We start from the raw sequence: 72,089 nt of genomic DNA on the forward strand, positions 1-72,089 counted from the left end.
GATCCATCCATCCCAGTGAGTGACTGTAAAGAAAAAAGATATATTATTTAATCAATCATCAAGGTATATTGGCAAGTGAGTCCGCTCCAAGGACATTTTGCATATTTTGTGAAATGCAATATAGTGGCCCCTGAATTTGAAGTACAATTTTAATTAAACAAGGTAAAAAAAACAGAGTTGTTGACATGAGTTACAATTACTGTGTGAAAGATTAAATAATAACTAAGACAAGACATATGAATCATCATTTCATGCACAAAAAACAAACAGCAATTGGTTTCATCAGAGCCAGACAGCCATTGCTGTCCACTGCATGCCATCTTCTCAATTATTCATTACCTATTCTACTTTTTGTCCGCATCTTCTTCGGAAAGTGAGGGCCCACAGGGCAGCCTCTCCTGTCAATATCAGAAGTAACTCTGTCAGCAATCAGCAAGCATGCAGTCAGTCAGTAATTTCAGTCCCACTTGAGGGGACTCGTCGTAATCCATCCATCTGCCTTGAGGGAAATGGATAGGGGGAGTCTGGAGGAGGAGTATAAAGGAGCATGATTGAGTTGTGAACTTGTGAACCTCAGGAATGCAGACTGCGGCACCTTCAAATCAATAAGGAATATAAGATGAATACAGTGCTGCTGATGGACTTGTTGTGGTTAGGTGATTAGAGTTTTGTTGTGGTAAAAGTTGCAAAACAAAGAAAGACACACAGGAATAAAAGTGAATAAGGATGAAAAAAAGAAGTCATTTTCAGGGCTCGGTGTCAGGGAAGTAGAGCTCGTCCTCAAACTCCATGAATTGAGACGAGAGTAGGTCAGGTAACAGAGAAGAACTTCCGTCACCTAAGTCGGTGTCCCCTTCTTCCTGCGTGCATTCACGTACTTTGTAATCTGGTGGGTTCAAGTGCTGATTCATCTCGATCAGTGTTAACCTCTCCACATTTTTGGCCGAGAAGCGGGTCCTTTTTGAAGTTACAATGGCACCAGCAGCGCTGAAAACACGTTCAGAAGACACACTTGCGAGTGGGCAAGACAAATAATTTATAGCCAGGTTGGTGATCAGTGGCCATGGAGCCATTTTCCTGTACCAATACAGCAATGGGTTCGTATTAACAAAGACCTGTGTTGGGTCATCCAGATAGGCCTGCACCATCAACTCAAGGTTCTCCACGGTTGCTCCACTTTGCGTACCATCTGTGGCCTTCTCAGCACTGGAACGAGCAAACCCTTGATGAGTTAGCCAATCCGCTTCCGACAATATTATGGCTGGGCCTGGTGCAGATGAGGATGATGATACGGTTGCTGCTGGTGTCGTTAATGGCTGTGAGGGAAAGTGACTCCCTTCGCCCACAGATTCAGAAGTGGAACTTGACGCTGGATTGCCTGCTGATTCAGTTGGTCTTCTGACGGCTCCTTTAATTTTCTACCGATCTTTTTCGAACTGACTGGCTGACACAGCTAGCCAATGTTTGTACTTTGAAACATCTGCTTCATCAAAAGGAATGAATGCTTTGCTGGCCACTGCCTTTTTGTACCGTGGATCCAGAATAGTGGCACAAATGTAATGTTGTTCTGTATGTATGTTTTGAAGACTTTCATTGGCACCTAGGTGGCTTAATAAGTTCTCCGCCAACGGATATGCATCTTGCTTTCCAACATCATCTCTGAACGTTGAAGACACCGCATTCAGTTGGTGCTCTAGCATGACCAACAATGGGATAGCTTTGCTCAAAGAACAGTTCTCCCTGCTGACTTCACGCGTGAAGACCTCAAAAGGACGAAGCATGTCTGTCAGGCTTTTAACTAGCTGCCATTCCTCCAACTCTAGCCTCATGTCTTTCATAGCAGAACCTAGTAAAAAGATATAGTCATTGATTACCATGCACTGCTCAAACAGACGCTCAGGCATGTAAAAGGTTGAGTTCCAACATGTTGCCACCTCCTGGATGAGTCCTTTGACTGGCACTTTACGTACATGTTGAATGTTCCTCAGCTCCTTCCGGGCCTTAAAAGAATGGCTGAAATGTGTGAAGATTCTTCGGCAGGTGGTCAGTAACTTCTTGACTTGGTTTTCATTTTTCAAGAAATCTTGAACAACCAGGTTTATACAGTGCGCCAAACACGGCACTCTGAAATATTCACCTTCCTGCATGGCCTTAACTATATTACTGCCCTTATCCGTGGAAACATAACCAACTATGCGATTTCTTGGTTGCAGCCATTCAGAGACCTTACTGTTAAACTCCTCCAAAATGTTTTTTGCAGTATGAGTTTTCTCCATGGCAAACATGGCTAATGTTGCATGTTTCCGAGTAGCTTGAAAAACTGTGTCCAGGTCAACAACTACACTTGACTTGTCTCTAACCCCTGCAAAAGACCCTGCAAAAGAGACCCAGTGTGCAGTGATGCGCATGTAATCAAGGGCTTGGCAACTGGTCCAGATGTCTGTTGTCAAGTGGATAGTGTGAACAGCACTCTTCTGCAAAGCTGCCCCAATCACCTACAGCACATATTGATGTAGTGCTGGAACCGCAACTCTGGCAAAATAGGACCGGCTAGGAACCTTCCATTTAGGGCAGACTGTTGCCACTAATTCTAGAAACCCCACCCCTTCCACAAAAGAAAAAGGAGAAGGTCCAGCGCTAGCATTTTAGCCAGCTTTGCGTTATACAGATGTACCGTTGGGTGGTTGCGTTCAAATGGCGCCTCCGACCACAACATTCCGCGAATGGTGGGCTGGATCATTTTACATGCTGATGATGATGATGACGTCTTCAAACCAGTTAGGCCCAGTGATGTAGTTTTTCGCATTGGTGTCTCTCCAACACTCTTAGTGTGCCTCATAGATGTTGCAGGGGTAGAGGGTGTGGGCGATACCACTGCAGTGCTGCTGCCAGGGGTACTGGGTGTACCAGAAAAAATGTCTGTCGCTTCTTCACTTTCCCCCTCTCGTCATCATCAGATGCAATATCAATGGATACATTTGGATTTGTTTTTTTTTTGCCTTCCTCGATCTTCCTCATGTGTGCTTCCCAAATGATAGTGTGATGTTGCTTGAGATGACCTCTCTGGCCTCCGGTACCATAGTTGGTACCAAGCTTACCCCGACTAACGCATGCTTTACAAATCGAACAAACGACCATGTTTTCCGCCTTTGCGCTAACAGTAAAGAAGTAACAAACTGGGGGCTGGTGATGTCTGCTGAAGGTGGAGGTGCTACTTTGACTTTCAATGCCAGATGAAGTGGAGGATGGGCGTGGCTGAATTCGTTTCTGTTGTTCACTTACAGCACCACTACTTGAGGTCGAGCTGGATGGAGGTCCATGCCTGCCCTTCTGACTAAAAAAGATGGAAGCTGTAGGTCGTGTTGGTGTTGTAGTTAACGGTGGTGGTACCAGTGCCACGCCACCCATATACCGCTCAGCAGCCATTCGGGATAGGGTCAAAATGTGTGTTTGCTGCATGCCCGCTTGGGCTGGAGTGACGATTGTGATGACTGGGACTTCGTCAGACTGTTCATCAGCAGCAGAAGACACCACTTCTTGTTCGTCGTCATCACCCATAAGTCGAAGCTTTGCAGGAGCCTTCCTTTTAGGCTTAGCTACCTTTGTCGGCTCATGGCGTGACTCACTCTCAGACTGCATGGCTGTGTTCCAATCCTGATCAAGGTCATCAGAAGGAAGGGGGCTTGAAGAAGAACTTGTAGTAGTAGTAGTATCCCTCCTTGACCTTTTTCTTGCTGGGGATCTGGAAGACAATGGATAATCATCATCAGGAGGAGTGGCTTCCTCGGATGATACCTCCTCTTGAATATCAATTTCCTGATGTGCCCCTACTTCTGGAGGAACAAGCGTTGTAGGCAGTTGTGCCGCTCCATGAACCTCTAGTTGCACCTCTCCATGCACCTGTCCATGTGTCTCTCTTTGCGGCTCTACTTGCGCCTCTCCTTGTGGCTCTACTTGCGCCTCTCCTTGCGGCTCTACTTGCGCCTCTCCTTGCGGCTCTACTTGCGCCTCTCCTTGCGGCTCTACTTGCGCCTCTCCTTGCGCCTCTCCTTGCAGCTCTACTTGCGCCTCTCCTTGCGCCTTTCCTTGCGCCTCTCCTTGTCCATGTATTTGCTCTTGTACTAGTTGCACCTGTGGTTGTCGTTGCAGCTGTGGTGTTGAACACTTGTCAGCTGAGTTACACCCGGCGTTGATTGGATGGTACTTTTTTGTGATGAGCCAACATCACTGGTCGATGGTGACTGAGAAAGTAAAGTGGCTGCCTCAGCAGCACTCATGGTCTTAGACCTAAGTTGGCGTGGTGGCACTGAGCCCAATGAAGCGGAGGTGCTGCTTCCAGCTTGGTCACCGGCGGACACCGCTGCTGCTGCAGGCGTAGTTTTTTTTCCCAAAAAAGGTGTCGGTGGGCACACCAGTCTCCTTGGTAGGTGGTGCCACTTGCTTCTTCTGCTCCTTCTTACTGGCAGTGGCACTGGCAACTTTTTTCGCTGAGGCGCTACAGCCAACTTTCTTTTGGGGCCATCTTCTTGAGATGTCAGAACAGCAGGCCGCAGTTGCACGAGTTGCAGAGTTGTCTTGTCTGTGGCCACACGTGACGTCACGTGACGTTGTGCTGCACACACCGCTGCAGGACTTCTTCCTGGCACTGGTGGTTCTCCTGTGCACCTAAAAGCAATGGAAGCCAGAGAAACATCAGTTATACACCCCAAAAAGTCGAAAAACACTCAAAAATCACCACAATCCCATGCCATTAAAGTGTATATCTGATCAACCAACGAATATATAAAAGAAAGGCCTTGGTTTTCGATACTATGATAGTACTGAGCGATTATTCGGCCACAATTTGACAATATGAGCCTAGACAAAGAAGATTATTATCGCGATTAGTAACACGAGTGATTACTCTATACTGAGCGCTAAAATGTACAAAAACGAGCTTATGTTTTTTATAAAAACAGAACTTTGTGTAAGACTCTGTAGAATGCACATTTAACGTGCTATACTAGCAACGTTATGTATAATTGACTAGTCTAAGATGGCGCCCGAAAAAAACCTATCGAAAAGCACATCTAACATGCCACACTACCAATGTTTCGAAAATTGACTAGTCTAAAATGGCGCCCGAAATAAGTTACCCAATGCAGTTACAACTAAGTGTATATCGGAACAACCAACCAATATATAAAATAAAGGCCTGTCTTTTCGATATTATGATAGTACTGAGCGAGTATTCGACCACAACTTGATAATAGGAGCCTAGACAAAGAAGATTATTATCGCGACTAGCAACACGAGTGATTTTCCTATACCTAGCGCTAAAATACACAAAAACAAGCTCATGCTTTTTACAAAAACAGAACTTTTTGTAAGACTCTGTAAAATGCACATTCAATGTGCTATACTAGCAATGTTATGTAAAAGTGACTAGTCTAAGATGGCGCCCGAAAAAACCTATCCTTTGCAACCAACCACAGGAGCTTAATAGACCGGCCAATGGGCTAGCTCCTATCTGTATATAAGGCTGTTCCAAAAAATGGCGAATTCAGCCTGGAACCAGCCATGCCGAGACGCCGAAACTGACGACGGTCATTACAGGTGAGAGACAGGTTTAGGAGTTTAGCAAATAACTGCATTGGGTTTTAAAAGCTAAGATCCCAGGGATGCTAGAGAAAAGGCAGTGCTAACACATCTTTGCCACACAACCAAGTAACTTTTGGCTACCTTTTGTGTAAACCTTATGGTTTCCCCTTGCTCATTTTGGGAGCAATTAAGCACTTTTAATGCTCATTCAGAAGACTATTACTCCATATCCATGGAGAAATATGATATGCTGTTTAGAATGATAACGATTTTTTGGTCATTACAAGCAGGAATCTTTTCTAAGAGCATGGGGTGATATGTATTAAGGTTCTGTGATACCCTCTAATTGAGAAGGATGTCCTTTGGCCAAGATTACATGTAACATCAGGTCTGGTTAAAAATCTGCAGTGAGAGAAGGACATAGCACTAGGGGTAGAGAAGCAGATATATACAACTTGCCTCTGTTTTCACTGCAACAATAGTCTCTCACTTGAGAAGTTGCGTCACCTAGATTCTGGAATAGTGGGTAGGAGAGACCTTACTACACTTAATGCAAGTATACAGCAGTCTGTGGATGTAGGAGTACATGAGGGATGTGGTGTTGAATTTTGAACTGATTTATTTATGTTTTCCTACCGTCTAGCACTTCACCCACCTAGAACAAACATAACCAGGGACGGGTTTCTTTTTGAAGTACCAGAACTACCTTTTTGGACAAGATCTACAAAGTCCACTACAACAAGAAAAGAGAAGGGAAGATAGATACTCCAAAAAGTTTTTTAAAGGTACGCATAATATGAAGATATATAAGACATCGTAGGCATAACACAAGAGAACACAGATCTGATGCAAAACAATGTTTCTTTTTGCTGATTAGAAATAGGCTGGAATAACGACCGAGAAAATACAGTGCGATCACAGAGGGATCCTACAAAGGACAACTTACCGAAAATATCCATAGCGGTAAGAACCATAGCCGTGGTAGTATATTCTTCCCTGACATAAAATTTGCGTTCTACACTACTATTATCTTCACCCCTCCATGCCCTGTTGATAATGAAATATAACCCATTAAATGGAAAGGAGGATGGTCTATTTTGAATATGGGTATACCTATTTTTGTTTCTGATGTATATGTCAGAAAAGAGAGAGAATATGAGGTATAGCTCTCAATTGTGCCATGTGGATTTACACATACTATTAAACTGTCTAGAGTATATGATATAACAAGATGGGAAAAAAAATTTGCAGACTGTATCTTTGGTGTGTTTTCTCCTACTTATGATATAAAAACAGTAAAACTATGTACAGGTTACCTATTCATGACTGTGAAATAGTGTAGATAGATGTAAATGGGTCAAGACAATGTGAGATATATGCTTTCTTCTATAAATATTGATATATTTACCTCTCCATGCTTAATACTGAAGAAGAATCTCAATTGAGAACTACACAGTGTATTTAGGATGTTTTGAACTTTTCTTGTTGGTCTTCCACGTAAACCTTCCCCCTTCCGTGGAGGTTTCCGCTTTGAAAAGGATGTTTTTAAAGTTTTAAAGTTAACAAATATTCATTGATCAGTCTTTCCCTTTGCAATAGGCTAATGTGTCCTTTCTGTATTTTCCCTGGGTTCAGGGAAACACGTAGGTTACAAGGAATCTCCATTGATGTAATGTCAAATGGGATAATATATACACACTTGTCTATGCAGGAAATTGATGGGAATATTTTGTCTTTTATTTGTTCTTTCAGCCCTGAAGAAACTCCTTGGTAGGGAGTGAAACGCGTTGGCTGATCTCACTATATATTTTATTAATGTGCCTTTTCTACTGAACAAAGATAAATAAAGAACATTTCTCTACTTATTCTTTTTGGACTCTCATTCTGGTGCGCCCCCATGAATACCTAAAAACTATTTAACTGATCTGGAGAGCACAGCGACGCCAAACAGCAGCTGGTGTCGGGGCTGGCAGCACAATATCAAACTGACTTGATCTTAGACTTATTGGCACTGGAGGTTATGTGCGGCATTCTTTAAGGTCCGCTGCTGCTTTTTCGTACAAATACAATCCCATGCCATCCATGCCCTTAATGATGTTTAAATTCAAAACACCCCACAGAAAGACTAGGCCCATGCATCACTGAGTACCCCTGGGGATAATGGTTGAAAGCAAGGCAAACTGGGTGCAGGCCTGAGCACACTGCCTAGCTTCAAAATGAGCCCTTGACCCCCACCACATGGCCAGGCCCTGCCTGTACCAGGTCTCAAAATGGCCCCCATCCACATGGCCAGGCCCCAACAACACCCCAAAAAGTCGAAAAACACTCAAAAATCACCACAATCCCATGCCATCCATGCCCTCAATGATGTTTAAATTCAAGACACCCCACAGAAAGACTAGGCCCATGCACCACTGAGTACCCCTGGGCATAATGGTTGAAAGCAAGGCAAACTGGGTGCAGGCCTGAGCACACTGCCTGGCTTCAAAATGGGCTCTTGACCCCCACCACATGGCCAGACCCTGCCTGTACCAGGCCTCAAAATGGCCCCCAACAAAATGGCCAGGCCCCAACAACATCCCAAAAAGTCAAAAAACACTCAAAAATCACCACAATCCCATGCCATCCATGCCCTCAATGATGTTTAAATTAAAGACACCCCACAGAAAGACTAGGCCCATGCACCACTGAGTACCCCTGGGCATAATGGTTGAAAGCAAGGCAAACTGGGTGCAGGCCTGAGCACACTGCCTGGCTTCAAAATGGCCCCTTGACCCCCACCACATGGCCAGGCCCTGCCTGTACCAGGCCTCAAAATGGCCCCCACCCACATGGCCAGGCCCCAACAACACCCCAAAAAGAAGAAAAACACTCAAAAATCACCACAATCCCATGTCATCCATGCCCTCAATGATGTTTAAATTCAAGACACCCCACAGAAAGACTAGGCCCATGCACCACTCACTATACCTGGGCCTACTGGCTAGTGAGGCTTTACAGGCACCTCAAAATTAAAAAAAAAATCAACATATAACAGTGAGCTAAAATTCCATGACATAAATGAGAATTAAGTTAAAAAAAATCACAGAAACAGTTGTATCATGACATGCACCCATGACAAACCCTGGGCCTACTGGATACTGTGGCTACCCATCACAATATATATTTTGTTAAAGTTGTGAAAGAAGTTTTAGAACTGTAGTTGCCTCAACTGCAATGCCCCAAACAAACAACACCAACTTACTTGTAAAATCTCAAGTTCAAAAGTGATTCAAACTCCAAAGTCAAAAAGTCCTCAAATACAAATATCCAGCAGCAGTCACAAAAAGTAATCATTCCAGCTCCACAGCCAAATGAAAAGTGACCAGGACATGCACAAAGCACTGGGAGGAGCCTGCTGGACAGGAACAGGAAGTTGGAGACTCTGGGGCACTTCCTTCCTCCCACCCCACCCCAAAAAATGGACTCCTGCACCAAAAAGTGCAGTCAAATGTCAATCTAAGGAGTTATTCTGATCAAAATCATCATTTTCACAAGGTTTATGCTTCCTGCGGTGGATTTCTTGCGCAGAAATGCAATTTTTGCAATTTCTGGAACGCGAGCTGTTCAAATCTCCCGCTGGAAGTCAGCTGCGCGCCGCATCTACGTGTTCGGCATTGTTTACTCCAGCAATGCGTGATCGCGGGCCTTTATGACATCCTCGCTTTGTCAAACTTTCGCTGTGCAAGATGGCAAGCCGCGATAACGTAATTGCGTTCGAAAAACTCTCGCGCGATCACGCAGCAAGATCGAAAATGGCGCAGCACACGCAAAACCGGGAGAAAAACAACTCGGCGGACTCAGAATCACGGTAAGTCAACGCCGCGCGCGCGATATTGTAATTTTCAAGCGCGACCAAGCAAAATAATTCGTAGCTTGCGAATTTGCGGATTATTGGGTAAATTCGCGCGATTCGCGGATCGCGAAATCGTCAAAAATCTGCAAATTCGACCGCGAAACGGATTTTACGCCCACGCTTAGGTGCGACCCTAAGCAAGCATGGCTACAGGAAACGGTGGGAGTATGAAACAGGGAAAAGCCCTATCTTTTCCAAGGAGTGAGCTGTGTAGGGAAAAAAGTCAAAACAGAAAATGTGTAGAGAAAGTGATATCAATATCAGACATATCTAAATACAGTTTCGCTAAAGAAGTTTGCATACCAACCGTTTGTCACTGTGCCGTCGGGGGTCGGACCGTGAGCGTCTGTAGTCACCCCTGCTCTGGTCGCTGCGCCACACCTCTCCCCGAATGACACCGGATGTTCCTTAACCACACCCCTGCCAGTGAAATTGTGTTACTCAGAAGAAGGGGCTTTGTCCTATTAGGCAGCAGGTTTGTCTGTGAAAATGAAGGGGTTTGAAGAAAGTTCCATCTACCAGTAGAGCCCCAGTAGCCTAACATGCTATAAGTGTTATGAAGAGAATGTCATAGGTCAAAGATTAAGTGACACAGTTGGATTAGTTAAAGGTAGTAGCTTGCTTTGAGACTAATTAGCTTTGGAAAAGTTCGACAAATAAACTACAGTGCTGGAACTCACATTGGATGTAATCCGTAACTCATTGGAAAGAAATAACTTACCATAACCTGTATTTGTAAAGCGCATGTTCACCTCGACGGGTATCTTGGCGCCGAATAACAGATTTTATTTACTACTCAACCTACTCATTTTATCGACCTCAGAAGAATGAAAGGTTGAGCGCACCAGCCTGGACTTGAACCTCTGGCCGTGGGAGCAAGCAAAGGTCCCTACAGTGAACACATTAGTCCACTTAGCTCAAGGTATCATTTTTGCATATGCTTGAATAAATACACAAGAACGAAACGACAGCTTTGTAATCACAAACGCTGTAACATACACAAACGCACTAGTATTTAAATATTTTCCCAAATGTCTTTATCTCTTAAACTGAACAGAAGAAAACTCCTTCAATCTAGCAGTTTAAATAAAACTACGTTAACATTATGCACAGTTACACTTAATCAGAATTCTTCACACACAAACCACTCAACCACATGCTTTTTTCTATCGTTCTGCCATCAAATAGCATCGCTCCCTCAATTTACCGCTGCCTGCAACCAACACGGTGGATTAACAAGGCAATGCTATATCTGCCTTAGACATAATCAGTGTTGGCTTCTGTTATGACTACAGTTCAATTGACTGTATATCAGAGGTAACACTGAGGCCTGATGGTAAACTCAAATTCAGACACATGCCACAAGAATGACAGCATTCTGTACAAGTGTAAACAACATTTGCCAAGCAGACGACAAGATTGGACAAGCCTAGAACTCAGAGCAGCAAGACACCAATAGAAATACCGCCATGGGGCTCAGACACAGCTCCTTAATACAAGTAATCCAACTGAAAAGAAAAACACAATTCTCGGCACCTAGAAAGAAGCAGCGCCCACCAGCCAGCGGTGCCCTTAAAACTTCTTCTTTTTTTACTTTTTGCCTCGCACTATCCAAAGAGGAGCAACGCCATCCTCTTAAAATGCTCCCTAACATCTTACCAAAAATTGACGTAGGCAGGCACCTTTTTATTTCACATCCTACGGACTTTTTTTTATTATAGGTGTATTATAAATGAATCATGGGTAACAATAAAACTTGCAGCATACACATCAGTCAGATAGAAAATAATGATAAATGCTGATGTAGACATTTCAGAAAATAAAATAAAATTGTAAAACTCATCAAATGAGGCCGGACAACAATTAAATATCGAGAACGCCCAGGAAATATGTCTATATCAAAGCCGCATGATATCAATGGTCACCTTATACTATTCCTAATGCAAAGCAATGACACTCCTTTCGAATTAGAATTATTTGTTTTAATATTTTGCAAAATAAAATTATTTTCAAAGGGAAAGGAAGCAGCTCACTTTGGACTGGGGCCCAATGAATCAAGATGGAAAGTGTTCAGGATGTAAGCGTCTTATTTAACCTCGAAGAACAACTGCATAATCAAAAACATAATCAATGCAGGAAAATTACATTTCTAGGTCACTGATTTTATGGTAGAGTTAATGAAAAAATCCCATCAGGACTACAATGACATGAAATCATTGCTGACAGACTAGTTATATACACTTAGCAGTGAGACAAAAGAGGAGCAGAGGTTAAGTAGAGTTACTTGGACTTCATCTCGCCACATTCTGGGAGATTGTGCATTTACAGTCCCTGTAGTAATCTGATTATGCACTATTATTTGCTGCTCTTTAACGAAAAGAATAAAACAAACAAGCCTTGTCTCATTCTTTTTCAGAATTTAGAACTTTTTTTAACCTAGGAGAATGCAATTTTTCTCCACTTCAATGTACAAAGAGGCAAGCACGTCGCGACAGGGACTTAGTTGAGTGTATTTATTTTGTTTACAAAGCGTTGAATGTAACATGAATCCTGATCTGAATAAGAGTTTTGATAGTCCATTTGGAAAATACAAGTTTGCATCACACCATAGCCCATACAGCTTACCAGGGAAAGATAGAATCTGTTTACTCTGCTCGCCTATTATATTAAAGGCAGCAATGTGGAACACACTATACAAACAAGAGATGCAGTTCTGATGATAGCTCAAGACACTGGCACCGAGGAAGTGGAAAGAGAAGGTCGTATCCATCAGGGACGTATTCATGCTATGGTTAATTCTTTGAGGTTTCAACTATTTTTTCGAATTAAAAAAAAACATGAAAAGCAAAAAAGTACAAACATAAAAAACAAAAAACTAATTTAAAATAAAATTACCCTAGATATAGGTCAAACAAATGTAAATTTTAAAAAATACCAAAATGTTTATGCAGTTTTCTTTTGTCATTTAAAATTAAGTTTGACAGCATCCGTTTGGCTAATTTCGAACATGTTAACCAATGTGCTTAATTTGGTACTTTGGCACAATCTGTCCCAATTCATTAGGGTAATTTCTGTCCAGGTAATGAACCTAGGGGCATATTTACAATAGAATGGCGGAGCGCGGCGTTAAGCTAAAATTGCTAATGCTGTGCTTCGCCATTCTGAAAACGCAGGGATGTGCTGAATTTACAATGATACAGCGCACCCCTGCGTTTTCCCATTAGGCTGGCGCTAAATTCAGCTGCCTAGCGCCAATGCAGGCTCCCATGCACCATAGTGCAAGGGTGCCTGCGTTGAGGGAATGATTGTTTATGTGCAGGAAGTTGTCCGTTCCTGCACATAAACAATCACTAATGGTAATTTGTAACTCCCATGTGTGCTGCATTGTGCAGCACACATAGAAATTGCAAATCATCATTTTTCTGATGATTGTTTATGTGCAAGAAGGGGCACCTTCCTGCATATAAACAATCATTCAAGGCGATTTGTTGTTTCTATGTGTGCTGCACAATGCAGCACACATTTAAACAGAAAAAACAAGGAGAAATTAATCATTTATCTTCCATTCGCCATGTTAATACCAGGTCCTTTTTGGTCTTAATTTTGGCGCTGCCCCATATTTACGCCACCCTTGTAAATAGGGGTCAGTACAAAATCAATGGGTGTTGCAGCGGAACGCCCACCGCAACACCCATTGCCCGCCTCTTTCACGCTAAGTGTAGCGTGAAAGGGTGCCTTATTTACAAGGCAGCGTTAAGCCACGTTAAGTGTCTTAATGCTGCCTTGTAAATAAGGTGAAGGGTTTATCGCCACAGGAACATCACAAGTGACCTTACTGTGATGATAAATCCTTTTAAATATGCCCCATAGTCTTTAGGAGGAAGAAGTCTTGCCATTTAGCGCTAGATAATTTTCATGTGCGGGTGTGTCCTCGTATGTGTTCTTCTAGTTTACTGCTCAGGCATTTAAAATATTCTGATGGCAGACCATTAGGAACCTGAGTTTTTCCATTTTTAATGTCTTTATTGCCTCTGTAATTTCGTCAGCTTCTATCTTTTAGAGCAACCATTCACAGTTTACAAAGCCTATGGGGAAGGTTGAAATGTCAGCTATAAAGTCACCCACGTCTGCCAGAGAGTGTCCCCCTCTGGGTTGGTGAAACTGCTCAAGATAATTTGCAAAATCCTGTGGTAGTACATCAGAGGAACTCACTACTTCTGCAGTGTAGGAAATTACCATCTCTTGCATACTGTACCCAGATTCTTCCGAAATCTGTTTTTGCTGGCGGTAGAACTCTGTGCACTTTACCCCTGCTAAGCAGTATCAAAGTGCCTGTACTCACCCTTTTAACATGGTTGAATGGGCCTAACCCTAATTGGCATATTTAACGTACTCATAAATCCCTAGTATGGAGTACATGCTGTACCCGGGGCATGTAAGTTAATTGCTACCAGTAGACTGCAAAACCTAATGTGCCATCCACTGCTGTCACGATGTAAATCTGGCTTCAGGCCTACCATTGTATCCTGTCTGAAGCAGTATTTGTACTTCAAATCCTCCTACCAAAATAAACCCTTTTGACTCTAAACATTCCTTTAACATATCAATAGGTCACCCCAAAATATGCCTTATAAGCCAAAAAGTAGGTTAGATGATATTTAAAAGTATGGTATATGGAAAGTTAATGTTAAACGTCTTTACAGTGACTAGAACCTAGAAGTGTGCAAGGCTGGCTGTTGCACGAAGAATCACCAGAATGCAATATTCAATTGAAAAATGCTACTTTAGGCTAGGGCACAAATAGAAATTTAATTCTTGGATGCCTTGTAATATTTATGAAAAGTTCACTTTACTGGTGAAGTTGAATGTTTCATAAATATTTTTTAAAAGATTACCTTTTCCCTGCCGAAAATCTCTGATAGCTAATTGGCATTGGCTTCCAGCTGCAGCCCTCTGAGTGCTCATTGCCTGAATGAGGTATGAAATATGTTCCCAGAGCAGAGACAAAGGCCTGGGTGTGAAGAGATGTTTCTGTTCCCTTTAGAAAGGGGTTTCTCATTGACTAAGGTATGCACCTAAGCCAGGCAGAACCCACCACTCTAGTCAGGGCAAGGGAGTGACACACCCAAGACATCCTCTGATCACCCCCTCGGTAGCTTGGCAGAGCAGTCAGGCTTATGCCAGAGTAAATCATTTGCTCACACATACCAGTGACACAATAACTACACCACAAAAAAACTCTACACAGTTGAATACAACAATATCTCATATATTTTATATAAATGTAGGCCACAATCACCTAAACCATAAATCACTTTGCTAACTAGGCAATTGTCATAACATTACAGTTAATGCAATAAAGTAAATACTTATAAGTTGCTCACATCATCACAATATCATCATGAGCACATATTATGTAGCTCCCTAAAGAGTAATCATTATTCTGTCAGTATAAGGCAGAGGTCTTCAATCCCTGGGGCGCGACCCCCAGGGGAGTCGTGGAGTCCTGGGATGGGGTCGCAGCTTCACTTGTCCTTGCAAAAAGACAGCCATCCTGGGACAGCTAATTTAGATCGTTATCAGCTGCTTGCCTGAATGAAAGGCAAATGTGCCTTATCAGTTAATCTGCAAGTGTAAAGGATGCTTTGGAGCAGTTCTGGCTCTTTGTGATGACAAAGATTTGTTTTTTTGAGTGGAAGTTCAAAGAGTTCAAAGAGTTAACAACTGGGCTAGGAAGTTCTTGCTTTTAATTTTAACTGCATTTACCCAGCCCCTTGTGCCCCTAAAGGGGTGTTGAAGGGAAAGTTATGTAAAAATAAATTGCATTACATACGCTCTGGTATTATTAAAATCTACAGTTTGAAAGCACCATTTTATAGTGAAACTATTTGCACGTTTTTCAGCTTTTTAACTTAATCTGTGAGTAATGCAAGTATAACAAATTGACTTACATATTCACAGTGCTTTCTGTCACAGGCTGTGACTTTGTAGCACTAAAAATACACATCACTATTCTCCACTGCACCAATCAAGATTTAATTCTGTGGTTCTCTGGTTACACACAGACCTCTGCAGTGCATTAACTAATAGAGGTTTCATAATGTACTACAGTGCATTTCCCATTGAGCAATAACTTTTTTAATTTATTTTTCATTTACACTGGCAACTATTTTATATTTAGATACCTGATGGTGAAAGACCTAAATAATGTACAGAATCTTTTGGGCTTATTTATGAGAGGCTTGCATCACCAGAGCATTACTTTTTTTGATGTTCCAGGGGCGCAAGCATCTCAACCATACCTATGAGGCAATGCAAAGTCACCCTGCATGGCTTTGCTTTGCCTCATAGATATGGAGTAAGATATAGAAGTGCAAGTCACTGCGTTGCTTTACTCTGCATCAAGGAGGTGTTCCATGGGCTTTGTGTGGGGTTCCCACGCAAAGCCCATGGATTTTGATGCTGACCCATATTTACAAAATCACGTAAACCTGGGGCAGCTCCAAAAACGGACGCCTCCCCAGTAGATGCACAACGAGGAGAAATTATTTCTCCCCGTTATTTCCTCTTTCCATGTGTGCTGCATTCTGCAGCTCACATAAAAATAGGAAAACACCCCTCGGGATTGTTTTGGTGAAGGAAGGTGCCCCTTCCTGTACAAAAACAATCCTGCCTATGTTGGTGCTAGGCAGCAATTTGTGCACCAATGCAAGGGAAAAGGACTGGAATGCACCATATTTCATAAATACAGTGCATTCCTGCCCTTTCACATTGGCATAGGGCAGCGCCATAAGAAGACTTGCGGTGCTGCCCTACGCCAATTCCTCATAAATAAGACCCTTTGTTTTTAGCTATAACTTTGGCTTCACCCCTACGCTCAATGACCTTTGGTTTGCTAAACAATGTTTAATACCCTTTCTCCATAGTTAAAATTATTTGCTGTGGCAATTGGGGGCTTTTAGAATTGAGGGTCTCTAGTTGGCAATGGTTAGCACCTTTGTCCAAGTAGGGAGCCTTCCTTCTAGTTAGGGTGAGAGGGATACACTACTGAATTAACCCCTGCTCACCCACTAGGTAGCTTGGCATGAGCAGTCAGGCTTATTTCAGAGGCAGCGTGTAAAGGATTTGCACATAACCAACAGTGATACAGTGAAAACACTACAAAAGGACACAACACCAATTTAGAAAAATATCCAATACTTGCAAAGTGCATATTTTTAAGTACTGTATGTTGTATTTTTATCATGTTGGTCTTGTTCTGAATATATAACATTCAGAACAAGACCAACATGATAAAAATACAACATACAGTACTTAAAAATATGCACTTTGCAAGAATAGCCTTAAATATACAGTTCCTTGACGTTGGTAGCTCCGACCGGTGCTACCATGGTGCTGAGAACAACAGAATCCAACAGTTCCATCTGACCGCGTCGATCAGGGTGTACGCAGACTCATAAACAGTACCTTTACGTTGCGGCCAATGACATTGGTGCAGGCCGGTCATGGCCACTGTCGCGGTTGCGGTGTGAAGCGGAGCGGTGTGGCATGCTGTGCCCTCAAGTTGCAGTGCAGACAGCGGCTCAGTGATGGTCATCCAGAGGCATCGGGGAGACCAGGGCTGTGGTGCGGAGTGAAGGCTACGGTACAGGTGACAATGCCGGTTTGCGGGGAGCTGGTGTTGGTCGGTCCGGTCTAAGGTGTGTGACAGGGCGGTGTGTTGCAAGACTTACGAGCAGTGCCCCAAGCCACGGTGTGGTCACGGTTGTCGAAGTTAGCGACAGCGTTGGTGAGACAGGGCAGCAGAGGGAAGCAAGGTGGTGTGGAGTGCGATGCTCACAGGTCACAGTGCAAGCAGCAGCGCAGTGGCGGCAGTCATCGTCAGCAAGATTAGGTTTTCAGTGCGAGATGTAGTGGTGCCCTCTTCAGTGCCTTCAGGACACATAGCCAGTGACAGAGTTGGTTGCTTTCCCCCCTGTGGCAACTGAAATCACGGTTCCAGAGGTGGTACACAGAGGTCGGTGAAGTCTTTGCGGTCCCTGAGACTTCAGAACAGGAGGCAAGCTCTACTTCAAGCCCTTGAAGATACTCAGCAACAAGTAAAGAAAGTTCAGTCCAGTCCTTTCACTACCCAAGGCAGAAGCAGCAACTGCCAGCCAACCCAATAAAACAACAACACAGCAAAGGGGCATTATTCCTCTTGGCAGTTCTTCTTATTGGCAGGTTCTTTGATTCCAGAGAGGGCTAAAGTTCCGGGGTTTAGGGTATTTATACTCAGTTTCTCTTTGTGCTTTTGGGCAGCGAGTGCCTGTGCCCAGCCCATACCAGTTCCATCCTCTCCGGCTGAGTTTCCTGGCAGGAGGTGGAGACAGCATTGTTCAAGGCAGACCAGGCCCATTTTGGAGCAAGGCAATCTCCTCCGACTACTATAAATACAGCCCAGGTCTATTCAGCCCAGCCCTGACTCATCCAGGAAAGGCAGGACACACCTTGACCTCCTCAGTGGCTGTCATGAGAATGCACATCCCCGGCCCCTGTCACTGCAAAGCCAGACAATCAATCCACAAGTCCAGCAGAGGCACACAGGATGGCTAAGCAAGAAAATACCTATTTTCTAAAAGTGTTATTTTCAAACACAGAACATAAAAATCATCTTTACTAAAAAATGCATTTTTATATTCTGAGTTCAGGCATACTAAACCCAATTTCTCATTATTTCCCAATGGGAAGATATGCTAATATGATGCTATAAGTAAACTCCAATTTTATCTTATGGGACAGATAGCCTTTCCATAGTAAAAAATGAAACCCACTGTAATTCACTACCAGGACATGTCACACACACCAGTACATGTCCTGCCTTTAATATACATGGCACCCTGCCAACAGGGGTACCTTGGGCCTACCGTAGGGGTGACTTACATGTAAGAAAAGTAAAAAATAGGGCCTGGCAAGTGGTCACACTTGCAAGGTCGACATGGCAGTCTAAAATGTGCGCAGACACTGCGGTGGCAGGTCTGAAAACCCTTTTCAGGGCTGCTTTGGTGAGTGGCACAATCAGAACTGCAGGCCCACAAGCAGCATTTGATTTACAGGCCCTGGCACCCTCAGTAGACTTTACTAGGGACTTACTAGTAAGTCAAACGTGCCAATCATGGAAACACCAATGTATAATACAATTTACAATAGGAGCACTAACACTGAACAGCAATGATAAAGTGTGCAGAGACATTAAACCGGCAAAAACAGAGTCAAAACTAGGAGGTCAGAAAGGAAAAAAAGAGAGGAAACATGCCAAAAGATGCCAGGTCTAACAGGGGCATTTCTGGTTGTCGAGAGATGTTGATGATGAGGATTACCAGTAAATCATATATCATAAATCAGAGCACAAAATATAGGCTTTAACACACACAAATGACAACTGCTAGGCAGACCATGCCAGCCCTGGGGATGTGTGGAAAAACGACATGTATCCCAACATCAGGGCATAAACCCAGCAATGAGGTTAGGGAGAGAAACACATGAATTGCCACACATCACTGTCCATAAATCACCAAATATTATAAGGTAACAATCAGTATCACCATAACTTCATAGAGCACAGTACTTCTGTGCTTCTAATACACATAATACAGTAATCTTTGGGAGTGACCCCTACGCAAAAACAATATTTGATGACATTTTCCTCTTTTTATGTGTGCTACAGAATGCAGCACACATAGAAAGAGGAAAAAACAAGGAGAAATACAATTATTTATCCTCGTTGAGCCACTTCTAGGGAAGGCGTAGGGTTCTGATGCATTTCCAGCTTTACAAAACTTTGTAAATCTTGGAATTTGTCAGGTTCCATTGATGTTGCAGGGAATACCCAAAGCAAAACCCATGGAACGCCCCTTTCATGCAGAGTAATGCGTGAAAGGAACTAATATTTACAAGGTCATGAAAAGTCACGCAGGGTGACTTTACGTAGGCTTGTAAATATCGTCAGGCAGGCACACTGCGTTGCCGGTGCATCAAAGAAAGTGATGCGCCAGTGGCGCAATGGCCTTTTAAATGAGGCCCTTATCTTATAGCTTATCCCATTCACTTTCCATGGAATTATTTTAAGAATTCTTCTTTGGGCCACCACCCTTATCGATATGGCCATTCTGTGTGAAGTGTTATTTCAGTTGGAGTCTAGTTTGAACCATGGATTTGGCATCTTGTCTACCTACATTTACCACCCTCCCTTCTACTGCTCCTGCTGTGGACCTAGAACAGCCTTTTCCTCATTGCTTGAGGCATCTGCCATCTACAAGGTTGGACTGCAAACCTTTGTGTGCCTACAGTGGAAATATCTACAACCTTCTTGTCTCCTCTCATGGCTGGTGGGGAAGGCTCCCCATCATTTGGCGTAACAAATCACCTTCCTCTGGCTTCCAATCCTCCCCAGCACGACCCTTACAGTATACATGTCTACTTTTATTTTTGTGTCCTTTAGTCTCAGCCTAAATCTGCTCTCGCTGGAACGTCAATGTCAGTTGGACTCCAGGCGTATCCTTAGTGTTTATTTCATTGTGGGCTACAGCCCATTGCAGCTGTTCTGACATATGCTGGTTCTTGTTTCTCACTTTCTGCAAGCCTTCTAGCCATTTCAGTTGTCTTACGGTGATGTGAATAACCAGGATTTCCCGTCTGCCAGGACTCATGGTTTGACAGGGAAAGCATCATGTATTTTATGTTGCACCAGTGGAGTTCTCCTTTCCCCTTATTGAAAGACATACTTTTAGTTTGCACTTCCTTGGTGTAGCCTGGGAAACTCATGACAATCATTCTTTCAAACTGAACTGGACCACTCTGCTGGGCCACCTTCAGAATCACAATTCTGTCTTTAACATTGAGAACTCATGTGACAAAGGGCCTAAGTCCCAGATTCGATGGCATCCCTGGTACAAGATGGGCCAGGTGGAGAGGTCTTCTGGCCTCACTAGGTTTTGGGCAAGGACCTAGTCAAAATCAAAGTCAAAGATTTGCTTTATTTCTGGCAAACATGACCCTAAAAGCACATAAACCATCAATAAGCAATCATCAAATGAAGGATAAAATAAAATAGAATAATGACTCTAAAATTATGACATAGAATACATAATCTTGAGTTTTAAAAGGTAAAAACACACAAACAACAGATAAAATAGATAAATATGGCCAGACTTATCTAAAGTGCATACAACAACATTAAACGGCATAATACTTGTTTAAAAAGACAATAGTTAAATACAAAAATAGGTTTAAAACATTTTGCAGTGTTGGGAGACTCAGAAAAAGTTTAATGGGACCAGTTGAGAGTTCTTAATGTTTTGTCTGGACTATTGGTGCTTTATTGTATGCTTACATTTTCATCTTATGCTGCTGTACTTTGTATTGTAAAAATTGAAAAATAAAGGTTTGAAAAAAACATATTGCATCCAATTGCATCACCTCAAGTCCCAGCCTTCAGAGCAGCTACACGAAGATCTATGCCCATTTTAATTGCCTGACAGGGCAAATACGACTACTTCACTTGTGTCCGCTTTTAATAAGCATACAGCTACTGCACATTGATTAATCCCCATATTCTGACAAGGGGGGAGAATCCATCTTGCTCTCAGAGCTTTATACATTTGACAGAACAGTAATACATGAGCCTCAGTTTCAACAATATTGGGACAAAAAGGACAATTCTCCGGTTATCCTGCTTCCCACCTCACAGCAAAATACCTTAATGGCAGTTTGCAAATTCGGAACCGAATATAGAAAGACTTGTCTTCTGGTTGAACAATCCTATCAAGGAAGGGTTCATATTATGGAGAGCATTTGTGACTAACGAATGTATCCACCAGCGCTTTAGACCATGTTTCACTCAAGATTCTTTAGAGGGCAGATTGCCAAAAGGCTCCCTTTATCTGACTGGCTGAGTTTTTATCCATCACGCTGGAATCTTCCAAGACACTCATTAAATGTAGTTGTAGTACAGATTTGTAAGGGACCAGCTCATTGGTTGTCCATATTTTGACCCAATAGTTGAGAACTTTAAGCCTGACAACCTGGTCAATTCTTTTTAGGTTTGGATCCCACCTTAAAGGTATTATGGAGGTACTGGCTGGGACAGTCACAAATGACCTTATAAACCTATTTTCGACACAATCCAGAGGTGTCATCAAAGCCCCATATTTCTGTCCCATATAACACTCCACCCATAACCATAACCACTGACTTGTACACCTCAACCGCTGGCGAGACTGCCGTACTAGTTGTTGTTCTGTGCTTCTCAGTCATCACTGCTGCCCTATAGGACTGTAAGGCCCAAGTTAGTTTCTCCAAGAACCTAACCCCCAAATAGTCAACGCTCTACACTTGGTCAATACGTGATACATCGACAATTAGTTCATTTCTGAATGAGCAATGAGAGTTTAATATCATCAATTTGGATTTACTTGCATTTATCTCAGGGCCCCAATGTTTGCTGAATTTCACAAACTAGTTAAGAAGGTGTTTCAGACCATTAGTGTATGTGAAATTAACAGGGTGAAATCTGCAAAAGGTAATACTGGGGCATAGGTACTGGCTATATTTGGAGCATCATGCAGGCAGTTAGTCAAATCATCCACCACTCCATTAATAAACAAAGAAAAGAGGGTGGGGGCCAGCACACAGCCCTGCCGTACACTGTACACAATGGGGATCAGTGGAGATAATCCACCCAAACCGTTACTCCTCACTTGGTCATATGTATCAGTATGTAGCCTAACTAAAAGATGCAAAAGATAATGGCGCAGTCCCATCCGATCGAATTCCTTCCAAAGCATGTGTCATGGAACTAGATTGAATACTGCCCTCATGTCCATAAAGGCCACATCGAGATGCTCTTTTTTGATAGTGATATACTTCTAACAGATGATCATGAAACGGAATGTCTGATCTAATGTTCTTATATTCTCTTGAAACTCCGCCTGAAAGTTGGATAATATCTTAGTGTCATCCATCCACTCCATTGGGCGAATTAGGACTTGTCAACAAAAGATCTTCTGGGTGCTATCTATTAGACTTGTTGACTAGAATTTACAGCAATATCTTAAGCTCCCTTTTTATGAATGGGCACAATTTCTGCACCTCGCCAAGAGTCTGGACTTTCCCTCCCATAACAAATGTCATTGGGTTGTGTGTTCAAGTAGGAGACCTAAATGTCAGTCTGTGAGTGGAATACATCGACCGGGATGCTGTAAGGGCTCGATGCTTTATCTTTTTCATGTGAAGGAGGGTGATTTTAGTTTCCTTCAAAGTACATACTAAAGGATGTTCCTCAGTAGGGGTAGAGTGACATGCAGTTAAGGAAGAAAACAATACGGGAGTCTTGTTTAGGTGAAAGGCTAGGCAAGCATTTCCTCTCTTACGTTATAAGGTTCTGAAGTGTTCGACCCAAGAGTCAGCTGAGACAAACTCTGCCGGGACCAGGCTTCTAAGCTCATTACCCACTGCCACAATCTTCCAAAAGTTTCTATAGTCATGTTTTCCTAGCACTTCCAGCATCTGTGCCCTCTGTGACTCCTCCCAATTCCTTTTAGCTTTGAGCAGTAAGGCTTTATACACCCACCTTGCAGGTATTATATCTCTTTTGGGCCCTTCCCTAATAGCTTTTATTAAATTCCCCTTGGCGATCTTGCATGTTGGAGAGAACCAAGAGCAACTTGCAGGTTTAATCTGTATCTTTCCAACCTGTAAATAAAGACTTAAGAATGTCAAATAATTCCACCCGCTAAAAGATAAAACTAGGTTAGCTCTCCGTTAATTGGGGGACAAGCATAAGTGATTCAAACTTATCTGCTAAAGTTCTATAAATATCCACCTTGTAGCTTTCATCTTCGCTGATAATGACCGATTTTATATTCCTAGGATTGTTCCAGTAAGTTCCAGTTGGTATGCAGCCCTGTTTAAAAGTGGGATGGAGGATTTCCTCAGACTTTGTGTAGCCATTTGCGGCTCTTAAACCGTAATCTAAACAAAGATGAAATACTTGTAAGGCCTTTCGTGACTGGTTTAGATGTAAGTCCAGGAAGGCTCCACTCTGCATATTCTTCAGCCATTAAGACTGAAAGAGAATTGATCAGTTCATATTTAGTATTGCAATATCCCTCTACAATTATAGGCCAGGTTTGGCGTAACTTGTTCTCAATCAAGTGGTGTAATGTGTGCATTGTCGGTGATTCTGCAGCATCATGAACAAAACGTATATAAATGTTCAACACCACTATATATGTAATCAGACTGGGTCCCTTATTAACAATATGGATAATGAAGATATCCTTTTTGGCCATTTCTAGCATTGTTACCCTTAAAAAGTATACGTTTTTAAACCAGATTAATAGGCCTACTGAAGCTCGACCAGATTTGGCTGGAGTAGCATAGATATAAAAGGTGGGATACCCAGGCCTATAGACTGGCTCTAGCATCCTAGTCAAATCATTTTGCTGACAGACCCTCTGTCTTTCTGGTACTATCACCAAGCATATATTTTTCCTTCTGGACCACCCCTCTGCATATTAAGCCCTGTTGTGCAAGTGTTTGGCAGCATCTCGTAGCTAGTTGACTTCGGCCTTAAGCTCCTTGATAGATTCTGAGTCATCATGTAGTGTGTTCGATGGTTGTCACGCACTCCATGGCTTTTTTATTGGTTGTTCAAATGACATTAATATCCAGCGCTAGAGTATCCATCTTCTATTCCAGTGCTTTTCTGGACTCATTGACTATGTTCAGCTCAGCTGTGGAATGAAACGCGTTGGCTGATGTCCAATTTGTACTTCAACTATATTAAAATATATTTTGGATACACTTGGAGCTCACTGACTTTATTCTGGTGCACCATCCCTCTTATACACATGTACTTATCTGGTTTCCTGTGGAGTGGAAGTGAGGTGAACTCCGGAAGCTGTTGCACGGACTCTCTAACCTTTTTTCTTACTTTGGAACTGATGTGCTGAACCGTGGTCAACCACATTCTGTCTGTTTTGTATCTTTGACTATGTTCAGCTGTTCGAAATTGGGTTTTTGGTTCATAGGGGTGTGAGTCCAGGTCATGCAATAGCCAGAATCCCCTGCAGGGCAAACCAGAAAAAAGTCACTAAATTATGCTGTGCTTAACCCTGGTTAGCTTGGCACAAAAACAAGTTAAGCTTAACTTAGAGGCAACGTGTAAAGTATTTATGCAGCACACAAACAATAATAAAGTAGAAACACTGCACAAGAAAATTACCAAACCAATTTAGAAAAATAAAGTACATTTTAATAAATTATTTTACACTAAAATGACAAAGTTCCAATCAGTGGAACCAGAGTAATGATTTTTAATTTTTTTAGTAAAAACTAGCACCTAAAAAATCAAAGTGCAAACTGCGGACATCTAGTCACGCAAGGGCCAAAGTAAAAAAATATGGCCGATCGTGATGCATCCCAGTTCGGATACAAGAACTGGGTTGTCAGCGCTTTCCTTTGGAAAAATGTTCTGAGACGGTAAAGCTCAAGGGAGCAAGGCTGCAGGAGGTGTCTGATGAGGTAGCGTCATCGCTGCATAGCCTTGGGTCGAAGCCACTGTGAAGATATCTACGTTTGAACTTAGGGCCTCATTAGGATGGCGGGCGGACTTTGCTTGCCCGCCATCAACGTGGTAATATGGACCGCCCGCCTTAAGGGCGGGGGTCCCGTCGCCAGTATTAGGATGTGCCCGTCACAGTGGCAGGCGCATCCTGCATTCATACCATTGTGGCGGGCGGTGCACTCAGCACCGCCTGCCACAATGGCAGGAAAGCATGCTGTGCACTTCCATGCACAGCATGGCAGGCACCACACAGTGTCTGCCATGCTGTGCATGGAACTGCTGGGGGGTACCATAGGTACCCCCCATGTGCACCCCCCACCCCCCCGGAGTCCCTGGAGGCCCGCAACGGGCCCCCGCAGGGATTCTCCGCATGCCTTTCCGTGGCAGCATTGCCACCACGGAAAGGCATTCAGAAAAGCCCATCCTAATATGGCTGGCGGTGTCTGATAGACACCGCCACCATATTATTCCTTTTCCGCCCCGGCCGCAAGGCGACCGGGGCGGAAAAGCGGCGGACGGTATTTCCGTCCGCCAAGGTCCCCCCCGCCATCCTAATATGGCGGGGGGTCTTTAGTGCAACGATGTCGGGCGGATTGCCCCCGCCAGGCTGGCGGTGGCTACCGCCAGCCTGGCGGGGGCAATCCGCCCGACATCGTAATGGGCCCCTTAGTATCTGAAATAGAAGTCGAAAATCTCTAGTGGAAAAGGCCAGAGGGCTGTAGCAGAAAACAGTTCCATGGGGTCAGATACCCCTTGACAAAGGCCTGCTGAAATGGATTTGTTGCTGTGGAGAGAAACCTAGTAGGAGAAGCCACAAAGTGTATCTGACTGGCGATGCATTTCGGGCAGAATGGCAAACAGGTTGGTCTAGGTCTCATCCTGGTTCTCAGAGCAAGCTTAAGTCAAACAATGATTATCCCCACTTTTCGATTTAGGCTATCTGTGCACTTTTAGCACTCCTTCCAAGGGTCCATGACTAGAGGGGCACCACTTAGAGGGTCAGGCCTCACTCAGGCTGGGTCCAGGTGTGGGTTCAATATGGAGGAAACCTTTTGTGTCCCGGTGGCTCTGAACAGGAGGCCAGCAAAATAGCCCTGTGAGTCACTCTGGAGGTCCTGAGACAGTTGAAGATCCAGACCTTCTCCCCAGGCAGAAGGCAGCAGAGCAGCAGGCAAATATGGTAGCAATCAGGGCAGGTCAGCAGTCTTCTAGAGCAGAAGTTTAGCAGGGCGGCAGTCCTTCTAGGAGCACAGCAGCCCTTCGTTCTGGCAGAGTATCCACAGTTCAAGAAGTGTACTGAAGAGTGGGCCTGAAGGTCCTACTTTTTATACAATGGTGCCCTTCTTCTGGAAGGTTGGGAAGCTTCAAGAAAGGTTCTTTTTAGTGCATGGAATTTCATGGTTCCAATGTTGCTATAGTGGCAATGCAGGGTTGTTAGACCCTTTGTGTGGAGGCAGAGGGAAGGAATTTCAGTTGTAACTGGGGATGTGCTGAGCTCCCTAGCTCTATTCTGCCAGCAGATGGTCGATTGAAGCACACATAATCCCTCTATTGTGTGACTGTCTGGGAGGAACTCACAAAGTATAAGTGTCAGCTACACCCAGCCATGTGACCCAAGGCAGGCTGCAGGTACAAAGTGTTAAGGGCAGGAAAAGGCCAACTTTCTAAAAGTGACATTTTAAAAATTGTAATGAAAAATCTGACTTTACCATTAAAGAAGGTTTCACATTACACTTTCATAGGTAACAAAAATGACACAATACATGCTCCCAATTAGGATGTACTGCTTACTAAATGTAATAAGAAAGTCCCAATGTTTTTCTATGGGAAGGTTGGGCCTCACAGTAGTGAACAATTTATTTAGTAGTGTTTAACTACCAGGACATGTAAAATTGAAAAGTACATGTTCAACCTTTCAAATACACAGAACCCTGTCCTCTGGACTACCTAGGGCCTACCTATATAATACAAGGATAGTTTAAGGCTTGGAAACGGGGTTTAAATGACAAGTTGACCGTTAAAACTGCATTCAGGCTGCAATGGCAGGCCTGGGACATGTGTTGCAGTGCTACTTAAGTAGGTGGCACAACAAGTGCTGCATGCCCACTGGTAGCATTTAATTTTATTTATATTATATTGACTTATAACCAATTGGCATATTTAATTTACTTTCAAGGGACTTGAAAGTAAATTAAATATGCCAATTGTTTATAAGTCAATTTAACCATGTTTTAAGGAGAGAGCACAACCACTTTAGCACTGGGTGGCAGTGGTAAAGTGCACATAGTCCTAGGGCCAACAAAAGCAAATTCAGCAAATAGTGAAGGTAAAAGGCAAAATGTTTGCAGGTGACCCTGCAGAGAGGACCAGGTCCAACAACAGCACATTCCTCAATGATGGTTCCTGATCAACTTGCTCCTGCCCTCATTTATGCTTGTGTTCTGTAAGGGAGTTTGTGTTACCTTTTGGCAACCCCCCTTTGAAGAAGTACTTTTCCAATTTATGTGACAAATGACAACACAATTTTACCTGCCTTCTCCCAGACCATCATCAGGGAATCAGGGAACTCAGTTTGTTGGTGAGCTTGTACTGTCCTTTCAGTCCCCTCTCCTGGGGAGGATGTCTTCCTCAATGGCTAAGCTCTTAAAGAGACCAGTAACTATTCCTCCAGAGCTACTATTCCTCCACAGTGACGACAGCTACTGCGGTAGTACCAGGGAGGTGGGAATAAACCACACTCATCCCTTACACGCTCCCGCCCATTTGTGCACTCTAGGGCCACACCGATGACCGCAATTTCAAGAGCCATAGCCCATCTGGCCCAAGGCAACACCACCATTAACCCCCCTGGTCTCAAGTCTGTGCTCCCTGTAGCTGCTGTTTGAGCACTCCGACATTTTTGCAGGCTCCTACCACAGGTCCAAGATAGTGGCTGCTGTCCCCAACATTGAAAAGAAATAAACAAACAAAATGTAAAGTCTAAAAAGGCAAGTTGGATAGAGTAGGCAGAGTTGGATGAAAAGAATGATAGGGTGTGTGGTGACCAGAACATCGAAAATGAACATGAAAGTAGGACAGTTTAATTTGACCACTATAACATCTAAACCAAGCTTCTGTTCTGATAGCCTCTGACTGATCAATGGCGTGTGATCCTAGGCAATTCACTGTATCTGATTAGGTTCGATTTTGTGTATCCATATAATTTGAAATGGACTTAAGACAGATTGAATTCAGATGTTGTCAGAACCCTGATCATTCCCTCAGCAGGGAAGCCCCTGCCATATTGCAGTTACTAGTGATACGCCAATAGAGGTCTACTCAGTTGATTAGTGGAAAGAAGGAAATACAGATAAACACGTGGAGAATGTCCAATGTAGTACCCGGTAAGAGGGAGAGAAAGACAAACAACAGGAAAGAAAAGAAGAGAAAGTGGAAGATAAATGACAATATGTGCAAGGTAGAGGAGAGGGAAAAAAGAAGAGATTTGGGGGGCTGAGGAAGCTATTGGTACAGTAGAGGTGAAACAAAAAGGTGAGAGTTTATGCAACTGCGCTTTTAAAACACCTTAAACCCATCTATTCACTGACAGAGATGGACTGAATTATTACTGAGATCTTCTTGACTCACCCTTTAAATAGCCTATCTTTTCACGAGGTATACATTTCCAAGATGGAGGAATTACAAGAATAATGCAGTACAAATGGAAGATATCCGACATTACCTCCTTGACAGGGTACATTGAAATATATTTGTAGTTGTGTCTACTTGTGTGCAGACCATATTAGCACATGCTAAACCGTGCTTGTCCTGTGATAATGAATATCTGATTAAATGCATAAAAGCACACATTGGGATCGTGTGACTGTAGCTGCCATGTTTATGAAATGTGAAAGCGTTGTGTAACCTTTTGAGAAACTTACACGTTAGGATTGGCTTTCTGATAGTCATCTTCTAAAGTCATTTTTAACCCAAAATAAAATATAAATTTAATTTAGTACCTTTGAATACAAACTGTCTGGGTTTGGCATACATGGACATATCTCTGTGTTAATGAATGTCTCTGACCAGGCTTTGTCGACATTTTTACATTTGTGCCTACTGATAAAATAGCTGTTTTACTGACTATCTTTTCCTCTTTCTAAGCAAGTTGGTCTCTTTCATGTGAAGGAAAGGGGTTAAAAAGGGCTTGCAAAATGTTTGCTCGAAAGCAAAGGTCTCAGTAATTTTAATTCAGAGTAAGTAGCTGGTAGGGCTTGCTGGCCATGCAACCAACGATTAAAATTTTTAAGGTAATCACTTTGTTTTGGAAGTGGATTTTGTTCATGAAAGAGTCATTTATAATTAGTGCACCTACGGCATGGGCGTTGTATCACTAAAGACACATTCTTTCTTCTTGCTATAGTGCCAAGCTCAGAACCATTAATTTATAACAGCTCTGGAACTTGGATACCTTTTTTCATGAAGCCAGAAATCCAGAATGTATGTTGCTGTTTGTGCTTATGGAGTGAATTTACTGCAAGTGAGCTAATTTGTTTTCTGCTATGCCCACTGTGAAGCTGAAAAAAATGTAACCACCTTCCAAAGAAAATGAAGCATGCGCCCATAGATGATCCCATTCTCGTCGCCAGTGTGAAGTTGCAGCGCGTACCTGTCAGGAGGAAGTCACCACATGTATTTCCACCTGCCTTCACGTGTATGTTTGTAAATGAATCTTAGTATTGAGCAGCGCGCTCTCAATAAACTACTCTTCCTTTTTGTAAGTAAGAGCACTGACCGGACAATGCTTTATTGGGTTTTGTTGTCACAGAATGTACATGGATGGACATAAATTCCAACCTTTGAAATAAGCCACATTTCTAATCGAACAAAGATCAAGGGCAGAACATTTTACGTGCTATTCCAATAGCCCTTCAATATCTTTTTTAATGGCACTATTCTGTCTTCTGTCCCAAGTTCAGACGGGAGAAGGATGGGAAGAAGCATCGTTTCCATCCTCGACAAACGCACTTTGCCGAGCATCAATCTCCCCAGACATCCGCTGCTCGATAACAGCGTCTCTTGTACGAGAGCGAACTTGGTCCATCGCCAGAAAGGTCCACTTGTTGACAGGTTTATTTTTCTCTAAGTGCACCCTGTGCTTACAGACAGAAAGAGGCATTCGGAACTTTCAGCAATCCCAAAACAATTAAGGTAGATGTTGAAGAGATTACTCTCCTATTACATCTATTGTCATGTTCAGTCTAAAGATTTGGTCAGTGTGAAGCAGCTGGAGGGCAGTTTGATTAACAGAGTGCACAATATCAGTGTTGAGACCGAACAATTGAGAGAATGTTTAAAGTGGATTGCCGCACACATTGTACATATTGTGTATTCAGTTAAAGTTCATTCGATCTATTCTGAAATAATCTAAGCGGTATATCCTTGCAAGATATCAAGACAAGCAAGCTGTTAGCATTTGTAATAGGAGAAAAATAAAGGGGAGTGCCTGAACACCTCCACTGGTTGCAGAATGGAATTCTAAATCAGGCCTAGTGTGCAAAAATAGCAGGAGTGCTGCTTTGGGCAACTGGGAAAACATTTTGCAAGACTCATGTTCTGATGATGTCATCAGTCACATTCACGCTAAACGGAAATGTTTTAAGATGATGCTAGAGGGTATATTTACAAGGGGTTATCGCCACTAGAACGTCACTTTTTTTACTTTTTGGTACCTATAACCACTTCGTCCGTATTTACAAGGCAGTGCCAAGATACTGAACGTGGCTTAACGCTTAACGCTGACTTTTAAATAATGCCCCTCTTCACACTTCGCACTTACTTACTGATTACTTACTTGAGTTTAATATGGCGCTGGCTAGACCCGGAGGTATCAGAGCGCTTTACATGAGGAGAGTTACATAGGTCACAAATTACACATTGTTACAGAAGGTACAACAGTTACAAGTTACATTCATTGGTTCTTGGCATGTAGAGGGGTAAGGGGGTAATGTAAAAAAGGGAGGGGAGGGAGATTAAGTGGAGCATAGACATAAGGGTAGGCAAAGCAGGCAGGTGGAGAGGAATTCAGGGGAGAGAGGAAAGGAAGAAGAGACGTAGCCAAACATTGATAGAGGGGAAGCGGAGGTGGAGGGGGTAGAGGTCACAGCGTGGAGACGGCGAAGTAACTGTGTTTGACGTCCGGCTGGGTGGGAGACAGCTCCCCGCGGAACAGGGATCATTCTCAGTCCTCAGTTATGTGTGATTCCCCTGTCACGGTGGACTCTCTCAGCAGGGTCGCTGAGACTCCAGGGCATAGATGCTGAATCCCTCCCCAACAAGGATGCTCCTTCCTCACCCCCCCATTCCTAACGTGGACTACCTGGTGGCCCGTTCCCTCAACCTTCCTTCCCCCCTCACTGTGGTTCTTGTCTATCGCCCCCCTCAATCGATGCCTTCCTTTGTAGCCTCCATCCAGGAGTTGCTGGCCACCCTCGTGGTCAACAACTCCTCTGTGCTCCTTCTTGGTGACTTTAACTTCTGGCCAGGAGACCCTAAGGAAGATCTTTCTTCAAAAGACTTCTCTGTCACTCTTCAATGTCTGAACCTTACCTCTTATGTCACAGCCCCGACCCACGTGCATGGTCATATACTTGACCAAATCTGGTCGTCTTGTCCCCTTGCTTTACCTCTCTCCATCTCTCCTTGTGTCTGGTCTGATCACTCTATTATTTCCTTTTCTGTTCACTTAGGTATGGTTGTCAAACCCTCTCCCCCTAAAAACCTTCTAGCCCGCAACTGGAACCAAACCGACCTTGATTCCCTTTCACTCTCTTTGGTATCCTCTGCTCCTGATCTTACCTGTCTCCCCCTTGAATCCCAGGCCAAAGCCATAAGTACATGGCTTGCTGCTTCGTGTGACCGTGTGGCCCCGCTTAAAAAGATCAAAGCGGTTCGTCCATACGACGCGCACAAATGGTTCTCCACTGAGCTCAAGGCACTAAAACTTGATCTCAGGCGGGCGGAACGCCTTTGGAGACGTCAGTATTCCCCTCCTCTGCGAGTTCAGTACAGACAACTCCTTACCAACTACAAAAAAGCAGTCCTTAATGCCAAAACCTCTTACTTCACGGAGAGAGTATCGCTCTCCGTGAATAAACCTCGTGAAATCTTCTCTTTGGTTCGCAATCTTGCCACTTCTGATCGCTCCACCCCCAGCCTGGTTCCCTCCCAACCTCTCTGTCTGTCACTCAATAACTTTTTTATCGACAAGATTGCGAAAATTAAAGCTGACATTCCTACTGTGCCTCAGCCTACCCTCACCAGCCCTGCCACTCCCCCTTCTTCTTCCCTCGACACTTTCCCCCCTATCTCCCTTGACTTGTTTCACAACTACCTGTCTAAAGTTAAATCTGGCTCTCCTTTGGACGGTGTTCCTGCACGTATCCTCAAAATCCTCTTCACTAATTGTCCTGGTCCTCCCCTCTCTTTTCTCAACTCCTCACTGGCCTCCGGTGCTGTCCCCTCTTACTTTAAATCTGCTGTTGTCCTCCCTATTCTAAAAAAACCTGGTCTTGATCCTTCCCTTCCCGCTAATTTCCGTCCCATTTCCCTTCTTCCCTACTTGGGTAAGATCCTAGAGACCCACGTCACCTCCTGCCTCTCCTCATACATCGAGGACAATGGCCTTTTAGCTTCCCACCAGGCGGGTTTCCGCCCTGGCCATTCTACAGAAGCGGTGGTTCTAGCGGTCTTGGATGAACTCAAGGGCAAGGCAGATGTTAACCTTCCCCAAGCCTTGGTGCTTCTCGACTTGTCCGCTGCGTTTGACACGGGCGACCATTCCATTCTTCTCGACCGTGTCTGCGCAGCGGGCATTCGGGGCGCGGCCCTCTCCTGGCTAGCATCCTTTCTTCAGGATAGGCATCAGGCTGTTCATCTCTCTGGTTTCTCTGCCCCTTCCTGTTCGGTCACTTGTGGTGTTCCTCAGGGCTCTTCTCTTTCCCCTCTCCTCTTTAATCTGTATATCTGTCCCCTTGTTTCTTCTCTTCTCAAGCTGGGGGTCTCTGTATATAATTACGCAGATGACCTCCAGCTTGTCTTTGATCTGTCTTCCTCTCCTGATTCTATTCCCAAGTTCAGTTCCACCCTTATCTTTATCTCGGAGTGGATGAGAACCAACCATCTTAAGCTCAACCCCGATAAGACGGAACTTGTCCTCACGGGTGGTCCCTCTAACCCTTGGTCCCCTGCACATTGGCCCCCCTCTTTTGCCCCCCCCCCCACGCCCTCTTCCTCTGTTCGCACCCTTGGCATTAAAGTCATCTCTGACTTAACCATGCACAGCCAGATCAGCTCTGTTGTGTCTTCATGTTTCCTCTCCCTCCGTCTCATTCGGAAAATATCTCGCTTTTTCACCATCGACGCGCTTAAAACCATAGTCTTGGCTTTAGTCATCTCACGCCTCGACTATGGCAATGGCCTGTACGTGGGTATCCCCTCCCACGAATCCCGACGTTTACAGGCCATTCAAAACCAGGCTGCCCGTCTCATTCTCTCCCTCCCCAAATCCTCTCACATTACCCCGGCTTTGAAATCCCTTCACTGGCTCCCCATCCGCTTCAGATCCCTTTTCAAACTTGCTTGCTTTGCCTTTCGCGCCCACTCCCGTTCTGCCCCTGCCTACATCACTTCCCTTATTTCTTCCTATGTTCCCAGTCGCACTCTCCGCTCTTCCTCTCTCTCCCTTCTTCACATTCCCCGCTTCCGCAAATCCAGATCCGGGGGCACCCGTCTTTCCATCTTGGCCCCCCAGTTCTGGAATAGTCTCCCACTTCATCTTCGCTCCATTCCTATTTTTAGCCACTTCCGTAAAGCCTTAAAAACTTTTCTTTTTTCTTTGGCTTTCCCTTCTTAGGTCCCCTCTGTCCCCCTCCGTGAGTTCTGACCCAGGTCCCCCAGCGCCAGGAAGCCGCTTGGCAGCAGTGCGCTTTATTAAATATTGTTTTCATTTCATTTCATTTCATTTCAAGGGGAGAAGAGTGCTTTGGTCACGGGCACACTGTGAAGAATGAAGGAAGGAAGAGGTGGGAGATGGGGTAGGAAACCCAGCGGGAACACAGTGTCGGACGCCCGACAGGGTAGGAGACAGTTCCCAGTGGTAAGGGGATCTATCCCAGTCCTCCACTATGTGTGACACCCTTGTCACTGTGGACTCTCTCAGAGGGGTCTCTGAGACTGAAGGGCAAAGATGCTGGATCCAGCCCCAACAAGGGGAGTGGGAGTGCTTTGGACAAGGGCATAGTTATGGGGGCGATTAAAGGGAGTCAAGCTGGTAGAGAAAGGCACTCCCTGTAAAAGGGTCTAATAGCATTGCCTCTTACCACTTAGCTAGCGCCACTTTGGCAAAGCACCAAGTTGCCAGGCTGGAAGGAGGAGCTCCGTGTTGCTTGTAGAGTCGCCATTATAAGGACAGATCGTGGGACAGGTCAGGCTTTGTCTCGAAAAGAGCAGCACTGAGTTGTTGGCAGTAGATGCAATTTAGCAAACTCTGAATCTTTTCCCAGTTGAAGCATGCGCAGTGGTAATATAGGTGTTCTCAGGCCTGCGTTGCAGCGCTAATTGTCAATGGGGGGGAAAACAGTGCCAGATTAGCACACCCGATATAATTAAAGAGGATGAGGCAATTGTGAGGTAATCATAGCGCCGCCTTTTTAAAGTCAGGCACAGGTCAGCTTGGAAGTCGTCAGAAATCCGTAGATGTCCCCTTAATAGTGCATTCATAAAAGGGTGAGTGACATGCTTACATGACTCACTTGGGGTACGCATAGCAACACGTCCAGTAAAATATACTATGCATTACTTATGGAGCCGCCATTTTGGCTACAGGCAAATTTCAGCACTCTAACATCAAAAAGAACAAGAACAAGCTGGCAGTGCAAATACCTGAACAAAAGTGAGTCTGGTCAAGGTGTTGAGGATCGGACGTTAGATGGAGCAAGTAGGGTCTGTGCCGCGCCTATAAAAGCCTCAATGTAAACAGTGGACGAAAACCACCATTTGTGAGATCGGGTTAAGAACTTTTCGGATTACGGCAAGCATGATCTTTCTGGGGGCTCGGAGCTGCCTCAGATGCTGTGGCAGAAACTGGTTAGAATGCTGGTCAACAATCCCCGCATATCAGCACTTAGTATGAAAAGGAGCAAGCAATAGGTGTTGCAGTGTGCGTTCCCGCCACAACACCCATTGCTTTTGACACTGCCCCCTATTTACAAGGCCGATGTAAATATGGGGCAGCGCCAAAAATAAGATCAGAGAAAACCTGGTCTTAAACTGGTGCAATGAGCAGAAATAATAAATTTTCTTCTCTTTTTTGCTTAGTTATTGTTCATGTGCAGGAAGGAGTCCCTTCCTGCACATAAACAACCATTAAATAATGACGAGTTGCAACTTCTATATGTGCTGCATTTTGCAGCACACATAGAAGTTACAAATCGCCATTAGTGATTGTTTATGTGCAGGCACCCTTGCACTATGGTGCAAAGGTGTCTGCGTTGGCACTAGGCAGATAAATTTAGCTCCAGCCCAAGGGAAAATGCCGGGGAGTGCCGTATTATTGTAAATATGGCGCATCCCTGCGTTTTCAGAATGTCGGAGCGCAGCATTACCAATTGTGGCATAACACCGCGCTCTGCTATTCTGTTATGAATATGCCCCTAAGTGTTTTGTAACCTTGCAAAAGAAGGCCAAACAGTACCATGCATAATATTTCTGCTAGAGATAAAACCTCCAGTTCAATGCTGGGTTAACCACCTAAGGGTAAGAGATGTAGGGGCATATTACCAAGCAATAGCGATAATTATCGCTATTACTTGGTTAGAGATAAAAACTTATCGCCGAGCTGCGGCGATTTTTAACGCAGATAAACCTTGATATTACCAAGGTTTATCGCAAATGCGATAAAAATCGGCAATAATGCATGAATATCGCTGAAAAGTCAGCGATATTCATGCATTACCGAGCTAATGCTCTTAGCCATGTTATCCACCTACCATTGGATAACATGGCTAAGAACTGCTCAGGGGCAGGTGTTAGCTTTTGGAGATATTCGCACTTAGCGCGAATATCTCCAAAAGTTGGTAATAGGAGATAGCGATGTTAGCGACTGTTTCCAGTCGCTAACATCTTGGCACGCCCACTTTGCATGTCATTAGTGATAAATATCACTGACATGCAAAGCGGGGCCCAAGATGGTCGCTATCTCCTACTAGCTGTCGCTAACTAGTGTTAGCGACAGCTAGGTAATAGGGAGATAATTTTATCTCCGCTTTCTTGGCTTTTAAAGCCAAAAAAGCGGAGATAAATCCCTTTGATAATATGCCCCGTAATTTTCTGGAGATTGCACCTTTTATGTGTGGAAATGTAATGCAGTTTTCTTTATGGCTCTTGTTTGTGCCTAGTTTCTTTTGCCAAAATGATTTTATTCAAAGCTGGCTTAGTTGACTACCTTTGAGTGAAAAAGTATAGATGGTTTTGCTTCACCATGTGACACTGCCATTGCATGTATTTCACAAGGGCTGGTGCTCCGCAGTGCCCCTAACCAAGGTGTCTTCCACGGTACCAGCAAGAACTGTGTCTTCATTAGGTGTGCCAGTTCAACAGTGATATCTCATTCTTACCTTAAGTAAACACTTGTGTTTGATCAACTACCTATTACCTACAATGTCTTAAAACAATCATGTCTCTCCTCCAATCTTCACAAAAAGGGTCAGTAGTCCTTAACCAGTCGCCCTGTCCTGCTTGGACTACTTCAATGGTATCTGTAAAGGGCTTTCCAGTAAATACCTCGCGGAAATACAGAGAGTTCAGAATCATACTGCTCCTCTGATATTCAGACTGGCACAACAAAAATCGCCGCTCATCAGCACTGAAGTATCATTTACTGGCTGCTGGTTGAGGAGAGATCCCAATTCAAATACCTCTGCATTAGTTTACAGTGCTCTGTGTGGTCTTTGACCAAGTTATCTCATCAAGCTATTTACTCCTCAAGAGCCAACAAGAACACCAAGATCTGCCATCTTCAAGATACTTTCCATTCGTTAGCACAACACATGGTATATTTCTCTTTGTAAATGGCTCCTCTCTATGTAATATTCTAGCTCCATAACTGAGACATGATAAAAAAATTCTCAAATGTAGGAAATACCTGGAAACTTAGCTCTTCAACTCTGCTTAAGTGTGAACTCATCTCTTTTGCACATGAGTGGCTATGTAGTGGTTGGACTATATTCACTACCAAGAATTGATCACATGCATAAACATAGGTAGTTGCCTGATCAACTCATCTCTACTACTATTATAAAGAGAGAACACAAACCTTTTGGCAAGGTAAACTCGGGAACCACAGCGCCAATACACACATCCAATACAATGTTGTAATCCTCAGGGTGTGCAGATGGACATAGGCTATAGAAAAAATTTTCAAAACGTAAATTTAAAAATATAACTTAAAAAAAAAGTAGTGCCCTGAAAGTAGCGCCGGCCGCGACGCTGACGGCCACGACTTAGCGCTAGCCGCAACGTACGTGATGATGAGGAGGAGCGGCGGTGAAGTAAGGAGCTCGGGGAGAAGCGGCGGCTCAGGTAAGGCGCTGGGACACGGGAAGGGAGGGAGCCGGTGCGGGAGGTTGGCCCGGAACAACTGCGGTAAGGCTCAGGGTCTGGGGGCAGCATTTCAGGCTTGCGCGGAGGAGCGGCGGTGAAGTGAGGAGCTCGGGGAGGAGCGGCGGCTCAGGTAAGGCTCTGGGCCACAGGACGGGAGGGAGCCGGTGCGGGAGGTTGGGCCGGAACAACTGCGGTGAGGCTCAGGGTCTCGGGGCAGCATTCCAGGCATGCGTGCACTCCCGCCCCGGCCCCCGCCCGCCACGACATTGTCCGGGACACAGACAATGTTGTGGCGGGCGGGGGCCGGGGTGGGAGTGCACGCAAGCCTGAAATGCTGCCCCCAGACCCTTCTGCCCCAGGCAACGCTGGGGGGGGCTGCTAGTTATAAATATATGACTTGTATTCTGTACATCCTAAGGCGTTATCATTCAGCTGTTTGAAAGGTTTGTCCATCCACATTTTTACTCCAAGTCCCTCCTTGTATCCCCTGCTGAGTCATATGAATGTAACTAAGGCTGTATGCAGCACTTTACACAGAACATTAAAGTAAATAAAAAAATTCACACATTTACAAAAAGTATGTTTTTTTGTTATTTACTTCAAATCGTTCCTATATTACAGTAGTTAAGCTAAGTAGCGCATGCACCTATTTATTGTCAGTACCTAACAGCACCACTACAGTTAAGTGTCCAATGACAAATCTGTGATAATGCTTTTCTTATTGGGTGTCGTAGAACAGTCTTCGCATGATGCATCTCACTGAAACCGGTTTGTTGTTGCATGTGTCCCAATTCAGAAGGGACATAGCCCAGTCTACTGGAGCAAGACTAAGGCTGACTAGCAAATGGTTGGGCCATATTTGTGGGGACAAAGTGAGCAACTGGTATACAGCCCATAGTGATTACATGCTGCTCAGATTAAATAAAGCATCGGATACATTTCTCAGTGAGAAGCTCTAATTACACCAGGAATTGCCAGACAATGAACATGTAGCTCATTCTGTCTAAGGCTCAAGCTGCACCTCACTGATAACCCATAGATTCACTCCTCATTAATCCACTGCTGCTTTTTTCAACCAGAGGAGGACCCTCAATGGTAGTGTCCTTTACTATAGTATAGGCCTGCTGACCAGAGACTGCATTGCCATCATTAGCTATATCTAGAGGATGGCCCAAGCATAGCATGATACTATAGTAGAACAAGAGAGCTACTGCGCCCTGGAACTACCACAAAAATGACAAAAAAGGGCCAAATGTTCAAAGTGATTTTGCATGCGCAAATGGGTTTGTGACCCGTTTGTGCATGCAAAATCCCTGTGGGACATGTACTAACACTAATTTGCGAGTCGCAAAAAACTTGTGACTTGCAAAATAGTGTTTAGCGACTTGCAATTAGGAAGAAGTATTACAAGTACCTCCCTTCCAAATTGCACCTCACAGCCCTATATATGAATATTTTTCAACTGCAATTGTGGTCGGAAAACACTTGCACTTTACCCCCCTCTTCAAGAGGGTGGTAATGCAGTAGCAAATGGGAAGGGGTCCCCAGGGGACCCCTTCCCCTTTGCAAATGCAGGGGGAAATATTTTTAGGGGCAGGCAGTCGTCCTTTTCATGTTTTTTTTTTAAATGCATCCTGTTTTCCTTTAAGGAAAATGGGCTGCATTTTGAATAAAACGGCTTTATTTAAAATCAGTCCCAGACAAGGTCTGCTGAGCCCAGCAGGCCACAATGCCTGGGAGGACCTGTCAATCTCAATGGGGCCGCAAATTGAGAGTGCCTCATTAATATTCATGAAGCATGCAATTTGCGACCCCAGTGAGAATCGCAAACAGTGCCTCAGACACTGTTGTACATTGGAAATTGCGACTCCCAATTTGCAACTCGCAGTCGAGTGCAAATTGCGAGTCGCAATTTCCAATGGTCCTACATCTGGCCCCTAGCCCATTGGCGACATGGTTAAAAAATAATATTAGGGACACTGAGGTACTCCTGATGTGCAAGATTATACTTCTACAAGTTCTTGTCTGAGTCATGATGTTAACTGAAAGCACAATGCAGAGAGTAAAATATCTAGTGGTAGAACAGAAACATAGTAGCTGAACAAAATAAGGGAAATAGAAAAATATGCACAGATCACTCACATGCGCACATGCACACCAGGTTCTAGATATATCATCCTTTTTCCTTCCTCTATTTTGTGAAGATTTATTGACTTTCTATGAACTATAGACATTTATGATCAAATGCATGTCAACTTATTTTTTAGAAATCAAAAGAGATGCAGGTTGAGAGGAGGGGTGTTACACATGCAAGGTCTGGCTATTTTGGTTGCTCAGTAAAGAGATATGACACGTGAAATCAACATATAATATATAATACAAATATTATACTGAAAATAAAATGTGCTGACTGTAAGCCAGTGTGTGGATCCTGTTTATGTGCTGTGGATGACACATGGGTTAAGTAGGAGCATGAATTTTATTACATATATCCTGATGACCAGGCACTCAAAAGTTAGATATACTGTAGAGCATGCAGTGGACAAAATAGATTTGAGAAGCAGTAGGAAATCCAATTTAATAGAGAGGATACCTGAGCCCTGCCTTACCTGGCATTCAAAAGGTCAGTAGGATGAAAAGCATAAAAAAGGAATGCCATCTAAGAAAGACATGCAGTACCTACAGGAAAGAAGTTCACCATTCCATCTTGCCCTAAGTAAAGTGACAGGATGTACATGAACATTAAAGGCAAGCCACATCTTAGTAAAGGATGGCCTGTGTTTGATGGACTGCATGGAGACAGAGTTTTATTACCTAAAATTTCAGAAAAGCAGCAGCAGTCAACTGAAACGTAGAGACAACAGTTGGCATGTAGAGGGGATACATTATTGTGTAGTCGGCACAGCCTCAAAAGTGGAGTATGAAAGAGTTACTTTAAGGAAGAAAGAGGGGTCCTGTTCGACTAAGAGGGTGAGATGTCAGAAGGTTGATCAAGTGCTGAATGGGAAACAGACATTAACAGGAAAAAGAGATAACAGACAGATGGATGTGAGGTTCTTAATCATAGAAGTAGGATTAATACAGGGACATTCACAGGAGAGGCTGATGAGGCATTGATCTAAACCATGCAGTAGCAAAGCCAGTAGCAATAGTATACGTGCCAGCATCAGAGTTCATTTACAGTGTGATCTCTTCGATCATTCACGAGCTAACATCAAGATAAACCTGTATGGCTTGTGATCTTTGCACAATACATCATGAACATTTTACCACCATCAATGGGATCACTGACATCAGGCTACTGGCACCTGCAGCTTCACACTAAGGCCCTAATAATGAATCTTGGCAGTGTGAGGACTGCCAGACTCATGGGGGTGAGACAGTGGTAGTCTCCTGACCGCCCGATAGCAACTCGGGTGGTCGGACCGCTGCCAGGGAACCATTGTTAACTTTAGGCGGGGCGGCAGTCTAGAGGCCACAATATGCTTGGCAGGACCGCCTCTATCAACTTCAAGGAACTGTATGTAAAGTATATTTTTGCTTTATTGGTATTTGGATCACTGTATATTGGACTTTTTTCGTTTTGGTCTTGTTTTACACAGATAAATATTGGGAATTTTTCTAAAACGGGTGTGTTGTCCTTTTGTGGTGTTTTCACTGGATTACTGTTTATTATATGCAAATGCTTTACACATCTGAGATAAGCCTGATTGCTCATGCCAAACTGCTAAGGGGGTGAGCAGTAGTTATTTTAGACGTGTAATCCGCTTCTCCTGACTAGAGTGGTTGATTCTGCCTGGCTTAAGTGCATACCCTACCCAACCAGAAAACCCATTTCTAACAACACTCCTTCTTAAAACACGTTCTAAAAACCTGACTACACCATAATAAAACTCCCTAACACATGGTACTTCAATCCATCTTGAATATAAATTAAGTACTACTAATATATATGCAGCGCCATGCTCCTCATGCAATGGCCCTTCCAAGTCTATCAGAGCCTCTAATAAGACTGCTTCAGCAATTCTTTGCAAACATAGGCATTGTCCTAGTTCTATGAATATTATCACTATTATTACACTCACAGCATTCAGGCCATTACAAATCTATGCAAATCATTTTCTTAGTTTATACAATCCCTAAATAGCACATTTAGACAAGTTCTACAATTCTCTGTCTTATACCCTTGGGTGACATTTCAAAATAACCTAACCTATTAAATTGTGTTTACCATACCCAACATTTTTCATATCTATTGACTTCAACCTTTTACTGCATTTGAAACAGTTCTCAAATATTTTCTTAGAAATAACAGTGCCATATGAGCACAACTCAAAGTTCATATTAAGCGATACTCCATCAATATTCCCCTTTTCAGTGCGATGCTCTCCATTCTTGCACCCATTCTGTAATACCACTTTTTCATACATTTCCCTCACCTCACTATATAACGTCACACTCCATTTAAAGCCGGATGCTCTTTCGATCTAGCCGTATGTCCACTATTACCACACCAGAAACATTGTTATGTAAAGTTTTGCTCTTTGAAGTATTTTCTTTATTTTTCTGAATTTTATTCCTTCACTAGCTACACATGCGGAATCACACTTCTCAAAGTCAAAATCAGTACTCAGGTTAATTTTTTTTACCATTTACTCCCTGACTTTCTCCACACACTGCAAGGTATGGTCCACTCTTTTTTCAACAATTATAACATCATTGTGAAGTGGTGCACCTTTTAAACAAAGTTTCTCTTTAAGTTTTTCACTGTTATATTTGAACAAGAATTGATCATGAATCCTTTCATTAGTGGCAGGACCAAATTTGCAGGAAGCTGCCAATTATCGTAAATTGGTCATACATTTTCCTACCAATTCATTTTCACCCCGGTTCGAAAGCCAAACTGGAATTTTGCGGGGATTGTGCTCACACATGGTAATTATTGTGAAACCAGTTTCCAAACATTTTTTTAATGCATATTTTATAGATTGCCATAATGTCTTATTCAATAGTTACAAGCATTTTTCTTTGATATTTCCTATCATTATATAGTTGTCATATTTAGGAAAGATTATTGCAATACGTACATACAAGTACAACATGTTTTCACTTTGTTAGGATAACATTCTGTATGGTGCTATAACTGAGGAGATACATTATTTGGAATAGGGCTATCAGCACAACTAATAACAACTACCCACTTCCACACCCACATTCTGGCCCAACATGTCAGTTATCTGGCACATCAATTGCATACTTTGAAAATTGCTTAGTGTTCCATTTTGCTTTGTGTGGTTGTGTGTCACTCCCATTCGCTCTCTTGTAGCGCTGTCTGTTGTAGTTCGATTTACTAGTTACTGTGGGTCTGGGGTGGCATGATGTGGATTGAAGTCTATTGCTTTGAAGCTCTCCAGCAGATGTTTTAAGCATATTATGGTTTTGAATTGCTTTTAATGTGACCACTTAGGAGGTGGGTTAAGGAGGCAGTTTATGGGGAGACATCGGATTGGTTGTTGTTGACATTATGATTTACTGACATTTAGCGCGCTGTTTATACACTTTTTCTGATTTATTGCAGTACCCCTGACGAAGTACTAAAAAGTTCGAAAAGCATTGAGATATTTTACTGTGTTGGCTCAAAGGAAGGTTGACTACACGTGTCTATGACTGTTTAAGCCAGGATTAGCAGCATATGACATCTGAAAATGCGTAATAAAGTATTCTATTTCAACCTGTCTCTGGAGTGATCTCATAAACATTGAATACATGGATTACTTGACAGCTATGAAGTTTGTGGATTACTATGGATTACCTTGGTTAAAAGAGAAAAATATGGTTTACTTCAAGAGGAAAAGTTCCTCACTTCAGCAGTGCAGCAGCTGGGGCAACAGCATCACCCTTTTGGCATTATCATTGATATGCTATGTTGGGACAGTCACTATGCTGTTTTGCAAGCATTACTTGGCATTCAAAGCTAAACTAATTTATTCATCAAGGGAAGGAGCGCACTTGTTTCTCTACACTTACTTTTCGAAAGTAGGCATTTTCTTGTTTAAACATTCTGTGTCCCTCTTCCTGTTTGTGGATTGACGGTCTGGTTTTAGAGTTACGGGAGCTGGGGATGTGCATTCACTGTAGACAGCTACTGGGGGGGCTGGATGACTTAGAGCTGAATTGAATGGGGCTTGGCTGCATTTAGAGTGGTGGGAGGAGTTTCCCATGCACCTGAATAGGGCCTTTCTCCCTTGCACAGTGCTGTCTCCACCCCCTGTGGTCATACTGCATCAGTGAGGATAGAACTGGTTTGGACTGGGCTTAGAGACCCTTGCACAAAGAAGAACAAAGACAAAATGGTATATAAGTAGTAGACCTTAACCCCTAGAGCTTTAGATCACTTCTGGACTCAAGAGGAAACTTTGCCAAGGAGAAGAGCTGTGAGGAGGAGTACTACCCCTATGCTTTGTGCTATGTGGGGTTGCCCTGCAGTTTCTGCTTCTGCCAAGAAATTGACAAAGCCTTGAACTTTGCTGTGAACCTGCTTGAAGAAGAATCTCCAAGGGCCTATGTGTGCTGGCCTTCTGTTCTGAAGGCTCAAGATTAAAAAGACTTCCCCCCCAGCTCCCCTGAACTCTATTGCTGAGAGGCCTGACCTACTAAGAAGTGCCTATTCCAGTTTTGTACCACTTGAGGTTGTTCCTGCTGTGGGTAGCTGGAAGTAACTTGAAAGAAGCAAAAAAACCTGTCTCTGACGCCGTTGGCGAGGCCGCTGTGACACCGCCACCTGCACCGAGGCCAGGTGCATCGCTCGTGAAGGTCACAACACACCATCCAGCCAGCACCGCAGCTCCGATGCCCTTCCAAACCTGATGATGTCTGTAGTTATCGCATTCCTGACACCAGCACTCACACCGACTACATCATCACCAGCGCCTCCATCCTGTTATCGCGGTGCTGATAACCACCGAGGGTGACTCCACAAACTCGCAGACTTGGGTTTATTGCTGTCATGATGTCACAATAGTCCCAGGTGGAGCTATTTGTTTTCTACAGTCATGTTAACCCCTAATAAGCATATGAACAATTGTCACTGCCATTTTGTTCTGAGCCAATGCTCTCTAAGCAGTCTACCTCTAATTGTCTGATTTCTTCCATCACACCCTACACAAGAAATGTTTCCTGTTTTCTTCTTCCAAATAGTTATTAGAAATCTGATGAATCTGTTTACAAATGTTCTGCTTTCTCCAACACCTCCAAAAATAGAGAGACCCTAGAATACAGATCAGACAAAAAGCACTGCTTAGATAATTATTTGGGTTGCCCAGCACTTGACAGGTTTAGAACACCCTTGCATCACCCAGCAATTTTTGTTGATTAGACACTCTAAGCCGCTCCCACAAAAATGACCATGTACTACTAAAAACCAAGCATTTGCAACTGAACTAAGAAATTGGGTCCCAATATATAGAACACAGGCCTTCCATCACTCATTTCCCCAGCCCCGTGGAAACTGGGCTTCCTTGAGGCATCGTACCTTCGATTGGCAGCCTGGATTTTCCATGGTTGCACTTCACTCAGGGTCACTGATACCTTCCAGATCCTTGATACTCCATTCAGGGATTCTCCGACACATGGATTAATGGACCTTATTGCAGTGTATGGAGCTGCACATACATAATGTGGGGTGCTTTTTACTTGCTGATATTTAACTTCCTTAGAACAGTCTTAACATTGCTTTGGCAAGTTTTAGAAAGGGTACTCCAACAGCACTGTTCATGGGAAACGTTACTTCTCCACTCATCGTCAATGTAAAGTTTGCAGAATGGGCAGTGCTTAATTTGAGCTTGTGGTTGCAGGAGGGGCACTTTGCCACTCATTTCTAGTCCCAGCATTTATTTTTCATCATCAGACTTTGACCCAGACCAAAGGGAGAAAAACAGAAAGGGGGAAAAAAGATAGAATGGAATGACAGAAAACAAAGCCAAGGGAGAAAGTAGGATGAAAACAAGGATTAGCAAAGCCAATAGGTCTGGCACTGGTCACCTGCCTTCTGGCAATTCTGGTTATGTTTTATCATGCTTTTTGCAAAAGGTTATTGTTTGTAATATACTAGGTCCTCATCAATGTAAAAAAAAACATTTTCTACAGGCAAATTTATTTTTATTGGCACAAAAAACACATTTTAACATAACCCTCCCTAGCAATTAATGGTACTACTTTGTGTGTTGATGTGTTCCTTGTGTAAGGGCAGCATGCCATAAGTTCTAGTATTGTCAGCAACTGGCTGAAGTGGGCTGCTACATTAACCCTTAATGTATGCTGGAGTGAGCTGAAGACAAAAGTGAATGATATCAACCACGTACTAATGGAAAGAGTCTGGCTGAACCCCTAAAAGTAACCATGTTATACACATACATTTAGTAAAATCAAAATGTCTTATGCAACATAGACCTAAAAAAAGTCAGTTAGTCTGGCATTTGCTGTAAGCTTCTTACCTTAGAAAGAAAGAATGAAAGAACGAACAGAAGAAAGAAAGAATACAAGAAAGAAAGAAAGAATGCAAGAAAGAATGCAAAAAAGAAAGGACAAAGGAACGAACGAAAGAGAAAGAAAGAAAAACAGGAAGGAAAGAAAGAGGTGAAGGAAAGAGAAAGAAAGAAAGAGGTGAAGGTAAGAGAATGAAAGAAAGAGGTGAAGGAAAGAGAAAGAAAGAAAGAAAGAAAGAAAGAAAGAAAGAAAGAAAGAAAGAAAGAAAGAAAGAAAGAAAGAAAGAAAGAAAAAGAAGGACTTAAAGAAAAAGAGAAGGAAAGAATGAACGGAATGAGAGAGAGAGAGAAAGGAAGTAAAGGAAAGAATTAGAGAAGGAAAGAAAAAAGGAAAGAGGAGAAAAGAAAAAAGAAAGAAATGGGAAAAAGAAAAAAGAAACAAGGAGAAAAGGAAAGAAAAAAGAAAGAAGGAAAGAAAGAAAACAAAAAGAAAGGTAGAAAAAGGGAAGGGATAAGAAAGAAAGAGACTAACAGAGGAAAGGAAAGAAAGAAAGAAAGAAAGAAAGAAAGAAAGAAAGAAAGAAAGAAAGAAAGAAAGAAAGAAAGAAAGAAAGAAAGAAAGAAAGAAAGAAAGAAAGAAAGAAATGAAAAGAGGATACATTATTCCAGAACAGTATCAAATGGGCACAATCTCATATGCTGTATAATTGCAACAGTAGGATAGCAGACCATTGCAAAAGAAATCTGAAACAGCATTGGCAGGAGATGAGTTATGATAAAGCTGAAATGTACATCAGAAGTGTCCTGCTATCACATCAGCCTCTAAGGACAAAGGCAACACTAAAGTAATTATAAAGTAAAAACGAAAACACTGGCACTGAAGGGAACTTACGTGTGTTTGTAGATGTGCACCTTGAGAGAGGACAGAATGCAGTGACTCAAAGGGTAGTTAGTGGCTTAAATAGGCTGATCCACTGCCTCATGCTATATGCTGTAGTAGACGGAAGCAAAATGGTTATGATACAACAACGGACCAATGGATGAAAAGAGTTGGCTGAAAGCCCGATATGTAAGTATATTATAGATGTTTAATAAAATCAAAGGATCTTGGCTAATTCCAGACCTAAAGAACCTGTAAGAGTAAAATAAAGAGGCAGGTGGTGTGTGGAGGTCAAGTAAGGAGGCATGAGGTGCAATTGAAACTATGCACCCATGGTATTCAGCACCTTGACTTTCAATAGCACCGGCTTGGGGCCTCTAAGTAAAACTTTGTGGTTCAGCACTTATTCTTTGACAAATTAACTCGTTCGATGCTGATGACGGAACCGCTCCGTCATCAGCTGCGGGTGAGGTGTCCTGATGACGGAGCGGTTCCGTCATGGCCCGCTCGGAACGCCTGCGCGGCGCGAATTCCGCGCCTGCGCTGGACGTTCCATTGAGCGGGGCGGGCCATGACAGAACCGCTCCGTCATGAGCACAGCTCAACCGAGGCTGGTGACGGAGCGGTTCCGTCACCAGCATGGGGCCGCCCCGCCCCCTTAGCACTGCGGCGGAATAGCCGCCGCAGTGAAGGGGTTAAGTTCTGATAAAGAGTAACAACAAACATGAGATGAGAAGAAAGTAATGTTTTGTGCAGCACCCAGCCACTGCATCAAAATCTACTTAGAACTCCCAACAGTATTCAAAACACAATAGAACTTTCACCCACAGAGGTTGCAGAGTAATGCTAACCATGTGTGACAATGCAGAAAAGTACCAATAGACCCAATATAGCATGCAGTGGCAGCCTGTAATTTTACCAGGGAGGAAGTTGGGAGGGCCAATCATGCACACATACACCTCACTCACATCCATTCATTCACAAACGTACACACACCCATTCAAAACACTCACTAACAAACACACATACATTCATACATGCACGCACGCATGGACCAAACAAAAAAAGCACATAAAACCAACAACAGCTCTCGAACAGGGAAGCCTTTGAGATCCGACAAGGGTTGGGAGTGCTCCCTTCCCTCATTGGTTGACCCCTTAAGTTACCCAATGACAGAAGACAGCAGTCCCAAGCCTCTGAGGTCCCAGGAGGGTTTGGACTGCTGCTTTTCCTCATTACAATGAGGTAAAACAGCAGTCCCAACCTCTCACAGAGTGGGATGGTGTCAGTGAGACTGCAGATCCAACTCCACTCTGTGACGAGATGGCACTGATTTAGACTCGGCCCTGGGCACTTTAGGGCTTTCAACCAAAGCTCCCAGGTCCAAGGCAATCGGTAAAACTTTCCCTCGTCATGAGGGGGATGGCCTCGAGACACTTTTGCTAGGCTGAGGAGGTCACTTACACAGAGCTATGAAACCCTCAGCCTGTCAAAGTTCAGCTCAGGCTGCCAGGAGCCTATGCATTTAGTGCATGTCTAGCTCCTTGCTACTTGACTTGAACCACAAGAGTGTCTGTCAGGCTGACCTTAACCTGGAAAAAGGTGGGTGACAGGGCCCTTTAGCCCAGACAGACAGGCCGCTGCAGATAGCATGTCATGCTGGGTGGACCTCTTTGCTTATGGTACCTATTGTAACACATTGATAATAAAACGCTGACTATAATGTCTCCCAAAGTGATTACCAATGGCTGTTATTCATTCAAATATTCCATGCTTCTTTTTTCCTTAGAATTATATGATCATGTATAGAAACGTTTTCCTTCTTTCAGAAGCAGGATGCCACATATGTAATCAACAAAAATTCAAATTTATTATTAACTCATATTCTAATGGGCTAACATCCCACAAATGTCACGTAGAGATGTATACACTTGGCTGAAACAGATTTAGAGAGGAACATTGCTGGCTGTCAACGCCAGCCAGGAGTGAAACCCTCTCAACCTCATTTTAAACTGGATAAATGTAATTATCATGGTTATTAGGAAGAGGGAGCATTTGATCATCTATTCCTTAATTAGATATAACAGATAAATAAGTCGGAGAGGCATGTTTGAACAAATATAAAGCTTTTGATATGAATTGAAGGACCATGCATCTAGATTTGCACTTCCATTGCCCGACAGCGGCAAGATAGATTGAGACCTATCTTTGGCACATATTGAAGAGGAAGCATTGATTCCTAATTCTGGTTTTGTCTAACCAGTTGTAATGTGAATGTAAATGCCTTTGCCATTGTTTTTCTGTTTACAGTGTCAATTGTGTGTTTTATAATGTTTGTTGTGTAACTGTGTGAGCACCATTGATTTATGATTGTATTGCCTTTTCATACTATTCTCTCAGAAAAAATGTACATATATTGTTTAATTATGTAAGGGTATCATTTTATAATTTTTCTAAATTTGCTCTATGTGGAATAGCTTTCATGATTCGTTATTATAACTTCTTATTTGTATTCTTTTCAACATTAGTTAGATTGAAGTTTTGTATAATGTTGTACATGAACCTTTGTTAGTTTTATAGTCTTCAATTCGCCCCAGTTTCGGGTAAAAGGGCTGCCCCTGTTTGATGTAACTACCTTATGTCTATAAAGAGTCCACAGAGATAAGGAGACCAGCAATCCGGAGAAGTGTCAACATGCAGTAAATGAAATGATACTAAAGAGGTCAACCCCTGTAAAAATGTGCTTTCATGATTCGGTCAGTTTCTACACTGACCTTAAGTGTTTACCCTGTTAAAAATGATGGTACTCACTCCTTGGAGTGTATATCACAGAAATGAGAGTTCTGGGCTCAAACATATTCATTCCGCTTTCAGTCTTACAAGGAATGAACCCAACACACAGAAACATTCCTGCTGCCATGGTTAATGTCCCAGTTGAAGTATTGTCACAGATATGATGCTTATGTCGTATGTGACAGCACCATTTGGCATGAAGCATGGACAGTGTTCTGCGCCTGATAAACTATCATCATAGCAACAGCCCCTGCCTTGGACTGAGAGCAAGGCACTTACCATCTGTAATGCGGACTGACACTCATGTTGAGTGATAGAACACAAACTCAGATCCCTACTCTTAAAAGCAGTCCAAGGCCATCATTCACAGGACCACACAAATGAGTGGATCATAAAGAGATATTTACAGGAGCGGTAAGAGCGGTTGAGCAAGGACAAAGAGGGAAAAATTAAATTAAAAAAAGAGAGCCACTCACCATGTGCTTGTGGTATTGCCGATTCCACGTGTGCGGGGTGGGTGATTTTCTTTTTTTTTAATGTAATTTCCCCTCGTCGTTGTCTATCGACCCCCTGCCCCGGCCTACCCCCTACCCCACTCCACTGATCTTACCTGCACAGGTCGCTCCTGGATATTTCTGCTCACATTTCATCCACAGCAAGCATTTGAATGCTGGTCTAAATCACAGAAACAGTAAATGCATGACTCAAAATAATATGGTCTATGGTGGTCGATGTTGTTACCAGTCGCCACCTCAGAGCAAAGAGATCCCTCCCTAGATCGAACGGGCTGAGTAAAAAAAAAGCATCGATCTGCTCTCAGTGAAAGGTCATCCTCGTGCCGTCAGACGCCGTTCCCTGGAACGTTCACAGAGAAATCCTTTGGAAATCCATGTCCACGGACTCGAAAGACCCTTATCAACCCTGTCTGACGCGGTGTTTGTTCTACGGGCTGATAACTCGAAGGACCCGGGGATAAACAGCAAGAAAACACACAGACTTGACCTGCGATCAGTTCGCCAATTTCATGTTGGGAGTTAATCCTCTCACGTTTTACTGATATTGGCAGTCATTATGAGTCTTTCAGAGCTATTTAGTGTTGAATGGAATAGTCAAAGGATTAGAAGTACATTACGCTTTCCTTTGATTTGACACAGTATAATGGCACGAGTCGAACGCAAGTTAGCATCATTTTAATGTTTTGGCCTTTGACAGCATTGATTACAAGCTTTTCTCTCTGTTCTCTCTTTTAGCTACTTGAAAAGCACGTGCGGGGCCTGTTAGGTGGCACCTGATCCCGGACCAGAGTGTCATAAGTACACTCACCCAAGGCCTGTTAGGTTCCATTTTAAAATCTCAGTGGGAATGCGTTGACCTCGATCATCAGAAATGAATTGAACTAACGTGCTACGAGACAGTAGATTGAAGCGCTACACAGACTTGGCCCAATGCCCTGCCCCAGATCTGGTAAGTACCTTGCTGGTGGCTGCTGCCCTTTTACACCTGGCAAAAACCCTGTTAAAACAGGCAAGAGTGAGCACATGCAGTCGTCCTTGTCATTGTGCATACTGCCCCCTCCAATATCTCATCTCTGCACTGGACATTTCAGAGGTCACAGACACACCGCCCTATCCAGTAACAAAACAACATTTTTGGCCCACACTCATCTCTGAATAGTGTGATTTCTCAAGATTAAAAAACATGAAACATGGCGACTCCCAGCTGGTAATATGCTATCATTAACAGTTAAGCTTCCCTTTTTGCACATATCATCTGCCCCTGGTGCCAGTTTTTGGTTTAACAGTAACTTGTTTAGTATTTTCTTCATCTTACAACATTTCCTCCTCGTTGCAAAATATACACAGGCCTCAGCACTGAAATCCTAATACTGCAAAAGAACATTGTATCTACATAACTACAAAAGAGAAAAGGATTGGTCCTTATGGAAACTATCAGAAAAAGCACAGCTTGTGGCAGTAGAAAGCAAACTAATTGTTAATGGGGACATATTAGCTGAATGGATTTAAAAAAAAGTACTACCTGGATATCTCAAGTTGTTTACCGAGTGTAAAGAAAGAAGAGACAACATACACAATTCACATCAGCTCCTGTTAACTAACCAGAGTTAGAAGAATGTTACCAACATATATTCAAGTATCTAAGCGCAATCAATAAGGCATAAACAATTGGGTGTGAGTGTTTGATTGATTCAGATGCTCCGTCCATCACCACCCCTTTTGTACCGCTTTGTTTGCCATAAGATGGCAGGGTATGCTCAGACGTGAGTCCCTTGCTCACTTTGCCACTGGATTCAAGCAAGCCTGGCTGAAGACTGCTGGAATGCCAGAAACCGGTCCTCGGAAGCTTGTTTCCGGTCCAGGGAAGACATGGTTTGGCAGTTCGGGCTGGACTGTTCCCATGAGGCACAGGGTCAGACTGATTTGCATATAGCCATGTCTGAACTGGGGTGGCAGAGTGGGCTAAAGAACCGTGATGGATTAAACCCTTATCTTTTGACTGGGTGTGAGTGTTTGATTGATTCAGATGCTCCGTCCATCACCACCCCTTTTGTACCACATTTCATCCACAGCACGCATTTGAATGCTGGTCTAAATCACAGAAACAGCAAATGCATGACTCAAAATAATATGGTGGTCGATGTTGTTACCAGTTGCCATCTCAAAGCAAAGAGATCCCTCCCTAGATCGAACGGGCTGAGTAAAAAAGAAGCATCGATCTGCTCTCAGTGAAAGGTCATCCTCGTGCCGTACGCAGTTCCCTGGAACGTTCACAGTGAAATCCTTTGGAATCCCATTTCCACGGACTAGAAAGACCCTTATCAACCCTGTCTGACGCGGTGTTTGTTCTGCGGGCTGATAACTCGAAGGACCCGGGGATAAACAGCAAGAAAACAGACTGGACCTGCGATCAGTTCGCCGATTTCATGTTGGGGAGTTAATCCTGTCACGTTTTACTGATATTGACAGTCGTTTCAAAAACTTTATTTCGATTTCATGTAGAAACCATAAAAGTATACATAGACAATTTTAAAAAGACATTTGAATTAATCAACCATAAAATCACAATACATGTTTACATAAGTTTTTTAAAACTAAATTCCATTAGTATCTATTTCTAATCACCAAAGCTGATCTAATAAAGTTTAAAACGGCATTACAAATACGTGCAGTTGACAAGGATAACAAGCAATCATACGCTTCTTTATAATAACGCGTTTCAAATGATTCTAATAATGGTTTAAGGAAAGTGTTTCTTGGCACTTTATACAGAGTGCAAAAAAGCAGAAGGTGGAGAGTATTTTGTGAGACCCTATTGTTACAAGGGCAGTAGGGTAACTTCTCCCACCAACCCCCCTGCTTTGGGAAGGCAAACAAAAAGTGTAAGGTGCCAAGGCGAAATCTTGTAAGATAAAAACGCCATTGCGTGTTCGTAATATATGACAAATAAAACTGGGGAACTAGTTTTCCCCTTACACTTAACACATGGTCATTTGTCTTAAAAGAACCTAAACTATTACTGAAAGCATTTTTAATAATCTCCTTGGCATCCCTACCAAGCAGTTCGGGATTTGTAAACATCTTACCTAAACCTATATTATTAAAAGTCTCTCTAACATATCGTAGCCACGGGATTTGGGTGTAATAATCAAGCTTAAGACAATCTTGAATAATATCTTTTGTTAATTTCAGTTCTTCAGATTGCCAAACCTTAGCCCATAGTATTAAAGGGGCAACGTGAATAATATCACTTATAAACTCGATTCCAACTTCTCCATGGCAAAATATATTAGATGTGGCCATTGGGACAGATAACAAACGTTTAACAAACTTGTTTTCCACAATTTGTATTTTTTCACAGTTATGCGAGCCCCAAACCCCTGAACCATAGGTCAAGGCAGAAACACACTTGACTTTATATAATAATGTAATTTCTGCTACACGTCGCTGGCCTAATTTGCTAGCAAAGCGGAAGAGGGCTTCAATTAGCTGTGCAACCTTCTGAACCCGTGCTATCAGCAGAGGCTCCCAGCTCAAATTTTTGTTAAAGAGGTTACCCAGATAACAAAAGTTATCCACTTTCTCAATAGTGGCGTTCTCCACCACATATTTCCGTGTTTTAACATTTTTTTGACCACAGGTCATGGCAAAAGATTTAGTAAAATTAACACCTAATTCTAATTTGCCCATAAATGTATCAAAAGCATTCAGGGAAATCTGCATGCTATTGGGGGTAAGTGCCATTAAAACAGTGTTATCTGCATAAGACAACATTGGGATTCTTCTTCCATTTATCTTTGGAAAATCAGCAGATGTTTCTAACAAGAAGCCCTCTAAGCCGTTTGTATAGACCAAAAATAAGAAGGGCGCTAAAATACATCCTTGTCGGATAATATAGGTTTTGATTTCTCACCACCACGGCCATATCTAACCCTAACCGTTGTGGCAGTATGTAACCTGCGGAGCAGGGTAACCAGTAGTTCTTCAAAACCCATAGAGTCCATCATACGCCATAATTTGTCCCTACATACTGTATCAAAGGCGCTGGACAAGTCCATGAATGCCAAGTGTATAGAACCATTCTTGGCACCCATGTACTTGCCCATAATCAAAGCAAGGTTCAGGCACTGCTCATTAGTTCCTTTCCCTTTCCTAAAACCATATTGGGATTCTACAATTACCCCTGATGACTCAGCCCATGTTTCCAGCCGTGCCAATATCACCCTACCCATCAACTTACATGTTGAGTCTATTAGTGATATTGGCCTGTAACATCTAGGATCATACTTGTCACCCTTTTTAAAAATTGGAACCAAAACGACCTCTTTCCAAGAGGTCGGAATAGGGCCAAGTATTAATGCCTTAAAAACATTCATAAGTAGAGGGGACCAAAACTCTCGATTAAATTTAAAGAGATCTAATGGTACTGAGTCAGGGCCTGGGTCCTTTGCGGATGCCCCCTTAGTCAGAGCTAGCTCTACTTCTGCAAGCGTTATTGAATCACTAAACTTCTTTGCTGATTCCACATTAACATAAAGGTAATCGTCCTCCTCCGAGGTAGCAGTATATAATATCTCTTTGGGATTAAAAATATTATTGTAGTGAGTTACCCAGGTTTCCTCTGGTAAATGAACTCGAATGGTATTTTCGTCCCCTGATTTCAAAAAGGGCCTATTTATTACTTCCCAAAAGAGTCTATTGTCCCTTAAATATTCTGCCTTATCTAAATCTTCCCATGCTTTGGACTTCAGTTCATTTTTCCTTTTTCTAATTGCCTGCCTATATTGTTTCCTAGCTAGTATAACCATATTTCAATCTCTAGGATTTTGGCGCAAAGCTTTAGTTAAGGTAGTTTGGGCTGCAGAGCATTCAGCGTTGAACCATTTGGGCCCCTGATCTTGATTCTTACCCCCTACCTTTACTAGTAAATGTGTAGCTACATTTTCCATTAGCTTCTCAAAGCTAGTGATTATATGGACTGGGTCAGGATTGGATGATAGGCAGATGTCTATCTGAGCCACATTTTCCTTAAAAATATCCATCTCCAGTTGCCTTACAGCTACTTTATTCCATTTCACAGTGATACCCTGATTCTTAGTATATACTATCGGTTGTTCCTGGTACGATTTTAGGTCAGAAGCAATAGAAAAACTCAAGGTTAGGGGGTTATGGTCGCTAGCCGGGTTTACCTCAATTTTAAAGTCTTTTAAATGATTAAAAAGTCCCATGGATATGATTGCAAAATCAATTGTGCTTGTCCTACCCCTTGTGCCCTGAAAGGTGGGTATATTCTCATTACCCGAAAAACTATTCATATCGAGAATGCATAAATTATTATTTATTAGAATACTGTTTATGGCCTCACCTTGTTTTGTATGGGAAAAATGGGCCATAGGATGGTCATTTAAATCCATCATCCCACAGGCTCTGGACCCACTAAATGTACACAACTCACAATTAAAATCACCTAACCACATAATAAGGAGGGGGAAGACTCTATTTCTTACATTGGTCATCTCTTCCTGCAAATTATCAATAATTTCCATTTCATTAGGATCAAATATGTTGTAATACCAATTAATAAGAAGAACAGTTTCCATGAAAAGGTTCTTGATAGTAAATAATTGGTACCAAGGTCTTTCCACCACTAAGTTAACGGTTCTTAGATTGTGTTTTACAGAGATTGCTGTCATAAGTCCACCCTTAGCTCGCCCTGAATTTGATGGTATTGCTGGGGTGTTAAATGCTTGAAAACCATCCAAACTCAAATCCACTGTGCTCCAGGTCTCCAGGTGTGATATTGACAGTCATTAAGAGTCTTTCAGAGGTATTTAGTGTTGAATGGAATAGTCAAAGGATTAGGAGTAAATTACGCCTTCGTTTGATTTAACACAGTATAATGGCACGAGTCGAACACAAGTTAGTATCTTTTTAATGTTTTGGCCTTTGACAGCATTGATTACAAGCTTTTCTCTCTATTCTCTCTTTTAGCTACTTGAAAACTACAAAAGAGAAAAGGATTGGTACTTATGGAAACTATCGGAAAAAGCACAGCTTGTGGCAGTAGAAAGCAAACTAATTGTTAATGGGGACATATTAGCTGAATGGAATTAAAAAAAAAGTACTACCTGGATATCTCAAGTTGTTTACCGAGTGTAAAGAAAGAAGAGACAACATACACAATTCACATCAGCTCCTGTTAACTAACCCGAGTTAGAAGAATGTTACCAACATATATTCAAGTATCTAAGCGCAATCAATAAGGCATAAACAATTGCAATCAGCACGAGCACAGATATTTCTGAAATTAAATGCAATGTGCAATAGGGACAACGTCTTTCTGTGTTCCATCCGATTAATATTTAATTTAATTTAAATTTTTATTAGGAATTTGGATCGCCATTGAGGTCCACTTAAAAATGCACACAATTCATATATCAATACACATTAGAATACAAACTCAATGCATTGCCATTGCAAATAGAATAACATTACGTTCCAGCATAATTGTATCAAAGTTTAAATAAATCAGTACATTATAGAATGCAGTGATAATAGACAATTAGGGCCCCAAAAATCATCAATATGTTTTTTTAACAAGGCCAAATTACTTAGAGGAAACATACCGAGTCAGATGCGGTCAAATTACTGATATAAAGGGAGAATCAAAACAAGGAACACATTCAGGGGTACAAAACACAATATTCAAATAAATCAGTGAATTCTCAATACCTTCATCAATCCATTCAAACCACATCAAATGAAGGGCCCAATTTTCTCTAAAATGTATTGTTCGTAACTTGTCAAGGGTAACCAAAACATATATATATATATATATATATATATATATATATATATATATATATATATATATATATATATATATATATATATTACCTACTGGCGGTCGCCAGTAGGTATATATAGTTTGGATTTTTTTGAATAGGGATTTCTGAAAACTCTATGTTGAATAACTTTGGCGTTGATGGACGGAATTGGCTGAAATTTTCAGGAAAATGGCACATTTTGTTTCTGAGCGTCCCCTGACAGTTTGGGGGGGTTTCGTCAAGCAGGGGCAGAGAAAAAAGGGGGGTCCCAAAACGTGTTTTTAACATTGAGTTTTCCATAGGGCGGTTGGACTCACTTTTAGCTCGAACGGCTGAATGGATTTCCACAAAACCTGCAAAATTGTAGGGACTGGTAGCCCAATGTGCCTTTGCTATGTCTCAAGATATGTGCTCCAGTGGTTTTTACGAAAATTAACTTTGAAAAATATATATTGGGCTACATTGGGCTATATATATGTTAGAGCCCAAATGTAGCCCAATGTAGCCCAATGTAGCCCAATGTAGCCCAAAGTTGGCCACCAGAGACAAAAAAAACAAATGTAGCCCAAATATCAGTCAGATGTAGCCCAACTATAGCCCAGTGACAGAATGTCCCAGAGTGTTCTAATGAACAACTAGAATGCTAACAGTCTTACTTATGACAAAAGTATGGCACACCTGAAGTCATCTTGATTGGAATAAAGTTGTAACACTTAATACATTTAATTTAAAAAGGAACAAAATGAGGGGTTTCATTTTGCCATAGAAATGTTATATATATATATATATATATATATATATATATATATATATTACCTACTGGCGGCCGCCAGTAGGTATATATAGTTAGGATTTTTTTGAATAGGGATTTCTGAAAATTCTATGTTGAATAACTTTGGCGTTGATGGACGGAATTGGCTGAAATTTTCAGATTGGGGGGGTTTCGTCAAGCCGGGGCCGAGAAAAAAGGGGGGTCCCAAAACGTGTTTTTAACATTGAGTTTTCCATAGGGCGGTTGGACTCACTTTTAGCTCGAACGGCTGAATGGATTTCTATGAAACTTGGCAAAATTGTAGAAACTGTTTGCCCCGATGTGCCTTTGCTAGGTCTCAAGATATGTGCTCCAGTGGATTTTAAGAAATTAACGTTCAAAAAAATATATATATCTGTGACAGCGTCCTGGTTAGCGCCCCGGTTCGCGTACCAGACGCGTAACGGAACTTCGCGCGGAGAAGCGGATTGGCTCTCCGGTGACTCTCAACATTCTAAACAGTCCGGAGCGGCCGCCATCTTGTCTCTCAGTAGGATCGAGAGACAAGAGGTGGAAATAAACGAAGGGGGAAATGAATGAAAGGGGGCAAGGTAGACCCCTCCTGACCCCTTAGGATTGATGTGGGGGCTATTAAAGGGACCCGCGGGGCAAAAAAATAAAATAATATTTTTTTCGATTTCCCGCGGTGGAAGCGCTACCCGGTACGCGAACCGGGTAGCTCACCGGTAGCGTAACGGGAGTCCGCCATCTTGTGTTTCGGATGAATTTAGTCACAAGATGGAGGATAAACAATGTTGGGAATGGGTATAAGGGGGCACGTGAGACATATCCTGACCCCCTAGGTTTTCTGAGGGTGGCTGAGGAGGCCCATATATGTAAAAAAAAGAACCTTTTTTTTCAAATTTTTGCACGGTTAGCGCCCGGTCCGCGCACCGGGTAGCGTTCCGGAAAGCGTAACAAGGGGAAAACCAAGGGAAATAGTAAAATAATATTTTAGAGTGCTTTGAGGTAGGGTAGCTCTGAATAGAGCTGTTGTGTTGTGTGGGTGATGTAAGTACCAACATGTAGGTACCAATGAAGAGTCTAAAATTCAATGTACACTGTCTCCTCTGTAGATATTTTGTATGTTCTAATATGGGTTATTTAAATGTAAATGTGTGGAAAAGCACTTCATGCTTTAAAGCAATTGTATTTTTGAAATGATTGTTCTTTCCTCTTAGTCCTCCTCTTTGGTTTTTTTCCCCACACTCTTCTTTAGCATGATAGTTGATAAATTCGTTCCCTCAAAAAAAGTATATACATAAAAAAAATATATTAAATACATATAAAATATATTTTTCCTTTAAAAGAAGAATACATTTTACAGCTTTTGATATTTGCTATTAAAAAACCATTAAAATTCACTGAAAAAACCATAGGTTATAGACCGTATATAGTTAGGAATTAGCATTTACAAAACCTTGAAAATTCACTGAAAAAACCATAGGTTATAGACAATTTATAGTTAGGAATTAGCATTTACAAAACCTTATTTTACTCACACAAAACCATTGAAATTCGCATATATAGTTAGTTGCACTAACTATATATCGCGCACCCGCAATCCACTGCTGATCATGTCACATATTACATCATTCATGACATGGTCAGTGACATCACTGATGACATCACTGATGACATCTCAAATGACATCTCAAATGACATCACTGATGACATCACTGATGACAACATCCAGTGACTGTATGTTTCTGTAAAGTTAAAATATGTCTTACATATTGAAGAATGAGTGGATGTATAAGTGTCTGGATTAAGGATTTAGTAGGTGCATGACTGACTGTATGAGTGAGTGATTAGATGTGTCTCACTGAGTGCATGGGTTAGTGACTAAACTGTCTTAATTTGTACATCATTATGTCTGTTGTTCTGTAAACTGCTGCATGTGTTGATCAGTAGCTATATGAGTAACTATATGGGTTATTAATTGGTTGCCCAAGTATTTGTATGGGAGACTGAGTGTGTGTGTGGGTGGCTGGGAGGTGTATGACTCTGTGCATAGATGTGTGAGCAGTTGATTCACTAGATGTATGGGTTCAAAAGTGCATGTGGAAACAGCTGTATGGGCGGTTGACTGTGTGCACGAGTGTATTGGTGAGTGAATGGATATCTCAGTGCTACATGTCAAAGTAAGTACATATGTAAAACACAGTACATGTGAGAGTTGACATATATAAATAACTGTGCATAAGAGCCAGTGAATGTGTGAGTGGCTGTATGGATCATTGTGAACTTGTATCAGGAATTGTATAAGAGAGTAAATATGTGTTAGTATATGTTTGAATAAGTAAGGTGTGTATAACTGTATAGTTGAGGAAATGGAGGTGTGGTTGATTCTTTGCATGACTGACTAGGTGTGTGAGTAACTCCATGGATGAGTGACAGTCTGTGAGTGTCTGTTTACACTGAGTGTATCTAAGGTTATATTAGAGTTTGAAGAGGTTCATCGTATTATCACATGAATGATGTCATCAGTGATGTGATCAGTAATGTCAAATGAGATGTCATCAGTGATGTCATCAGTGATGTCATTTGAGATGTCATCAGTGATGCCATCAGTGATGTCATCAGTGATGTCATTTGAGATGTCATCAGTGATGTCATCAGTGATGTCATTTGAGATGCCATCAGTGATGTCATCAGTGATGTCATTTGAGATGTCATCAGTGATGTCATCAGTGATGTCACTGACCAGGTCATGCATGATGTAATATGTGACATGATCAGCAGTGGATTGCGGGTGCGCGATATATAGTTAGTGCAACTAACTATATATGCGAATTTCAATGGTTTTGTGTGAGTAAAATAAAGGTTTTGTAAATGCTAATTCCTAATTATATATGGTCTATAACCTATGTTTTTTTCAGTGAATTTTCAAGGTTTTGTAAATGCTAATTCCTAACTATATATGGTCTATAACCTATGGTTTTTTCAGTGAATATATATATATATATATATACATATATATTCACTGAAAAAAACATAGGTTTTACAGACGTTATAGTTAGGAATTAGCATTTAAAAAACCTTAGAAATTAAAAAAAAAACATAGTTTCAGGGACATTATAGTTAGTTGAGCTAACTATAACTCGCACCCCTGCAATACACTGCTGACGATGTCATATATTACATCACTCATGACATGGTCAGTGACATCACTCATGACATCACTGATGACATCTCAAATGACATCACTAATGACATCATCCAGTGAATGTGTGTTTCTATAAAATGTAAATATGTTTTATATATATTTGCCAAGGTGTATTTGAGAATGAGTACATTTACAAGTGCCTAAAGGAATTATTTAGTATGTGCGTGACTGATTGTATAAGTGAGTGATGGAACGTGTCTTACTGAATGCATGGGTTAGTGACTAAACTGTGTAAAAGTCTGTATTAGTCTCTCCATTGGTGTGGAAGCAACTGCATGGGTTGCTGAATAGCTACATGAGTGTCTATAAAGGTTATTGATTTGTTGTCTGAGTATCTGTATGGGTCCCTGAGTGTCTGTGTGGGTGGGTGGGTGTATGAGTCCGTGCATGGATTTCTGAGTGGGTGATTCAGTGGTTGTATGGATTAGAAAGTGCATCTGGAAAGGGCTGTACGGGTGAGTTAGTGTGTCTATGGGTATGTTGGTGAGTGAGTAAATATCTCAGTGGTATATCTGTAACTAACTATATATGTTTTAAGCCACCATATGTGAGTGTTGGAGTATATAAATGAGTATACGTGAGACTAAGTTATTTCAAGAGTGGGTGCTTCTATCAGTGATTGTATAAGACAGTAAATATGTGTTAGTATCAGTATAAATAAGTGATGTGGTATGTCTAAAAATAACAAAGTTGGTGTGTATAACTGTATACATGATTAAATGGGTATGTGATTCTTTCTTTGCATTACTGACTAGGCATGTGAGTAACTCTATGGATGAGTGGCGGCGTGTGACTGCATGTATAGATGTATGAGTGCATATTATAGTCCTCTATTGATGCGTAACTACATGTATAAGTGTTTGGATGTGTGTGTGTAGACCCAGGAAATAGTGAATGCTATGTAGTATATGGCATTCTTTTGTGTATGGTTTCAAAAACAGTAGTCAGCATTTTGGAATGGGTGTATCAAAGTTTATATTAGAGCATCAGTATGTGCATCTGATTGTCACGTGGATGATGTCATGAGTGATGTCATTTGAGATGTCATCAGTGATGTTACTGACCATGTCATGAGTGATGTAATATGTGATATTGATGATAACCATGCACTTACTTCCTACAGGTAAGTGACCTCACGGCAGTGAGGCTTCCATTTACCACCCAATATTCTGCCCCCGGGGGTTCCAGACAAAATATAAAACAGGTACGAACAAGTTTTGGTTAATACATAAAATCAACACAAGTCAATATTCATCAATTTCAAATATGCAAAAATATTTTTCATTAACCAACTAATTATAACTACCTACCTATCTTAACTAAACCCTAACCATCCTCTGCTACCAAAAGAACTGATGGAGCGCAGGCTCACCTGCCTGAGATTTTATATTACCACACTCACCTGGGCCCATTAATCAACATACACACACTTTGAACAGGTAAACGAACTCTCAATCAAGATTTGTTTAACCACTTAGGGCCTATACCATCTGATTTATCAATCCTAGTCACCGCTACCTAGAGACCTATTGGATCAGGGAGTTAGCAAAAAAATAGGTAGAAAAATAACATTTGCACTCATATAATAACCACAAACTCGGGAAAGATTTAAACTCTTTATCTATGAAACTTATTAAATGACAGTGCCCATACTACATTAATTGAAACTTGATCAATCAGCGAGAATATGATTAACATTGAAATGAAATGAGAAACATTCATTAGCATTGAAGCATAGGAAGGGTACAGAAGGGGAAACAGTACAATAACAAACCCACATTAATTATAATTACCTAGAGTGGTGTGAAGACCAACCCTGGCCATGGAGCTTGGATAAAGGACAGAACCCCAAGATGCAGGTACCAGCAGGAAAGAACAGGTGCGAACCAGAATCAGGATAAGTACGGACCAAATTGGATCAGGACAGGGTCACCTCAGATTAGAACCGGCACCCGCAGCTAAAGGACAAATGCATGCGTTGGACTCTCTCTGCAGCTAACAGTTAAACCCCAACAAGGCCACAAAGTCTTTAGATAGAGTGCTCCGCCAGCACCCAGTTCCCAAACCCCGATTGGGTTATCAAATCTTCTGACAGAGTGCTCCACCAGCACCTCTGCTCTTGACACCTATTGAGTGCGTTAGGTCAGTGAAAGGTCAGCTATTCGGACAAGTCAGACAAATTAGCTAAATAAGCCTACTCTAGTTATACTATTTTCCAGGACAGTGTACCACCCCCCCCAATGTTGCAAGTGTAAGAATCCCCAATTTTGATTGGACAGGAGACGGGGAGAGATCATCACACCATACTAAAATGAAACTTTAACTTCTAAATATTCTATTAATGTTCCCGCCCATTAAATTGAATTTTCCCATGCATCTTTATTCCACCCAACAATGGATGTTCTTATAGAAATACAATGTTAACAATATATTCTTCCGCTTGGTGTCAGCAGGTTAGATTCCCAAGTTCATCTTCTAGTGTGCTGTTAGCTTGGCATTGCTTCAATGTCAGATGACTTCAGCTCCTTCTGGAGTTTGACATGCACAATGTGGGTTTTCAAAATGGAGAAATAACACCTCCCAGGCCCGAGATTATCGTTACATGAAAAAATAGAAAGAAACAGTTTCAGAACACAGAATAAATGAATGCATTGTATACCACTTATCTCTACTCTATTCCCATTACTTTATTTTAACTATTGCGTTAATGATTAGGCAAAACAAACAGCTTAGCCAAAAGCCGCAATGCAAGCTGCATGCACAAAGCAGCCGTTTTAGTTCTAGTGCGCAGAAGCAAAAGTTTCCCTCCAAGCGAAAGATACGTCATGTCACATGAGTGTGACAGACGCATGCGCAGAAAGAAATCCCGCGTAGCAGCGGCCATTTTAGTGCAAGCGGATTATTGTTAGTAGAAACACATAAGCAAGCTTCTTATAGATACTAAACATGTCGTGAAATGCAATATTAATAAGACAAACATGTTAGTTAGTACGTTATGAGTTATTAGAGAGGGTTGAGTACAAGCAAGTCGCTTTACGTGCGCAACCATGCTCCATCAACCTCATCAGCAGTGCATTGCGGGCGCGCATGTTATAGTTAGCTCAACTAACTATAACAGGCGACTTCTCTGGTTTTATATGAGTCAAATGTTCAACTAACTATAACGTCCCTGAAACCTATGTTTTTTTTGGTGAATTTCTAAGGTTTTTTAAATGCTAATTCCTAACTATAACGTCTGTGAAACCTATGGTTTTTTCAGTGAATTTCAAAGTTTTTTTAAATGTTAATTTAATATTTTAATGTTTATAAAACTTATATTTTTTCTATTATATTTTTAAATATTTTGGAACTCTATTTCTAACTTTAAAAATCATGTAATGTTATATATCTTCCCAAAAAATATGCATATTTTTTTTGGGGGGGGGAGAAAATACACTCCCATACCGATAGCGTGCCAAGCTCCATCACCACATGAATCCTATCTGCCATTTTGCTAAACTCGTGAATGATGCACATTTCGTATCTGACGAGTTTGTGGCACCGTGTCCTGCGTAACATCATATATGCATGTAGTCACCCCAGGTACTACTTTGGTATCCGATGGGTACGCATTACGTCGTGTACGTATGAGGTTGCGCCTGCTACACATTGTACACAAAGCTGTTTGTTTTGCCTAATCATTAACGCAATAGTTAAAATAAAGTAATGGGAATAGAGTAGAGATAAGTGGTATACAATGCATTCATTTATTCTGTGTTCTGAAACTGTTTCTTTCTATTTTTTCATGTAACGATAATCTCGGGCCTGGGAGGTGTTATTTCTCCATTTTGAAAACCCACATTGTGCATGTCAAACTCCAGAAGGAGCTGAAGTCATCTGACATTGAAGCAATGCCAAGCTAACAGCACACTAGAAGATGAACTTGGGAATCTAACCTGCTGACACCAAGCGGAAGAATATATTGTTAACATTGTATTTCTATAAGAACATCCATTGTTGGGTGGAATAAAGATGCATGGGAAAATTCAATTTAATGGGCGGGAACATTAATAGAATATTTAGAAGTTAAAGTTTCATTTTAGTATGGTGTGATGATCTCTCCCCGATCTCGCTTTCCTCGAGACGAACGGATCCCTCGACCCCTCACAGTCCGGCTTCCGAGCCAACCACAGCACCGAGACCGCCCTCATCGCCGCCACCGACGACATCCGAGCCCTGATGGACAATGGAGAAACAGCGGCCCTCATCCTCCTAGACCTCTCCGCGGCATTCGACACGGTCTGCCACCGCACCCTAGTACGGCGCCTCAGCAACGTCGGAATCCAGGACAAGGCGCTGGAGTGGATCACCTCCTTCCTCGACGGGAGAACACAGAGAGTCCGCCTACCACCGTACAAGTCAGAGGCCACCGAAGTCATCTGCGGCGTCCCCCAAGGATCATCTCTGAGCCCCACCCTCTTCAACGTCTACATGAGCCCCCTCGCGGCCATCGTACGCAAACACAACCTCAGCATAATCTCCTACGCCGACGACACCCAGCTGATCCTCTCCCTGACCAACGACCCCGCCGCCGCCAGAGCCAACCTGCACGAAGGGATGAAAGAGGTAGCCGAGTGGATGACGACCAGCCGCCTGAAACTGAACTCGGACAAGACGGAGGTCCTCATCCTGGGCTCCTCTCCCTCCGCCTGGGACGACTCCTGGTGGCCTCCCGCCCTGGGCACCGCACCCAAACCGACAGACCATGCACGCAACCTGGGCTTCATCCTGGACTCCTCCCTCTCCACGACCAGGCAAGTCAACAACGTCTCCTCGGCATGCTTCAACATCCTACGCATGCTACGGAAGATCTTCTGGTGGATCCCCACCGAGACCAGGAAGACCGTCACCCAGGCCCTCGTCACCAGCCGACTGGACTACGGCAACGCCCTCTACGCCGGGACCACCGCCAAGCTCCAGAAGAGACTCCAGCGGATCCAGAATGCCTCAGCCAGACTCATCCTCGACATCCCACGAACCAGCCACATCTCCGGACATCTGCGAGACCTTCACTGGCTCCCCGTCAACAAAAGAATCACCTTCCGCCTCCTCACCCACGCACACAAAGCCCTACACGACCAAGGCCCGAGCTACCTCAACAGCCGAGTCAACTTCTACGCTCCCAAACGCCACCTCCGATCAGCCAACCACGCCCTCGCCGCCGTCCCCCGCATCCGAAGAGCGACTACAGGAGGAAGGTCCTTCTCCCACCTGGCCGCCAAGACCTGGAACTCCCTCCCGACCGACCTGCGCCTGACCCAAGACCACCTCTCCTTCAGGAAGAAGCTGAAGACCTGGCTGTTCGAGCAGTAGCGGCTCCCCCCCCCCAGCGCCTTGAGACCCCATGGGTATGTAGCGCGCTTTATAAGTGTCACTGATTGATTGATTGATTGAGTACACGCTGCCAGGCCCTGTGTTACATCACAGACTTATAGTATCACTCCAGGTAAGCCATTCCCGTTTTTTTGTCTCAAAAGTATATCTAAATAACTTTAAACAGTATACAAGAGCACATGAAAATCTAAATTATTTTAAACATTTATATATTTCTAACTGTAATAAACTTATATCATGATAAATATATTTTGTCAGAATCGCGTTGGGTGTGGCCTCCTTGCGCGTTTGGTGCGCGATAGCCACATGACCTTAAAAAAAAGCATTTGATTGGTTCATAACATTTCCCATTGTAACAGCTGTTTGACCCCACCTATTTTACTCATTCTCTCTACAGCGTTTGATGAGAGACAGGTCTTCTGCTTACAAAGCTTTTTTGAAAAGTGTTTTCCTGTATACACATATCTTATACTGCACACAACATGCAACAATCATCTTGATCAATGTTCATGCTATGTACATTAGCCTTCCACGTGTGATTGCCATGCATCTCAAACATTCCATCAAAAAACATATATGTGTTACACAATGCCTCTGGTGTGTGTGCCTGCACCTTACTGTGCTGCCTTTCGGCCTGGGTGTTGGTGGTTCTAAGGAGCATCATCAGCCATGGGCAGACTGCATATCCTAGATCATATGCCATCTCATTAACAATAATTTCTGTCCTCCCGACACATGCTACACTAATCTAAATTGCACACTCTGCGAGGTCAGAACTATAAAAGAAACACACATAAGTACACTTCCTGGCCAGGCAGGAACTGAACAACGCCCAAGTCCCCGGAATAATTATTCACACCCCTATGCTGACCTGGCGTACGCAAACCCAGCCCACATAGGATAACCACGACGCCACTCGTCCCTCTTCTTCCACACTACCTCAAATGATATGCCGCATCCACCTCGCATATCACGATGCGCAACAAAAAAAGAGATTAATCAATGAGGTGTACACCATCCTGGCAATCAACACGGGCTCTAAATTGTGAGCCCTACTGCCCGTCGTCTACGAAAGGGATCCATGAGGTGTACACTCTCCTGCAATCAACACTCCTTCTCAATTGTGAGCACTGCTGCCCGTAGTGTTTGCTCACACAATAATGACAGCAGATAAGCAGAGCAACCTGGGTGCACAGGTCCTCCAATTGAGCACGGTGCGGCGAGAGGGGTGGGGTGCTTCAGCCTGGCTGTGCAGATGCGAACAAACAATATTGCCATGTGTTACGATGTGATCTTTGACCTCATTCAGTCACATCTCTTCTCATTTTAGAGACCTGCTGTACCATAAGGTAGGCCTGAACCTATGGGAAGCGCTGCCGTACAGACACATGTTGAGGGCGGTTCTGCAGGAGGGGTGGGGTGCATCACCCTGAGTGCGCACGTGTGAAAAAGCAATGTTGCCGTGCATAATGATGTGATCTCTGACCTCATTCAGTCACATGGGTCTAATTTTAAGGACCTGCTGGACCGTACTGTAGGCCTGAGCCAGCGGGCAGCGCTCTCCTACAGAAACGTGGCGTTGGCTTTTAGGAGACTGTAGTGAGCTCCTTTCTAAGTGTACATGCACAGAGGCTCCAGCCACTGCATTACACACAAACATTAAGCTTCTAGCATGCGCTCTATTCCTTTATATGTAAACCTTACCATAACATATTATTATTTAACCTTGTGTATTCTCGTGCACTCCAACTCCTCTTTGAACCATGATTACCACTAAAGGTTGATCGTACTTCAAAAGTGAAGGATACACTCAACTCCTATTTTCTCTCAAGCTTGAAATAAACCTTAATTTACCTCCACACGTTTCCACCATTAAATTATTTCTCCCTTCACAGAAATGTATTGATTGGCTGTAAAGGGGCTGAGCGGGAGCTGACCCCCCAATGATGCCCTGGCATTCTGACACCTTCCATCGTGGTATCAAGACACCATCTTGGACCAGAGACCTGGTCTACTGTAGAGACATACCCCGGTTTAGGAACTTGCACCAACACGTCGTGGGACACACCAGTGGTGGCAGGTGAGCAGTGAAGCCTCGGTGTGCAAGACCTACATTTGAGCACAGTGCAGGGGAAGGGGTTGGGGTGCAACACCCTGGGTGCACAGGTACATGCAAGCGATTTTCCCGTAGCTAATAATGTAGGACTATATTATCAAAGAATGGCGATAACATTATCACCACTTTAGCATTAGGAAACTGCTGCTAAAGTGACAGTAAGGGGTTAACAATATGCCCTTGTGAATTCCCTTATAAGCCCATGTTCACACCAGAACCTGGACTTCTAAAGGAGTTCACAAGGGTATATTATCAACCCCTTATCACCGCTTTAGAGGCAGTTTCCTGCCGCTAAAGCGTCGATAATGTTATCGCCCTTCCTTCATGATATGGCCCATAATCTCTGGACTCATGTATTTAATTTTAAGGACTTGCTGAACCACACTCTTTCTCGCAGACCCCAGCGTCCTAGACAAATGGGTGATAGAGGGTAAACACTAAGGGCTGGGTGCAATAGGCCGATGCTCTGCCTCCTCTCCCCCTCTTCTTTTGACTCTCCCTCCCCTTCTCCCTTTCACCCACTCCCCCTCCCCTCCATTCTCACTATGGTCCTTTCATCTGGAGTACCTTTTTTTAGCTCTTCCACTTAGCACACATACTTATGTTTCATTTTTGTCTTGCAGGTTTCCCACGCTGCTTCCACTGGAGTCCAATCCACATTTTTTTTATTATTCTGTTCTATAAAAGTTACATTTGTATTTATTTCTGTTTTAATAAAGGTTACTTTTTTTTCAAATAAATAACTGAGTGTATAGGACTTCTTTTTCTGACAACACTTGTCTATTATTTATTGTGAAAATCATCTGTTAATAAAAGATTTTAAGGACAACATTATTTAATATTAGAGTGCACCTACCAAACATAATCTAACTGACTATTAGACAAATGAAGCCTGGGTAATTGTACAACTGCAAGAGTTCTATGAGTGTATCACTTTATAACACCATAAGTACGGCCTGTGTGATTACAGAACAAATAAGGCACTGCCTAGGACCACCGATGCTTCCGGGACTGCTGATGCCCACCCTGCATATTTAAATAAAGACCCGAAGTGTGGCGCTCCCCGGACTTCAGTTGGCCTCGAACCCCCTGAACAATTAGTCAACAATACCAGGGAAGGTGGCGCTCCCCTAGGCTGCAAAACATCTCTTGCTCTTCCGTGCCTAATTTACATGTGACATTAAGATCCCCAGTCCTACAGAGACCCCGCAATATAATAATTGGATTGGCCACGGAACATCACCCACCCATCAGGGGCCTCATGCAAAAGAACGGTTGAGACCCTGATTTTTTTGTTGTTGTTCTTTTCTCTCCATTTTTGCCATCCGTACCCCTTCTATTAGAGCGATACAAGTTTTCCTCCTCTCGCTTCAAGTAGTCGAACAAGTATTTGCTATCACAGGGTGGAAGTCATGCACCACCCTCTAATAGTAAACACAAATGTCCAGCGAATGCACACCCCAGGACATTGTATGAGTTGTGGCTGAAAGGACGCCCACCCTACTACCATGATGCATTTGTTAGCAAAAACACATACTAACACTACTTACACACGCATAGTACAGTGCCCAGAGTGTAGGGAAGAAGCAGAGGAAGCGCAAAATCAAAAAATATAAATCCTATCAGAAGTCTGATGACATAGTTCAATGAGCTGAGGACCCTGGCATGAGTAGAAACAGCTACATGAACAAAACGGGTCTTCAGCACAACGCAAGCAATTTTAACATATTGGTGAGTAGTGCCTTCTTTTTGTCTTCTGCCGCTCGTCGCCAAATTTATGTAGTGAAGAGGCAGGTAGCAGTGGATCCAATAAGTAGATTTATTACAAGAAAACAAGACACTTGAAACAACCATCAACAGGAGCAGACAGCAAAGCAAGCGTCTAATCCAGCACCTTGTACAAACTTATGACAGCCCTACATTCTAACATTACATACTGAGGGCTATATTATCAAGGACCAGCGTTAAAATTATTGCCGCTTTAGCAGCAGGAAACTGCAGTTAAAATGGCGATAATGTGCTTGATAATATGTCGTAGAGAATTCCAATAGAAGCCCATGTTCTGGTGTTAACTTGGGCCTTGATAATATGCCCCTTAGATTCTAGTAGAATAACATACTAACATTCTACTATGACTTACAATGGAATGCTCAGACGTGAGCCCCATGCTCTCCACACCACTGGAGTCAAGCTATCCTGGCTGAAGACGGCTGTTAGCCAGAAACCGGTCCTACGATACTTGATTCGGGTCCAGGAAAGACATGGCTTGGCAGTTCGGGCTGGACTGTTCCTATGAGGCACAGGGTCAAGGCTGATTTGCATATGACCATGTCTAAACTGGGGTGGTATAGAGTGCAAAAAAACAATGTATTTAGGCCCAGATCTCTGTACTGGGGTGAATGTATGACATTGTTCTGCATTCTGTCCATCAATTGTAATTTTTGCATTTGTCACCCCGAGTGGGATAGGTATGCTCAGACATGAGTCCCATGCTCTCCACACCACTGAAGTCAAGCTATCCTGGCTGAAGACGGCTGAAAGCCAGAAACCAGTCCTAGGATGCTTGATTCCGGTCCAGGAAAGACATGGCTTGGCAGTTCGGGCTGGACTGTTCCCATGAGGCACAGGGTCAAGGATGATTTGCATATGGCCATGTCTGAACTGGGGTGGTGTGGAGTGCAAAAAAATAATGGATTTAGGCCCAGATCTCTGTACTGGGGTGAATGTATGACATTGTTCTGCATTCTGTCCAACAATTGTTGTTTTTACAATGGAATACTACACAGAGCACATGACTTTACAGCAATGAGCTCATGGTTTTATCCACGAGTCTTGAGACCGGTAGGTGTAAGACTTTCGCTTCCTACTCCCTATATTGCATAAATGTAAACTACCACTTCTTCCACAAGTATGCTACAGCTCCTAGAGAAAATCACTTTACTGCAATGAGCTCACAATTTAGGCTCACGGTTTAATCCTCAAGTCTTCACACCAGTATGGATGAGTAGCTCGCTTCCCACTCCTATATACTATAAATGCATACTAACACTACTTATACACTTATACTATAAGGGCTAGTATCCTACAGCACCCAGAGTCCATCACTTTACAGCAATCAGCTCAGTTTCATCCCCAAGTCTTCACACCGGTAGGCGTAACTACTTCCCTTCCCGCTTCTGGTATACTATCAACACAAAGTAGCGGTCAGTAGTTCGCTGCACACTCCCTGTATGGTATAAACGCCTACTAACACTACTTGCACATGTATGCTACAAACACCAGACCACATCACTTTACAGCAATGACCTCACGGTTTAGACTCTCGGTTTCATACCCGAGTGTAGCACCATATCATATCACCACCATGCCACTCTGAGCAACATCGCACTTTCAGACCAATA

This window comes from Lissotriton vulgaris, chromosome 8 (assembly GCF_964263255.1).
Source record: "Lissotriton vulgaris chromosome 8, aLisVul1.2, whole genome shotgun sequence".
Lineage (NCBI taxonomy): Eukaryota > Metazoa > Chordata > Amphibia > Caudata > Salamandridae > Lissotriton > Lissotriton vulgaris.